The sequence below is a fragment of the Myotis myotis genome, unplaced genomic scaffold (genome assembly GCF_014108235.1).
Source record: "Myotis myotis isolate mMyoMyo1 unplaced genomic scaffold, mMyoMyo1.p scaffold_m19_p_8, whole genome shotgun sequence".
NCBI lineage: Eukaryota > Metazoa > Chordata > Mammalia > Chiroptera > Vespertilionidae > Myotis > Myotis myotis.
Window position 1 is genome coordinate 11567761 of NW_023416390.1, and position 72089 is coordinate 11639849.

Consider the following 72089-nt stretch of genomic DNA (forward strand, 5'->3'; position numbering starts at 1 on the left):
GAGCCTCAGTTTTCTTATCTGTGAAATGGAACTGCTATAAGCATTCAATGAGTTAATGTGGATTGAATTCTTGGCATAGTGTATAGAAACTTAATGTCAATTCTCCCACATATGTCATGTAGCAAAAGAGAGAAAAGCAAAAACAGAGTTTACTCTTGAGAGAGCATGACTTGTGGATTTGAATTAACTGATGCTATGGCTTTTAAAAAGTGTAGCAGTTATAACCCTGGATGTCTCTACCTCTTCAAATTCTGGATCTGCCACTTACCAAGCCAAGGGACCTTGTGCAACATACAATCTCTTTGTTCCTCAGGCTCTGTTAGCTGCAGAGCAGGGATAATTACAGCATCTACCTTATCAGATTGTTTAGGGATTAAATGATTTAATAGAGGAAAGTGTTTACAAAGGAGTCTGGTGTAGAGTAGGTTCACAATAAATGCTAGTTGTTGTTAGTATTAAAAGGTGAAATACATCAAAAGGATCTAGAAAAAATACAGTTAAATCCATATATTTCTGTTATGAGCATGCTCTTTTAAGTCACATACTTATTATTTTATGTATGGTATCAACCAGCACTGTGCAATAGAATAGTATTGTGAGCTACTTATGCAAGTGGCAGATGCTCAACGCAGGAGCTGCCCCCTGGTGGTCAGTGTGTTCTCACAGGGGCACAGGGGGAGTGCTGCTCAGCCAGAAGTCGGGATCACGGCTGGCGAAAGCAGCAGCAGTGCTGGGAGCCTCTCCTGCCTCAGTGGCAGCAGTAAGGATGTCTGACTGCTGGCTTAGGCCTCTTCCCCACGAGGTGCAGGCCTAGGCTGTCAGTTGCACATCCACCGAGCGCTCCCAGACTGCGAGAGGGTGCAGGCCGGGCTGAGGGACACCCCCCGCCCCCCCCCCCAAGTGCATGGATTTCATGCACCAGGCCTGTAGTGTTACATAAAAGTAAAAATCAGCAGTAACAAGACATGGTGACATCATGAACTCTTTGACAAGAAGCACTGATAAGGACTTCTCTCAGCTGTGATTTTTCTTTCCCAAAAGCCATAACCTCATTCCAATCATGATAAAATATAAGAAAACACCAACCTCATTTGAGGGACATTCTGTAAGATAACAGGCAAGTACTCTTCATAAGCATCAAGATCATGAAAGACAAGGAAAGACTGAGGAATTGGTATTGATTGGCAGAGACTAAGGGAACATGACAACTAAGTTCGATGTGATATCTTAGCTTGGACCCTGAAACCACAAAAAGGACATCAGTGGAAAAAAGTGTGCAAGTTGATCACAGATTGTTGTTTTGTTAATAGTATTGTCTCGATGCTAATTTCTTGGTGTTGCTACTGTACGGTGGTTATGTAATATATTAACCTGGGAGAAAACTAGCTGAAGAGTATATGGAAACTCTAACATTTGTGCAACTTTCCCATAAGTCTGAAATTGGTTGAAAATAATTTAAAAGTTAAAAAAAAAAACAAGTAATTTAGTTGTAATATTTTATTTAACCAAATGTATCCCAAAAATCACTTAAACATGTAATCAGCATAAAGTTGTTAATAAGAGATTTTATGTTTTTTTTGCACTGGCTTCAAAAATTGGGTGTATTTTATACTGTCAGTGCATCTCAATTTGAACTAGCCATTTTTAAGTGTTTGGTAGCCACGTGTGTCTGAAAGCTGCCAAACTAGACGGCACAAGGGTAGATGCAGTGATGGGGTGTCATTTTGGGGCCCATCGATTCTGGTTAGCATTTATCTGAGGTAACAGGTCTCTTGGCTCTCGTCCTGGTCCTTCCCTTTTACTCTTAGAGGCATTAGCCCCTGGGCTGAGGAGGGTTCAGGCGAACTAAAGTAGCCTAACACTGCTGGCTGGTCTCATGAGAAGATGCATTAATTTGTAAAGAGCATGGTCCTTTCCAGGGAATGAAATGCTCACAGCCCTAGTGCTGGCTAAAGTGTGGGAGAAACACCACTAGTTTAAAGAGGGGTGTAAGAAATATGACTTCAGGTTGTACTTGGACATGTCATTAAATTACATTGACTCACAGAGTGAGAATATTATTTTTCCCATTTAAACTCTATTTTCATTCCTTTTTTTTTTTTAAAAAAAAATCCTCACCTGAGGATATTTTTTCATTGATTTTTAGAGAGAGTGGAAGAGAGAGGGAAAGATAGAAACATCAATGTGAGAGAAACACATTGATTAGTTGCCTCCTGCATGAGCCCTGACCAGGGCTTGCGCCTGGGAGGATCCTGCAACCGAGGTATGTGCCCTTGACCAGACTCGAACCCGGGACCAAACTGGCTAGGGCTCTTTTCATTCCTTTTGATTACACCTAGGATCAAGTCTCATTTGGTGCCCCTGTATCTTTGCACATCCCAATGTTGGCTAATCTCAAACTCTCTCTGGCTAGAATTCAATGCAATACTTGTTTCTAGTTTATTTATTTTTGTCATCACCTTTCACTTATGGAAAATAATATCAGCTTTCCATTTAATGACTGATAAGAAATTTCTTTAAGTTTTAAATAAAAATATATAAATATAGAAACATTTGATAAAGATACAAATATTAAGATAATTGTAACCCAAGTGGCCCTGGGAAATAGCAAAAACAGAAACAAAACAAAACCAAACTCTCCTCCCCAAATCATCAAGTGACCACAAAAAGGTCTGAAATTTGGGGAGCTTGTAGGTCAAGTCTCAGAGGTTCCCCCTTAAAGAAACTTCTAAGAAGACAATTAAGTCTGTGGAGGCAGAATGGAGCATTTCAATAAATCAGCTCCCTCATTAAATCTTTCCTTAGAAAGATTGTTTTTCCTCTTACAGTCCTCTCTTCCTCTGGTTGTTGTCTCTCCTTCCCCCTTTCACATTATTTCTCATCCCTCTCATCTTTTCTCTGCTTCCTCTCACAGCCTCCTTTTTTATCTCCCACCCTTCGGCCAAAGTTCTGGCCCTCCTCACCCACTAATCACTGATCACTTCTGACATGTGTTCTGACACCTGACCAGTCGGGATGCAGCTTCTGAGTCCTTGGGCTTTCGGCTTCCTTGTGGTCTCTTCCAAGGAGGCCCCAGGTATACACAAGACATTTCCTGGATATTCTTTAATCCCTTGAAAGTTATGTTAACAAGTTCTGGGCAACTGGAGGGTTCCATTCTCCACAGAGGGAAACGTTTCCCACGGCTTTCTTGGATCAGACAGGTAGGGTATGGTGTACTTACATTGTTTTTCCTATTTTATGCACCCAGGGGCGGCAGAATGGAACTTCTAGAACCTGACTCAGGTAATTTATGTTCTTGAAGAATACTATTGCATCAAATTCTGGGGGAATTTAGGGAAAACACTGCCAATGTATCCAAACGAACTCTAACCAACAAGGCAGTCAGTTTAAAGATGATTTGGGAAAAAGTGATTTTCCCGTCTCCTCTCCCATTGTTCTGGCTGGAATTTGATAGGCAGGAAAGAGTCAATGGAGGTTTTCCCACTGTGAGATAGTATAATACCTCAGATCCGAAAATAATGTCAAGTCCTGCTTTTAGCTTCTTTCAGGACTCTTCTCCTTTCTTACACCTCATATCAGCCGTCGTTTTTATATTCAGCTTTTGAGCACACATAATAAAAAATACCTTAACATTTTCATCAAGTCTTACAAGTCAAGGAAGAGAAAGTTCGAAGTAAGTTGTTGTTGTTTTAAAGTAATTAACCTCTACAGCAGTGGTTCTCAACCTGTGGGTCAAACGACCCTTTCACAGGGGTCGCCTAAGACCATCGGAAAACACATATATAATTACATATTGTTTTTGTGATTAATCATTATGATTTAATTATGTTCAATTTGTAACAATAAAATTGGGGTCACCACAACATGAGGAACTGTATTAAAGGGTCGCGGCATCAGGAAGGTTGAAAACCACTGCTCTACAGCTTTAAAACAAAACCCAGCAAGCAAGCTGGTGCCACTAAACCTCACCGCCCCTCACTGACTGCTTGACTGGCTTAGGGGGTAGAGCTGAGGCCTGCAGAACAAGGGTGAGAACTCATGCTATTTCTCTGCTCCCTTAACACCAGCGGCAGCCAATACTTACTGAGCAAGTAAACCATATTAGACACTAGTGGGAGTCCTTTGCTTGTGTTAAGTTATTTAATTCCCACAAACGAACGAACGAACAAGGCAGGTACTGTCATTGTCTTCATTTTGCAGATGAAAAAGCTTAACTTAGTTCTGTCACTCACCCACGGGCCAGCAGCTAGTAAAACCAGAAGCTCAGGTTCAGATCCAGAAGCCCAGCTCCCAGTTTCTGCACCGGGTGCCCCACCTTCTGCATGAAGCACTATGGCTCCAACAGTTTGGAGCCAGCAAGAGTCTGTGAAAGGAATCCAGTTCCTGTGTCTTGAAATCAAGTTGTATTTTACTGCAAAAATTTCTGGGCAGAGGGAGTAAAAACATCCCATTTAAGAATGCAGCAAAATGTCTAATTTTATGTATTTGGGAGAAAAACTCACTCCGTTAAGACCATGGAGCCTCACTAAATTAAATACAAATGAACAACTCTGGAATTGGGAACTAAAATGAGACAGGGAAACAAATGACTCCATTAATGGGTTTCTATCACATATGATATTCCATCTTTGAGTCTGAGTTCTCTGAAACTTCAGCATTTTGGTTTTCATTTTCTTTGTTTTTTAATCCGTCCCAAACCTACTTGGTGCTTTTACATTTATTTCTAAGGCAGTGAGTTCCCAAGGACAAATATCAAAGGCGAATTCTATTACTTTTTAATAATTGCATTAGAAGCAGGGGGTATGCCGGCAGTATTTATTCCCATAGATGGAAGAAGAAAATGTGACTGTGTGGGGCTCTTTCTTTGCTTTGCTTTCTGTTGCTGTTTAGATAGACTTTCCCCGTTCATGTAAGATACTGCCAACAACAAACTAAATAGATCAATCTTTAGCAAACAATGCCTACAAATTAAGGGGTTTGGGGTAGATCAGGGTATGAACTCCAAGGGACCCAGAAGTTTTAGATAGGGCTTTATAAGTAACCTTCATTGGAGTAGCACCATCTACCGGTTAGCTATGGAACTAAACTCTACACTCCAGGAATCCTATCTTACCTATTTTATGTCTTGCTCTTCACATCAGTTGAATTTCCATACCCTTTGTTCCGTGATCCTTGCACAGTATCATTGTGTGAGAAGCGATAAGCCCTCATATGACAGGTCCTTGTTGAGAAATGGAGCTTTGTCCTAATATTTGGTAGGATGGGTAAGTAGTCCAGCCAAAATTTAATTCCAAAAAGAAGAAAGGAACTAAATGCACTGGCAATTTTGCTGCCTAAACTAATAGATCTGATGGCACATATTGATTGATAGGTTTTAAAACATGGTCACCCACCTCAGTTGCCTAAGTTGCAGCTTCATGATGCTGAAACAATTGATTTGGTTTTCTTCTGGTGGAGGAGGCTTTTTTTTTTTCCTCCTGAAGAGAAGTCTTTAGCTTAGAAACCAAGAGGGGGCGTGTATTCCTTTGCTAGGGCTGCCATAACAACGTGCCACAGACTGGGTGGCTTAACCAATGGAAATTTCTCACAATTCTGGACACTGTACGTCCAAGATCAAAGTGTTGGCAGGATAGGCTTCGTCTGAGAGCCACGAGGAAAGGATCTATGCCAGGCCTCAATACTTGGCTTTTATTTTAATTAAATACTTTTTTAGTAACTTTATTTTCTGTCAACCTTATTTCCATTTTCTGTTTAAGAGTCTGTGGAAGAATAGCTTCAGACCACTCAGTGGTTGTCCCTACCCCTTCAGTGGCCTGCGTGGTGGGGGCTGCAGGCCGGTCTTCTGTGGCAGGCTGAGCTCCAGGCTTCAGTGGGAAACGGCTGAACAGGCACAGAGGGCACCTGTGTCTTCAGATCAGTCTGTAACCTCGGGCTGAGCAGCAGTGAACTTGGGAGCTGGAGCAGTCCATCCACCCCGAAACTCCTCCTTGGTCACAGGCTTTTCAGCAGCAGCCTGCTCTTCCTTTTGATTTTTTGGTAAAAATTATTTTTGTTGATTTCAGAGAGGAAGGGAGAGGGAGCGAGAGATAGAAATATCAGTGATGAGAGAGAATCATTGATCGGCTGCCTCCTGCATGCCCCCTACTGGGGATCGACCCACAACCGGGGCATGTGCCCTTGACCAGAGTCAAACCCGGAGCCTTCAGTCTGCAGATCAACGCTCTATCCACTGAGCCAAACTGGCCAGGGCTGCTCTTCTTTTTGAATCTCTTCAAGATCTCTATGGAAGTAGAGACCAGGAGCCCCAGCCCAACCACATGAGCTAAGAGTTGGGAAAGAGTGGCCCCTAAAGGAAAATCCAGGTGCTGTTACCGGAAAAGAGGAAAAAGAACACTGGGCAGACGAAGGCAGCAGAAGTCTGCAAAGATAGAAAGATGTTTCCTTCATCATGACACCGGGGATAAAATAAGTGCTCAGGACACAGTGTGAGAACTCACTGTGATAGGATGTATAACCAGACATTTAGACTAAATCACTGACAGTGATTAACAGAAGCTTTTTCATTTCATCATTGAAAATAAAGGAGAAAAATGAGAGTCTATAACACTCACTGTTTGATAGTTTGAGGTAACTACCCAAGGCCTTGAATAGTTACCTCATTTGCAACAAAAAATGAAACACATTGAGTGAGAAGGACCTTTCCCACTCTGCTCTGAGTTTTGGGAGGCAGAACCTACTGACCACTCAACCTCTGGTTTCCATTAGCTTTCAGCTGTGGGAACTCTGGTGGGAGAGGGTAGGGCAGGAGGAAAGTAAGGTGGAGGAGTTATTCCCTAGGCCTCCCTTCAAAACCGTATCTCCCATCAGAAAGCCCTTCTCACAGCTACAGCTACTCCTACAACTGCAGATTCTGGTAACGTTCCCTCTCCTTGACCTTCAGATCTAGAGGTGGTAATGGCTTCCTTCTGTTGCTTGCCCTGGTATGTTTCTCCATCACTTACTGGTTTTCTTTAACCCTGCGTACACCTTTCAAATAATCTCTTTATTAAACTTTCTTCAGTTGCTCCTGCTTGAGTTTACTGCCTATTTCCTTTGAGGAAGGGAGGTGCCCCATAGATCTAAGGACCAATTTTGTAAAGAAATTAATAGTAAAAGCCTGACTATATATGTATTGTTAGTTCAGGAGTGAGGCAAGGAAAGGCCTTTATCTCACCCCATCCTTTACCTATTGATGTTACTCATTGATGGGTGAATTTCCTGTAGGTGGAGATAAAGCCTTTCATTGCAATATTAAGGAGAGGAATGTAATGTGCAAATCTCCCTGTTTTAAAATTCCTTCACTCTATAAATAATTGATATCAGATCCTTTCCTGAAAGATAACGCTGGTGATAGAGGGAAATGGAACATTGAGGCAGAGCCTGATAAGGATAAAGAAAATGGTGACAACACAATGAAGGATCCATGGAGGGAAAGACTTTGTGTACCCAAGATAGACTATTGCAATTTATAATTTTGAAAACTAACCCTAATCACTTATAATACTAGCAAATTAATATTCTGGTGCCTATTCTTTGAATTTTTTCTATGTATAGTTTTTATTTATGGCATTACATATTTTTGTTGGTAAATTTTTATGCAAGAAATTTATATGTATATGTGATATATATGTAATACATATAAGTTGCTTTTTTCCACTTGGTGTATCATGAACATTTTCTAATGACGTCAAAAAATTCTTAATTTGTACATCTGGCAATTATACTTTTGATAGCATTGGACTCTGCTGGATATAACCTTCTCTTTCTCTTTTTTTTTCTTGGCTTAAAAGATGAACATTACTTTTTTTCTTAAAAAGAAAAAGCAGTTTTTCCACCAGTAGGTGTCATCATTCACAAAAGCTCACCCAGGAAACCTAACGTAATTTGACTTAACCTCTGTACTATCTACTGAATTCCAGTATTATGTTCTAGCCAGTCTGAGCCACTGGGAAGAGCTGCTACCTTTGCCCTTAAGGGAGAGAGGGAGAGAGAGAGGGAGAGAGAGAGAGAGAGAGAGAGAGAGAGAGAGAGAGAGAGAGAAAGTAAGTTTTGGAAGACAGCTATGCTCACCACTATACCACCAACACCAACTAGAGAAAGTTTTGAAATGGAATGCATTACATAGGCTTGGAGTGATCATTTTATTTCCTAAAAATACATCAATTACTCTAAGAGGTTATTAAAATCCTACACTGAATAGCCACCCAAAGAAAGCCAATGAAGCTATTGTTATGTTTTTCTCCAAGATGTTTGCCAATCTTAATCCCATGTATAAAAATTCAAGATGAGTCAAAATGTAATAAGATATTTTAAAACATAAAAAAATTATTAAAAAGTCATGAAATTTTAAGCTGGTAAACTATGATTATACGAACTAGATTATTTTGCTATCATGCAATAGTTCTTAAGAGCTTTCCTATGCATTACCTTTTCATCTGCACTAGAATCCTCTGAGGTTACAAATGAGTAAACTTCTGTTCAGAAAAGGCCCTAGATTAGCTCAGAGCCACACAGCTGGTAAATGATAAAGACAGGTCTGGAGCAAGGATCTTCTAACTTGTATATGTATATGTATATGTATATGTATATGTATATGTATATGTATATGTATGTGTATGTGTATGTGTATGTGTATGTGTATGTGTATGTGTATGTGTATGTGTATGTGTATGTGTATGTGTATGTGTATATGTATATGTATATGTATATGTATATGTATGTTCTGCCAAATGCATGTTATCCTTTGAAGCAGAGGTTAAAAATTTGGTAGTGCATGGCCAAACTGGACCTTCAGATACGTTTGTTTGCCTCCTATAGTGTTGGCTCACAGTGTATTTTAAATGTTTTGAATAAGTTGCAAAATGTAAATATTGGGATATTTCCCACAAAGACTTGACTTTCATATTTATTTGGAAAAAAAATTAGAAGATATGGCTATATTGGACTCACATTCCCTTGTGGCAATGTACACTGGATCTGATTGGCTGCTTCTCTTAATTTGTGTGCTCTGTAATTTTCCCCAATTTCCACCACTCCTTATTGCCTTATAGCAGGTCTATTTCATTCATTTTTCTATGTCCACCTGGCCCTTGTATGTATATAAGTTTAAGTCTTTTATGAGTTTTAGTCTTTTGGAAGGATTATGTACTCATTTTAAAAATGTTATTGTGGTTCAAAACATTTTTGAAGTGGGATCACAGGGTCAAATGGGAGTTCCATTTTTAGTTTTTTGAGGAAACTCCATACTGTCTTCCACAGTGGCTGCACCAGTCTGCATTCCCACCAGCAGTGCACAAGTGTTCCTTTTTCTCCACATCCTCTCCAGCACTTGTCGTTTGTTGATCTGTTGATGATAGCCAGTCTGACAGGTGTGAGATGGTACCTCATTGTTGTTTTGATTTGCATCTCTCGGATGATTAGTGACTTTGAGCATGTTTTCATATGTCTCTTGGCTTTCTGAATGTCCTCTTTTGAAAGGCGTCTATTTAGGTCCTTTGCCCATTTTTTGATTGGATTGTTTATCTTCCTTTTGTTGAGTTGTATGAGTTCCCTATAAATGTTGGAGATGAAACCCTTTTCAGTGATAACATTGGCAAATATGTTCTCCCATGTAGTGGGCTTTCTTGTTGTTTTGTTGATGGTTTCTTTTGCTGTGCAGAAGCTTTTTATTTTGATGTAGTCCCATTTGTTTATTTTCTCTTTAGTTTCCAATGCCCTAGGATCTGTATTGTTTAAGAAATTGCTTCAGCATATGTCTGAGGTTTTGTTGCCTTTGGATTCTTCTAGTATTGTTATGGTTTCCCGTCCAATCAGGAAGGATATATGCACCCCTATGTTGATAGCAGTACAATTCACAATAGCTAAGCTCTGGAAACAGCCTAAGTGCCCATCAGTAGGTGAATGGACTAGAAAACTGTGGTACATCTACACGATGGAATACTATGCTGCTGTAAAAAAGAAGGAACTCTTACCATTTGCAACAGCATGGATGGAACTGGAGAGCATTATGCTAAGTGAAATAAGCCAGTCAATGAAGGAGAAACACCACATGATCTCACTCAGTTATGGATAATAAAGACCATTATAAACTTATGAACAAAAATAGGTACAGAGGCAGAGCTGCCTCAAACAGACTGTCAAACTACAGCAGGAAGGCCGGGAGGGTTGGGGGGCAGGAGGGGAGAGGGTAAGAGATCAATCGAAGGACTTGTATGCATGCATATAAGCATAACCAATGGACATAAACACTGGGGGGTAGGGGAGGCGAGGGGATTGTCAAGGGTGGGAGAAAAAAGGAGACATATGTAATATTCTTTGTAATACTTTAAGCAATAAAAAATAAAAAATAAAAAAAATAAACTTCCAAAAAAATTATTTTGAAATAGCTTTCAGAATCAGATTAAGAGTCACAGAAGAAAAATGGTGTTGGTCTTTTAGCCCATTTAATTTTTTTAAATTAACAAGTGACTTTATCTGCTTGATCACTCAGGGAGAGTAGATGGAATGAGGAAAGCCAAGGAACTGAAGCTCAATTTTTGGGGAATATATCAATATCAACATTTAGGAGAAGAGAGGAATTACAACTGGCAGGAACACCCAAGCTGAAAGGGGTCTAAGAGATGGGAGTTAAAAAGAAGAGAGCAATGATTCTGATCATACATGGGGACCACAGAATAGCTTCAATGAAGTGTTGTTTGAAATTAAGAAGATAAAGATTTTTCTTCTGAGAGTATAGATTTTAAATTTAACATAGAATAAATCAGAGTAGAGGTATACAAAGCAACCTAAAATAAGCAGAATGGTCCTTCGTTCTGGTAACTCAGTCAGGAATGGGTAGAACTGTTTCAAGATAAAGTATAAAATCAACATAAAGTGAGTATAGCATCAAGTGATTCACAGAGGTGAAGGAAGGGAAGGATAGAGAGTGTTGGTTGGAGTTGGCAATGTGGAATCCATGAGTGGGCTTTGGGAAAACAGTTTCAGTAGAATGTTAGAGACAGAAACCCATCTACAGTGGGTTGAGGAGCATCTAGGAAGCACCGAGGGGCAGAGACTGAGTGTGGACTTGTCTTTATTAAGAAAGAAGAGAGAAATGTCTGTGACAGGGGTTATAGTATCTGAGGAAATGTGCTTGTATGTGTTAATGATTAGATAAATCATATCATTAGAGGATTTATAAATGAAGGGAAGGAGCTAAGAAGGCAGTTCAGGACCAAAAGACAGGACTGAGGGAATGGGGTCCAGGGGTGTTTTATAATGGTTTGAGCGATAGCACCATCATTAGAATGAAAGCTTTGCTGCCAAAGTGACTAAGATGGATATTTATGTTACAAGTATCAGTCATATCACGTCATAGTCGTATCTTACACTGAGACTTATTTATTATTTGTGGAAATGTGCAATTGGTTTTCTGAGCTTTATGGGGTTAATTAATAACTTTTAAATGAGAAAATATGATTTGGCTGTTAAAATAGGAGGTTCTTTTGTTTGATGACTTGGATGGACAAATGATCAGATAAGAGCTAAATGAGGATGATTTTTTTTTTTTGAGGATGATTATTTTTTATATTTGTTGGATTAATTTCAACTTGAAATACAAAAACATCTTGATAATTTTCTGCCCTCACATTATGCATTATGATTCAAAGAGCAAAGTGTTAGTTGGCAATAGTTCCTTCAAACGTCAAAAATTCTTCAAATACTCATTCAGTTGAGACAGTTAGGGAGCATCTGCTGTGCCCCAGGCCCTGTGTTGGGCATTGCAGATATGGCTGCAGAGAAGGCATCTTTGGTCTTTGTTCTGATGCTGCTCACAGAAGGGGCTGTAAGAAAGCAAACAGGCCTTTACAGTAGCATGATGAGTTCTAGAATGGGGGACACAGAGGGGCTTTAGGAGGATGCAGAAAAGCTACCTAATGGACACTAGTTATGGAAGTGGTTGGAAGTGAAACGAATGGATCAGGAAAGGCTTTTTTGATGAATTGATGGGCATGTAAGCAAAGATCTGAAGAATGGTAGGATTTCTGCAGAAGAAAAGAAGCTGGGCTGGTGAGGAGGGGGAGTTGGGGCAAGAAGAGGGCTCCTGGCAGGTGGGGGAAGCCTTAGCTTGGGAATGTGGAGAAGGCAGCATCATTCAATAGTTCTGGCACTGTCAGTGCAGGAGGAAGAAGGAACAAATGTGTCAGGAGAGGAGGCTGAGCTGGAGGCCTATCATGAAGGGTCCTATGAGGAGTTTGGGCCTTACCTTAGACTGACAGGATGCTACGCAGGGAAGCACAGATGAGTAGATTTACATTTTACAAAGATTACTTTCTCTGGTTGGTGTGGGGGTGGATTGAAATGGAACAAGGGGACAGGAAGACCAGGAGAGACATGCTGGAGGCCTGATCTAAGGCAGTGACCCTGGCAAGAGAGAGAAAAACACATGTCAGACAGAAGAAAATAGAAGAATGGGGCTTATTGGTAAACTAGAGGCCCGGTGCATGAAATTCACGAACAGGGAGGGTCCCTAGGCCTGGCCGGAGATCGGGGGCTTCCAGTTGCTCGGCCAGGGCCTCCATTCGTTCTGCGCTGCCCCCTGGTGGTCACTGCATGTCATAGTGAGCGACAAGCTCCTGGTCTCCCAGTAGAACTCCTGAGGAGACACTTTGCAAATTAGCCTTTTATAGGCATAGATTAGTGGAGAGTGGAGAAGGCCGGCACACAGATTCCTGGCTAAGTGTCTGGCTGGTGTTGCCACTCAACAATCAAGGGAATGAGTGAAGAGAAGCAATTTTGATGAGGAAGAACCCTCTCTTTCCAGGCTTTTCTATCTCAAAAAGGCAAGCCAAGTTCAGGTGACACACAGGTGCTTCTTAACCCATTGTTTGGATTCAATGGCCTCCGTGTGTGGGTCCCCTCAACATGTAGATGTTGCTCTCCGTGAGTTTCAAGCAGAGCAAAAGAAAGATATTTACCGGTGAAACTTCAGAAAAGCAAGCACACACTATCTTGAACTCTGGTGCCCACAAGATAAGTCATAATAAACATTCTACTTTTAATGTAACAGATTTTCCATTTCCCACCTTTGCCCCAGGCATCTGCACACACAAATCAAAACCTTCTTAAGTCATGGAATAATAAAAAAAAAATAACATAAAAGCAACCGAGAGTGCTTCCTGTGCGGTGAATGGAAATTTTTTGCCCATTTTATTTTGCAGGCACACAAAAAGTAGTTCTGAATATTTAAAACGGTAAGTAATTGTGTTTATTGTTGTGTAATTTTCTCCTCTTGAGATAGAAATGCCACACCTAAATTTTGTTAGGAAATCTCTTGCGTTCAAATATTTTGGAACTTTGTCTAGGACCTAAAAGAACCCTTCTTCTATCAAAATATGAGGCCAAAAAAAAAACATGTTACCAGTAATTTCTGGCTAGATAAATGAAGACTAACGTGAGAGTATAGTGTGGTCATTAAGTGTGGAATTCAAAGTTTCCTTATCTGGGACTGATGTGCGTGGTTCAATCACTTATCGACTGTGTGATCCGAGGCAAGTTACTTAATTTCTCTATCAGTTTCCTCACCTCTAAAATGGGAATAATAATGGACCTATCTTACAGCGGTGAGAACTAAATGAGGTAATTATGTGAGGCACAATGTCTGACACATAGCATGTATTGAGTACATATAATGTACTCCCAGTCCATCTTATTACCCCCTGCATAGCTAGTTGAACTCTAGATCTGTGGCAGCTTTTATCAAATAAAGTAAAAGCCCTCCATACTGTACTTAGTTCCGGAGCTCGACCACAAGATGGTTAGAAAAAGTCAGTTATCCTTCACTGCCTGTGTCTTTGCTGGAAAAAGACTCCAATGTAATGACCATGCATCTGGAGGCATTTCCTCTTGATGCTGCCCAGGGTACAGTGGAAGGGAAAGGGAGGAATCTGGGTAGCAGGTTCCTAGGGGTTCTGGGGGTCCAATCTTTACTGTTCAGGCCAGCTCAGTCTCTCACATAGCTTCTTTCACATCCACTACTGAGGCTCATGGGCCCTAAAAATTGTGCCTGGGAAAACAGCAGCAGCAGCTTAGGGAAATCACTGCAGCATCAGCCCCCTACTTTGCCTCTGGAGTCCCTTGGCTCTGGTCCAGTATCCCTAATGAGTCCCCTATAGCCCCAAACCTGGGTTCTACTTTAACGTCTGGACATTTTAGACTGACACCTCTGCTGCCCTGCCCAACTGATTCCAACTTTACCTGGATGTCACCTCTGCAGGCTAAGAGTTGGTTCTGCCCGGTCACTTCTCAGAAACCAAGCATGGATTCAACCTCCTGGAAGCTGGTTTAGACGCTGGGTGGTATTCTCAGAAGCCTTGGCACTAACGGTTCTACCTGCTTGGTTAAGACTGAGGACTCCGGAGACAGTGACCCTGGAGCCAGTGGCTCCTCATATCCCAGCCCTCCCTCTTACTAATCATACAAGGTAGGCCAGGGACTTTACACTCTTGTGCCCCAGTTTTCCTTATCTGTAGAATGGGTGATTAGTAGTTCCCATTTCATAGGATGGTTAAGAGGATTAAATAGATTAATAGATGTACAAAGTATAATATAAATATATATACACAACGAATTCACTGAAATACTTGTGAGACAATGTAAAAATATTAGCTATATTTATATTACATTTTATGCATGTTAAGTATATTATATACTATTTGTACTTAATTTTATACATGTTTTGTATTAACATGTGTTCTTTCACATAAAACATTTGTGTACATATAAATACTATTATTTATATTATTATTACTGCTGTTATTGTCTACTCTATCCCCCTACAGGGATAGAGAAATCATGGGAAGGCTTTTCCATTTTCTTGCTTTCATCTGAGGTTGTAAATGTGGAGTCCCTGGTTTCTACAGACTCCTTTGTAATGTGCAGAGCAGGGCTTATGTTGGATTAAAACTGACTCCATCATTTGGAAAACGATCATTAACAGTGAATGCCATGTAAATATTGTTTCTCAGCTTACTAAGTTACTCTTCTTTTAGGTATCTTCATTGCAATTTCTGTAATATCATTTATTTCTTGTCCTATTTCAAACTCTCAGCCAAATAGAAGACAGAAATGTGTCAAAATATGTTATTCATCATGTGGCAATTTTTAGATTCTGCTATCCCAATAACTAACTTTCAGAAAAGTAGGGTGGTTCGGAAAAGAATAGGCATTGTCTCTGTCACTTGTTTTATTGGAACCACAGTGAGGGTAGACCTTTCCTATGTCGCCAAAACCCTAAACAATCCGAGTAGCAATCATACCTCTCCTACAGCCACTGCCACCAACTAAAAGTCACATCCTTGCTTAGGGAGGGGGGTGGGGGAGGGGGGTGGGGGAGGGGGGTGGGGTCATTGGAGGGAAGGAGGGGGCATTTTAATACTCTCAACAATAAAGATAAATTTTAAAAAAGTCACATCCTTGCCCTGATGGTAAGTGTGACATTGCATCAACCCCCACAAAGCCACTTCCTTTCCAGCAAGTAGAAAACATCTAGGAACATGAATTTTGCTCTTATTTTTTTCAGCTCTGTAGAAGAGGATTTTATCTGTTCTTGGCAAAGATGAAGTCGGACCTTTGGTATTTCTTTCTCTTCTGCTTCCAAGTTGAAGTTCTAACAGGTAAGTGGTCTATTGAATATTTCTTATTATGTTATAACTTAGTAAGTGACAGTAGGAAAAATCAAAGGTAGAAAATTTACGCATCAAATAGGAAAAAATTTTTTTTTGAAAGTAAGAACAATTGCAGAAGGGCCCAAGTACATGGATGGCTAAGGGCATTTGTCACTCATGTCACTGTTGATGACATTGAGTTTGTACTGCTTCCTTTGATATTATGTTTTAAGATAAAGAAAAAGGTTTCATCAGTCCATTAAAATTTTAAATTACCTGCTTGGAGTTACCTTTTAGTAGATAAAGTAGAAGAGTGACCTACTATTCTCAGAGAAAGATGAAAGGCAGAATGACTTGTGTCAACGGAATGAAAATGAAAAGTCCTGACATTGGCTGGGAATTATTTCTGAAGGAGAAAATGAAATGGAAGGACTTTGAGAATAGAATTTTGATTTTAATCTTATCTGGGTGGTCTATTGTTAGAAATGCCCAGGCCTCCTCAGAGTTTTCTCAACACAAAGTGTCAGAATCCCTCTAAAAGGCCAAGGAGTAGTGGATGATGTAAAAACACACCACAGCCCTTGTAGACATTAAAAAAATAATAGTTCTGAAGTCCTCAATTCTTTCTATCAGGTGGCACATGTCAGACTCTATTTAAACAATTTAAATAATACTATCTACTAAATTGAACTAATATATGTGTTTCTACTGCTTCTTACCCTGTAGATTTTATTTAGTATTACATTTATTTTATCCTTAACTCTGAGCCATGTTTTTGAGGCTGGGAAAAGAAAAGTGAAATTATATTAAGTTGGGGAGTTCCATTAACACTAAAAGTGAAATCACCACTTTTAGTAGGTATAATCTTATCTAGAAATAATAAATTTTTTTAGTGGTACAAAAAATACACTAATTTTTTTCCAAAAAAAAAAAAAAACCCACCCAAAAGTAGATTGGTCATATGTTTGATCTTGCAGTGGCTCAAGATGGCTCAAATGCTCTTGTAAAGAAGAATGAGGAAATAGGGTCTACTTATAAGTCCCAAGGGCAGTTTGGGACAACTTGCTTGTCTAACTGTGGCTTTTCTACAACCCAATGGAACCCTTTAGTGACATAAACAACAAACAAATAGCTTCAGAATTAATATTCATTCACTTACTCATTAATTTATTCATACTGCACCAAACACTTACTTTAAGTGTTTGGGACAATTATATACCCAATATATCCTGAAGGAAAATACATATCTGAAAATACCTTCCGAATCTAGCCTAATGCATTAAGTGGCTCTTTAAGAGTGTGGACTGTGGTTTCAGATTATTTAGGTCCAAATTATGGTTTTACCATATATTGACTCTATAACCGTGGGCCAGTAATTTAAAACCACAGTTTCTTCATCTGTTAAACAAGGATAAAAATAGACAATCTGACTGAAAAGGCTGCTATGAACAACAAATGACATAGTGCGTGCAATGCATTTAACACAGTACTCAATACATAAGAAGCACTCCATGCTAATGTTATTGCTATTATTTTTGGAAGCTTTTGAAAGCTTAGATATTTATATAACTTCTAGACCTATTGGGCTTCAGAGAATTGGCTGGGAATCACTCAGTACTGAAACCAGGAAAGTCGGTGTTCGTGCTACCTGTCACTAGCAGAACCAGTAAGTAGAGACAAGGCTGAATCCTTATGGCGCTTAATTCAGATGGCCCACGATCTGAGAAGATGGTGTGCTATACACCCTAAACCCTGTCTCCTAGCTCATCTCAAGCTGACCCTTTCTATGAGAAGAAAAAAGTAGGTAAAGGATTTGGAATTCAGGAAAACAATTGATAAGGGGTTTGGAATTCAGGGAAAATGACTAATCAGATAAAAGCTGCAATCTGGTGGTTTTCCGAGCATCCCTTCATCTGACGACTGGTGATTATCTGTGTCTGGGGAGCTGATGTTCTCTCCCTGGAGCACAATGACTCAGATACCTTCTAGGTCCCTCACAGTCCTCCTGGGGCACAGAGGTGGAATTGCTTGTGGGCCTCCTGAAGTCAGGGCAAGTCCAGCCATCCATTCCAGTCCCTGGAACAATAGCTTTCTACATGCATTAATTACCAGGCCCATTAACTATATAACTAAAGCTAAGATTTTTAAATTCTTGAGTTCCTCATCATTATGAGTCTTTGTCTTTGGACTGGGAAACAAGCATCCTCCGATATCCAGTAAATAGGATCTCTTGCCCTGCTTTTCTTGCTCTTCTCAGCCTGTTGCAGGACAGTTACCAACCATGCTTACCCTCTGTACTTTTCTATGTACAGTAGGTCTTCGGGTTACGTCGGAGATCCATTCCTACGGCGCGACGTAACGCGATTTTTGCCATAAGTTGGAACCCACCTACTTAAGCACCTATGTCACTCATGTGGAGCACATACACAGCAGTAATGAAGTGAAACAGTAAACAAATTTAAAAGAAAGATAACAATTCCTGACCTTTACTTGTGGTAAATAAATAATAAAAAAACATAAAGCACATATGTAACAGACGTCGAAATGACGGAACTTTTTTTTTTTTTTTTAATAAATAAATGGGAGATAGCGACGTAATCATGAAACGATGTACGTCGAGCCCGACATAACCCAAGGACTGTCTGTACTTATTCATTTAACATTATTGAGTGTCTAATATGTTCCAGGTCCTGGGGTTATTTGGGGGACCATGATGCAGTCCTTATTCTTTCATTAAAAATATATTTTCATTGATTTCAGAGAAGAAGGGAGAGGGAGAGAGAGATAGAAGCATCACGATCAGAGAGAATCATTGATCAGGTGCCTCCTGCACGCCCCCTATTGGGGATCAAGCAAGCCTGAATCCATGGCATGTGTCTTGATGGGGAATCAAACAATGACCTCCTGGTTCATAGGTTGACCCTCAACCACTGAGAAACACTGGCAGGGCAGCAGTCCTTATTCTTGTGAAGCTCATATTAAATGAGAAAGATGGGCAAAATAATTATGTTCTAAACATATATGAATTATAAGTATATTGGTTTAAGCAAAATATTATTGAGAGAATAGAAATAGGAGTTGTTATTTTTAGGGGTGTGTGTGTCTCAGGTACCAATTCAAAATAGTTCTTAAAGAATGAATAAGGGTTTCTAGGCAGATAAAGGGGTAATAGGATATTCTAGTCTACGGAAATGGAAGTAACAATGTAAAAAGAATGGCCAAAAATTTTGGTATGGCTTGAATATACTGTCTGAGATTGTCAAAGGATTTTGTGTCATGGCAAAAATTTTTGACTATTTTTACCTCATAAGGAACAATGTAATAGAACCTTTTAAGCTGGGGAGTGAAATGCTTTTTGGAAATACAATTTTGGGAGCAACCTGGAGGAGGGACTTAGAGGGGAGAGACTGCTATTGATAAAGACAGTCAAGAAAATGCTTTCACAGATGAGGAAAGACACTGAAAGATCTGAATTCGCTATGGGAGGGGAGGTAAACAATGGAATTCATAGGCATCCTTGAGCTGTGGTGACCAATTAGATCAGGAGAGTCAGAGGGGGAGAAATAGGATGACTCTGAGATTCTGAGAGTTGGACAAGTGACTCCTTCAAAGAATGAGGTTTTGGTTTGTGAGTGGATATTGAATTCAGTTTGGAAATGCTAATTTTGGTGTGTCAGGGGATTTCCAGGTGGAGATGTTGAAAGGAAATTGGAAATATTCCCTGAAGCCAAGGGGAGGGGTGGACTTGAGAGAAAGGTGTGAGTCACTGGAGCCTTAAATGCAAACAAGTTCACCCAGTGACCACCTTGTCTGTGTGCCCTAAGGGCTTTGCACAACAGTTGAAGGATGGGAAGTATGTGGATATTCATGAGTACTGATAAAATCCTCTCTCCCTCTCCCTGGAAGAGAGTTGGGTCTATTTTAATCTCATGTAATTTTCCTAGGAGGACAATTTCAAATCAATGGCAATGAAATAACTAAAGAAGTAACTTGTTTGCAAATTAATTACTTAGTGAGTATTTGCTGCAGAGTTTTATATCACCTCTGGGATTTTTCAATTTTCTTGAAGAAAATCGGTTTTTACTAGAAGAAAATTAATCTTTCATTTAACTTAGAGGACAAAGCTTCTTTTATTACACAGTACAAAGTTCCTTGGAGAGTATGGAGCATATAAACAATTCACATGTTCCGTGTGTGTGTGTGTGTGTGTGTGTGTGTGTGTGTATGCTTTTTTATTTTTTATTTTTTATTTTACATTTTCTCCTTTTCCACATTTTTGGCCTTTTCCCTTGTTAATGTTAAGTGTTTGGAGTGGGCTTATTTTGCCTCCTCTTCCTATTGATTTCAATCACGTATGGGTGCCTTTGAACAATAATACAAATATAGAAATGATGTATGTATTACATTTTTAGCTAGTAGACTCATAAGAAATGACAATGCTTTTATGAAAGGTGAAAAAAGTGGTAGAAAGCACATTTTTAGAATTTCTTAGTAAAAGATCAAATGTTACAGAAACCTAAAATAATCATTGCAATTTGTAGAACTTGCCTCTATGTCACATTCCTGTGCTGTGCTCAGCTAAAGCTTATCATGGTTTGATTACAGAAAATGTGTTTAATAAGCACTATCAATAATGTGAACTCAGGAGATCTTATCTTTCAATCACCCTGACACCTCTGGGAGGTTTGTGGTTAGAAGTCTGAGTTTAGGAGACCAAAGGCAAATTGCTGATTTGTCTCACATCACTGTATTGTGTGAATTTTCTGAATGTTTTTGTTAAAAGATTTTCAACCAGGGATAATACAACTGCGTACAAAGAGTCGTGGCAGGATGGGTTCAAACAAGACTGTCTTATATTGAAGAAATGAAATAGTTTAGATATTAAATGAATTAACTTGAAAATAAACTTTTGGACCATAGGGCAATTCTCAGGGGAATACATTTTTCATCAGAGAATTTTCTTAACAGGTCCCCAAAAAACAAAGATGCAAATGCTTTTATACTCTGAAAAAAATTGAAAACCTAAAGAAGTCACCTAATATAAAGATTCTGTTTTTTCTCTTGAAAACATTAGTCTATGGATATCAATAGTAATATTATAAAAATCATAGTTAGCAGCAGTTAACAGGGTTGAACCTCTTTTGGGAAGATTGTACCCTACAGACATGTAGTCAACGTGATCAAGCAGATATAGTACCTGTTCTCTAGAGCAGCGATTTTCAGCTGGTGTGCCGCAAGAATTTTTAAAACTTGCAATGCCTGACTATTTAGTCAGGGACATTAAACTCTTCCCCTTAGATTTTAAAATAAAAATAAATGACAACAGCCAACACAACAATAGCCATCTGGTGTGAATGAGTCAAAATTAAACTTTTTTTGTCAGATTGGCAAAAAAATATATCTTTTGGGGTGCCACAGAATTTTAGTAATTAGTTTATGTGTGCCATGAAATGAAAAAGGTTGAGAATCGCTGCTCTGCGGTATTTATAATCTGAGAATACCAACAAGAAGTAAACAGATATAATATCAACACAAAAACTAAGACTTAATAACCAGATTTTAAGACTCATTACCAGGATTCAAGAGAACATATTCCTATTTGTATATAATGTATTAAATGCTAAAAGACATAGCATGGTCTTTATCAAAGATAAAGATATATCACAAATCACTCACGTGCTGTGGTTAGGAAACTTCTAGGTGTGTTAGAATACTCATTGGTCCCAGAACCCCTGTACATTGGACAAATATAATGACTGTGCACTCTGGCGGTCCTGATAACCAACCAGATTTAAACCTGACCTTCCCTCACATAAAAGAGTCAAGAAAATCATTAATCATCTAAACATGTCTTTATGAACTTGGGAGATACAGGTAAAGAACCTGTTTCTTTGAAGCTCAAACAGATAATTTACATTAGAATGTGATATCCTTGTTGAAGAGGTGTCTTTTATGCTTGATTGTATATTTGCATGTCCTTGTTTCCAGAAGAAAGGCAACATGGTATAGCTAACCTTGGGATCATATCCCACCAATGAGCTATAATCCTGGGCAAGATGATCCCTTTTTTGGTTCCAGTTTAGCTTGATAAATGTAAATGTAAAATGAAAGGCTTAACTGGATCATTTCTAAGAGCCCATTGGTTCTTATATTCTATAGTCAATGCTTCATCTCCCAGATTTATAAATATCTACATATTTATCCATCCATCCATCCATCCATCCATCCATCCATCCATCCATCCATCCATCCAAGAGGTATTTCCTGTGATCTACTACATACCAGGCACTATTACAGAAACTTGGGATGTATCTCTATAATAAGATGAACAAGACCCCTGATTTTAAAGATTACATTATGGTGGGGTAACTAGACAATAAACAAGTGCACAAATAAACCAGATAATTTCAGATAATGATAAATACTTCATCTCTGGTAATATGCTATAAAATGACTTGGGGTGTGTTTTGGATTGAGTGGTCAATGGTTGCTGGAGAAGTAAGAAGCATATGAAGATCAGAGAGAACATTCCAGGCAAAGAAACAATAATTTCAAAGCCCTAGGGACCAGCTTCTTGTGTTTGAGGACTAGGAAAAAGAGCACCGTGACTATAATTCAGAGAAATAGAGTGGGTCATGCGTGTCATTGAAACCAAGGTAAGGAGTTAGATTTTATTCTAAGTGAAATGGGAAGTCCCTACATGTGTTACAGGCATGGCAATGGCACTATCCAGTTGTGTGTGTTAGAAAATAATACTGGTTTCCTTGAGGAAAATGAATGGTACATGGGAAAGAATGACAGCAGAGAGTTAGGAAGCTCTTGTAGTCCCAGAGAGAGAGATGATGCTGGTTTGGACAGTTGTAGTTTAGATGGAGAAGTGAATACATTCTACTGGGCGTAAAACAGGAAATTAAACTTTCTTCCTGTAGACAGATTTTTAACAGTGGTGAACACTCAGTCTGTGGTGAACACTCTTTATCTTCATGTGGTTGCCTGCTTCCATAAACCTTTCCTTGGTTGTTGCTAGTGACACTCCCACCTTAAATTAAACCCCAAATATTTCATGTACCCAAGAAGTTATGTGACCTTATAGACAAATAATTTAAACTGCCCAAGCCATCAGTTATCTTTACATGGAAGAATCAGACTTGATATATGATTTCTAAGTTTACTAGGTCTGACTGCATATGATGCTGGGTAGAAGTTGATGTTACAGGAAATGTGTATAAGAATGTGGGGGTGTTTACTGGTATAAGGGTGTCTGAAACATGGACAAGCAATGTATGTAAGAATGTATGGGTATCTGAGATGGAGATGGTATGTTAGGGAGAATGAGGGGAGTGTGGGAGAGGACATTTTGAAGGATGGTTTTATACTAAGAGTTGGTATCTGGAGAAAATTTAAGCATGGGAGAAAGGAACAAAGGGCAAGGTGAAAGAGATTGGGGAAGGGGACACTTGCAATTTTTAATTATTGATGTAGAAGAGGAACTGATCAAGCAGATTTAACACCCAAGCACTGGCTATCAAAATGGTGGTTGAATATTAGCCTTGGAGATAAAAACATTCAGGATGAAGAAAAGATTCTAGCTGCTTCTCTTGTTGTATAAAGTAATATACAGATTTTCCTTAAAGTGTCTGTCTATCCATTAAATGCTTCAGTCATGGTTACAGGTATAACCTCCTTTTGATACTGTTTTTCAAATGTCACCAAAGACTAAGGAGAATTTGTGATTAGGTATTTGAGCCTATCTGTTCTATAGATGCCAGAATAATTATGAAGCAATCCATTAAATGCCATACCTAGTTTCTTTAGTTGAAATCATTCAAATTACAAACAGATTTGCCAAGTGGTTTTCCAGATGGAGAACTTAAGCATTGAGTATGTAGAAACTTAAGTCAGGCTTTTTATCACTACATCTATATCTATAAAAGCTTAAGTGACTGTCTGACCATTTGACCGTCTGACCGGTAGCTATGATGTATACTGACCACCAAGGGGCAGATGCTCAATGCAGGAGCTGCCGAGATGTGGTGACCTGGCAGCTGCAGTTCTTGGGTGACGTACCTGGAACCAGAGAGAAGGAAGCCCGATTCCAAGGTGTATCACCCTCTTGCAATCTGGGACCCCACGGGAGATGTTGGGGAGCTGGTTTCGGCCTCATCCCCACAGGCCAGGCTGAGGGACCCCACCAGTGCACGAATTCATGCACTGGGCCTCTAGTTTGATGATAAAAAGGTGAGTAGGTAATTTTTACATGAATTATGATAAAATAAAAAATTAAGAATGTCCAGTAGAAATGACACTTAGGAGGGAATCTCCAGTTACTCCTCTGATGTCAATGGCACACACCATTGGCCGTGTCACTCAAGAAAACTTGAGGTAGTCTTCCTAGCCCTACCAAAATACTTCTCATTTTTCCTAACTCCATGAAATAGCCCACTAAGATGCTGGGACAGAGAGGGGATTATAGGAACATGGTTTCTTCTCTGGAAGACCCAACAGCAAAGAAATAGCTTTCTTGCAGTCTCAGATGGTATGTTCTGATCCTGGATCCATGGTGACTAAGGGTTAGAAAGAACTTTAAGATGTTTCGGTCTCACTGCCTAACCCTAACTGTAACCATGAACCTAACCCTTTCACAGATGAAGAGACTGAAGTCAAGAGGGGTACTCTAGTCAGAGTCTTGCTAATGCCAGGGCCTGAATTTGCCTCCGGTTTCCTTGGAAATCACTGAATTGAACTTCTTCCTTCTTGTACCGCCAACCATTTTGTGTGTACACAAAAGGGGAAAAAATTGATGACAAAATCATCTTCAGAAATAGAGAGCAATGCATTTATGTCTGTTTATACACACAGTAGCAGCAGAAACTTTTAGTCCAAGATGTCTTTGTGGTTTACTTACTGCTGTTATAAAGTCCTTGGGAAATTTACTTTGATTATTTCTAAAGGAACTGAGAACCAGCCCACTGATTTTATCTTCTACAGCAGACAGTAGAGACATAAGCATCAAAACAATAGCAGCAACATAATTTACTCAGACAAATAAGTCCCCAAGCAAAACAACTTTCATTTTTATATAATACAGACTTCTTCTCTACTCATGCTATTGGTTTTTTCCCATTTGCTTATATTATCCCCTCTATTTTTAAAATGAAATAAGCATTGTTTTTATATACTTTAAAAAATTTAATTCTAGAACAAAACATCTATAAAGAAAAGTGAGCAAACATAAATGTCTTGTTGATGAGTAAGTTATAAAGCACACTACCTCATTCCTACAATCACTACAGGTCAAGAAATACAACATTGTCAGCACATAGAAGTCTTCCATGCCTGTATTTTCCTTCCTGGTTTCAACTATTCCAACTCTTCTCCCCTTTTAGACTGAACTTTGTGATATTCACTGAGGTTATATATTCTGTTTCTATCTATTCTTTTAGTCATTATCACAACATGCATACTTCACTTATCAAAGTTTCAAGTTACACACACCTTTTATTGTCTTTCTAGACAGTATGTTCTAGGTCAGTGGTCAGCAAACTCATTAGTCAACAGAGCCAAATATCAACAGTACAACGATTGAAATTTCTTTTGAGAGCCAAATTTTTTAAACTTAAACTATATAGGTAGGTACATTGTTATTAACTTATTAGGGTACTCCTAAGCTGGCCTTTGCTAGATACATCCTCAATCTGATTGAGGTACATTTGCTGAGGTCAACCCCTTCCAACTCTCCCATCCACACTTGTCATCTGAAACAAGTATACAAGACGAGTGTGGAGGGGAGAGTTGGAAGGGGTCGACCTCAGCGAATGTACCTCCCCTGCGCTGAGTATCCCGCGGCCTGCCTGTGCCGTGTCTCCTGTCGCCCGACTGACCGACACCCCCCACTTCTTCTAATGCCACTTCTTCAAAAGAGACTCGCCCAGGCTGAAAACCGACTTCTGCGCATGGGCCATGAAGTTTCAATTGCACTGTATGTGCACGCCTGCACGTGGTATTTTGTGGAAGAGCCACACTCAAGGAGCCAAAGAGTCGCATGTGGCTCGTGAGCTGCGGTTTGCCGACCACTGTTCTAGGCGGATGGGTAGTTTCACCACGTTGAAGATATAAGACATAATTTCACTGCTTTTATGGTTGTTGAAACATCACCTGTCAATCTAATAGATGCTTCTTTGAAGACAATCAATCTTTTTTTTTTCTTTCCCTCTTGCTGTTTTTAGGATTTTCATTATGCTATGTGTAGATGTAAGTATTTTGAAAAACACCTGCTAGTGATTTGTTGGGATTCTTGAATCTGTGGATTATGACTGCACTGTGAATAAATTTTCTAATCTATTTTTTCAGTTTATCAGCTCTCTCATTAGCTTTAATACTCTTAACCTTTCCATTGAGTTTTTAATCTGTGTGGTTTTTGCCAGTGTTAGTTGTTGATTTTTGTTTTATTCAAATTAGTTGATCTTTTCTTGAGTTTTCTGTGCTCTGCAGGTATTATTATAAGTTTGTCTTTTGTTTCCTTAAACATAGTAAGCTCAGTTGTTTTATTTTGTGGGTCTGATAATTCAAATATATAATTGTTTGTGGATTTGTTTTTGTAGTCTGTTGTTTCTGTTATCTTGTTTCCCTTTGTATCTGATTATTTTTTATGGTGTGTTTGTCATTGTATTTAAATATTATTTGTAGATATGATTTGACGCCTATAAATTTTTTCTTCCTGGAATAGTTTGCGTTTTTATTTTCAAAAGCCTCTGGGTAATAATAATAATCTAAAATCACCTTAAACAAAATGTAAGAATTGAGATAGACCATTGAAGATATTCAAAGGTGGGTTATAATCTGCATGAGGGCTGGTTTACTTGTACTCCAAGGATGTAACCTTTTGGGATCCCAGCTTATAGAGGAAAGGGTTTTCTACTAGATTCCTCACTTTTCACACTCTGGGAGTTGAAACATGAAAACAAAAGTTTGAATCTGGGAAAACAGCAAATGCTTTCAGAGTAAAGTAGCTCCTAAGCTCTGCTTATCTCTCTGAGTTCTAGTTCTTCAAATTTAACTAGTATCTTCTTCTCTTTTAATAATATTTCAGGACATTTTGTTCAGAATTTTAGTTGTTGGGGTGTGGGGTGAGTTTGAATAAACTGGACTGCCATAACTGAAAGCTAGAATACCTGTGTGTATATTCACAAGCAAACCCCAAGTTGAAAATCTATTCCCAAGTAATATGAGAGATATACATTGAAGTCTACAGATATTAAGAAAAATAAGTAACTGTGGCAAATCTTAAATAAAATTAAGGCAACTGTGATAAATCTTAAATAAAATTAATAAAAAATCTTACGTAAAATTTTGAATAAAATTTGTGCAAGTAGAGTTGTAGTAAATGAATCCTCCTGCATAATGCTAGTCATATTATAAATTGGAGCAGTTCTTTCAGCATTAGTAGATGCTTTAACAAATTATGATAGATTAACACTATGGCCTTTTATACCATCATTACAAAGGATAATTATGATGACTATGTCAAAATGGAATGTTTATAACATTAAATGACAATGGAGGAAAACAAAATAATATGCTTGCTATATAAAACAAATATGTATCTGGATGAAAAAAAAGAAAACATATTTCAGAATAAAGATAGAGATTTTAAAACAAGTAGAAAACTCATGATAATATTTTCCCCAAAAAATTTCAGCATAAAAATTTCTCACATTAAAAGAAAAGAAGAAAAAAAGAAAGGCAATGAGCAGTTTGAACTTACCCTATATAATAAAAGGATAATATGCAAATTGACTGAACGAGAGAATGACAGGTCACTATGATGCACACTGACAACCAGGGGGCAGATGCTCAATACAGAAGCTGCCACCTGGTGGTCAGTGCACTCCCACAGGGGGAGCGCTGCTCAGCCACAAACTGGGCCTAAGCTGTCAGTTGGACATCCCCCGAGGGCTCCCAGACTGTGAAAGAGTGCAGGTCAGGTTGAGTAATCTAATAACTGAGAATCTGTAGTCAGGCCAAAACCATTTCAGTCTCCTCCTTCTGTGATCCCTATGTAGCTCACAAAAACAACCTTGGCTTCCTAGAAGATTAAAATTACTTTTAAAAAATGAAACAGCAAGCAAAAATCTGGGGCCTTACTTTTTTTTTTTTTATCAGACTTTAATTTAGTTTTCAATGGATGAGGTTCCGAAAAGACACACGTTTCTGTCATTTGAAAATGATGCATCTGTTCTTTTACACTCTAGCAAGAGAGTATAATATCAATGTATGTTTAAATATAATCACTTATTTTTAGTTTAAGCTATTTGTACTTTTAAGAATTTTTTCTTAACTGCATCATTCCCAAAATCTCTTCCCCAAACTTTCGTTGTTTGACTAAGTGCAAATCCTCCCTCATTTTCAATATTAAAAATCATTTCCTCAAAGTGGCATTTTCTTATTTAAAAAAATATTTGTATTGCTTTCAGAGAAGAAGGGAGAGGGAGAGAGAGATAGAAACATCACTGATGAGAGAGTATCATTGATTGGCTGCCTCCTGCATGCTCCCTACTGGGGATCAAGCCCACTATCTGGGCATGTGCCCTGACTGGGAATCGAACAGTGACCTCCTGGTTTATTGGTCGATGCTCAATCACTGAACCATGCTAGCCAGGAAAAGTGGCATTTTCTGATTCGACAATAGAAATTAGAACCAATGTCACCACCTTTATTCAATTAGTACTCCATTCCTTACACAAATTATGGTGCATTATTACATATTTATTTATTTACCATCTTTTTCCAAAATGGAAACTGCCAAAGGGCAGGAACCATATCTGTTTCATTCATACTCTGTACATATATTATCTGATACACTGCATATTATATATTCATATATGACAAGCTTCCAGTTAGGCTTCTTCTAGGGCACAGTTTTAACTATTAAGTTCTTTTTTTGTTGTGAAGTTTTTTCATTTTTATGCAATAGATGTGACTTTATGAAGAGATTACTCTTGTATTCAAATATAATTATTAGGGCAACCTATTCCTAAAATGTTGCTTTTGCTTTTTTTCTTCTTTTTATCCAGAAGAAATCGATGATTTTGCCAAGTCTAAAATATTCACATTTCACAATGGAGGTGTACAAATGTTATGCAAATGCTCTGAGAACGTCCAGCAATTTAGAATGGAGTTGCTGAAAGGGAAGCAAATAATCTGTGATTTCAGAAAGACAAAGGGAAACGGAAACACTGTATTCAATCAGAGTCTGAAATTCTGTCAATTATCCAATAACAGTGTCTCTTATTTTCTGAATAACTTGGACAGTTCTCATGACAGCTATTACTCCTGCAGACTATCAATTTTTGATCCTCCTCCTTTTCAAGTGAAGGTGAAGAGCGAATATTTGCATATTTACGGTAAGACATTGTTTTCATCTTCTGGATGTAACTGTACATATGCATTTTGACTTTTCTTGCTAATGAAAACAAACAAATAAGTATATTTTGTGTTGGAGTTCATTTATGTGCAATTGATGACAATTACTTATGATGAAAATATGTAAGAGATGATTTATTAATAATAACAGATATTAATCAATAATATGCAATTTGATAATGTAGATTGCTGAATTAGAAATAGATCATGTTGTCTCTAAAACAAATATGCCATTGCCCGGCAGGCATGGCTCAGTGGTTTGACCTATGAACAAGGAAGTCGCAGTTCGATTCCCGGTCAGGGCAAATGCCTGGGTTGCAGACTCAATCCCCAGTGTGGGGCATGCAAGAGGCAGCCAATCAATGACTCTTTCTCATCATTGTTGTTTCTACCTCTCCCGCTTCCTTCCTCTCTGAAATCAATAAAAATATAAAAAACAATTAAGACACATACGCCATCAAAAATCATGAAAAATGAAGACAAATATCCAAACCCATCGCTTAATGACTATTCTATTCACATAAGGCTTAAGGTTGTGGTTTTTGCTGAATTTGCAGAACGCAGTGAAATGACTGAAAAGAACAGTTTTATGTCATTACTTTTTCTACTTATTTTTTTGCAAAAATATAGACAGAAAAGTCCTTTTTATTAGTCACATTTGTAAACATATTTGTGTGTACAGTCTTTTACGTTTTAGTTTTTGGATCCTTGCTATAATACTAAAATGATGTTGTTTACTATTTACTGGGTTTCATGGTTGCAATGAAGACAAGCTCATTTGATTAAATCATTCTTTTACATTTGTTAAAAAAACCACAAAACACCACCTTGGGATTCAGCAGTGAAAGAGGGGATTTGATTTTTAGAATTTGTTCTTAACATTTCTTTTTTCTAACCCAGAATCGCAGCTTTGTTGCCAGCTGAAGTTCTGGTTACCCATAGGATGTGCAGCTTTTGTTGTCGTCTACATTTTTGGATGCACATTTTTATGTTGGTTTAAAAATAAGGTGAGCAATGTCTATCTTTTCTTGCATCAATTTTACTGAGGAATATCAGTGGTCATTTACTCATCGAAGTACATATTACTCTTACAAGAGTAAATGGATCAACAGGTAGACTACTTTTCTCTCTCAAGATATACCTACTAACTAAACTACTAACTTGGAACAGAAGCTTATTTTATAACTGCTTCAGTTCAAAACTTATTCAATGGCTTACAAAGAGATATGTTGTTATTTATTCAACAAGGATGAGACAATTGAGGCCCATAAAAGACAAAAAGTCAGGAGGAAGGTAAAAAGATAAAAATAGATGCTTCTTGCTTTTAAAAATTATTTAACGTGGGCTGCACATTTTATTCTAAGCTACCTAAGAGTCGGGACAAAGGTGAAACTGTTCTGTTTCACTCCATTGGTTAATTAAGAAATAATCAAAAAAGGAGACATATGTAATACTCTTTGTAATACTTTAAGCGATAAAACAAAATTAAAGAAAAAGAAATAATCAGTGAGAAAATCTTATAAGGTACCAGTAGTAGCTGAGAAATAAATGGCCAGCTTGTTTCCATGGTAAATAGGCTCCTTATTTTAAAAGAAAAACCACTGCAAAGCCATGAAGAATGATAAAACAACAACAATAATGACAACAACAAGAATCTGTGCTGAAAATATCCTTTGTAGCCTTTTGCAATACACGTTCTCAAAGAACTTATACCTCCCTGCATGATGCAAGTCTGCTAATACCCAAGTGTATCCACAGTGTGATCATTGACCAGATGCTGAGTATATTTGTGCCAAATGGAATATGAAAAAAGAGATAAAGAAGGAAGAGAATGAGATAGAGCCCATGATCTAATTCTACGGAGGAAAGAACAATAAAGGCCAAAATGAGGAAGTCAGCTTTTCTTATTTAAAGCCCTTTTCATGTTGTTCTCCTACTTAGCCAAAAGCCAGGACCCTAAGTCCCATTATAACATTTCTCACATACCTCTCTGACAAAGAATAGAAAACAGTAAACAAATAAACCAAAACAAACAAACTAACAAATAACAGGGATGGAGATGGGGGAGAGCACATGACCAACCTGTTTTCTGACTTTCTCTTTCAGAAGCACCGATCCAGTGTGCATGATGCGAACAGTGAGTACATGTTCATGGCAGCGGTGAACACGGCTAAGAAGCCAGGGCGCACAGGTACAGCAACATTCAGGGCTTAGGGCAGGGAAGAGCTGCCTTCATAGTAAGCCTGGAATTTTCATTTATGATTTTTAAAAAATATATTTTTATTGATTTCAGAGAGGAAGCGAGAGGGAGGAGGAGACAGAAACATCAATGATGAGAGAGAATCATTGATCCACTGCCTCCTGCACACCCCCTGTTGGGCTTGTGCCCTGACTGGGAATTGACCCCTGACCTCCTGGTTCATAGGTCGATGCACAGCCACTGAGCCACACCGGGCTTAATTTATGATTTTAGAGGCAGGAATAATGCCTCTAAGCCTGACTTTTCGTATTTCCTGTGAAAAACTGAATTTTTATTTTACCTGATTTTATGTTTTTCTCCAGTGAATTGAAAACAAACAAGGTTATAAACTACTATTAAAATTAAACAAGTTCATAAATCACTATTGTACCAAAGAAATTTTCCAATTGATATTTTAAAAATTGAGATGATTCAAAGTCTCCCTTGTTAAAAAAAAGTTCATTATGTCATACAATGAGATTTACTGAATATCAATTAAGTGCAAAAATCACTGTGGGAGATATATAGATACATGGAGATTTTAGACTGAGATTTGGAAGCCAGATCTGGGTTGGTGTTAGCATGGGGAGGAAGGAGGAATTGGTGAAGATATTGTTAAAATGTGCAAGTTTAAAGAACTTGTGTATACCACAGAAGGCCAGTTAGGTGGGAATTTGACCTTTTCCATTCAGATTAAGCATTGTTAACTTGAGTGTCATTAAGTTGAGGAGCATTCAGAAAAGTTGAAGCATCTATTGTAGAAAAGGTGTAAATTTTATGCTTTAGAGGTTGCAATGATATGAGGTATATGATGAGATGGAAGCCATTGCATTTTTGCCACAACTCAGTGGTGCAGAACTTATATTAAAGAAACACACAAAACATCTGCCATAGAATTAAAGTATAGGGAGGGGAGCTAAATGCTCTTTTAGTCCGTCTCACTTTTCAGATGCAAGAAATTATTGATGCTCAGGGTGTTCAGTGACATCTTTGTTCCCCAGAGATTGATACCATAGCTTTGACACTAGCAAAGAGCTTGTGTTTCATATAACTTTGCTATTTTAAAAAAAATCATTTCTCTTAATCTCTGTGCTCTTAATAATGTGTCTGCTTTAGTATGGAATCCTTAAAACAGACCCTGAGACAGAGACTTGTGGCAAGTAATTTAGGTGGAAAGTGACTCCAAGAAGAAGGGGTGAGGGAACAGGGAGAGTGAGACAGGTAAGGAGGAAACGCAAATGGAGGTTGCATTACTGAGATCTCAGCTAGAGGCCACAGGATCTCTGAGGAGTGTACAGATGTCTTCCATAAGTGGGGCTTTATCCACTGGCTCCCACCCCTACTGCTTTCGGGTTGCTTACAGAGCACCTTAATCTCCCACGTCCCTAAACTTGCCCTGTGTTTGGGATGAGGGGCTCAGAAGTCTTCAGAGAAAGCCCTGAGGCAGAAAAGCAGAGAAATGCACCATGGACTATTGTGCTAGAACCATCAGTATGCACAAAGGTGTCCACCCCTTGAGGCTGAAATCAGAGGTGGGTGGTTTCATTTTCCACCTACCAAGCCTAGTATATCTCTTCTAATTGGGTTTAAAGAAATAACTATGCAAATGGCCAGAGAGTAAGTTTCTTGAGGGGAAGCAGGACCTTCCTTCTCTATATCCCGAAAGGATTACACATATCCAATTCCAAGCAGAGCCTGACACAGCACCTCTGGCAAATATTTATTGAAAGATTATTATGTGATGATCTCACTCATTTATGGATAATTAAGACCATTATAAACTGATGAACAAAAATAGATACAGAGGCAGAGCAACATCGAACAGACTGTCAAACTACAGCGGGAAGTCCGGGGAGGGTTCAGGGGGTGGGTAAGAGATCAACCGAAGGACTTGTATGCATGCATATAAGCATAACCAATGGACACAAGACACTGGGGGGTAGGGGAGGCCAGGGGAAGGTCAAGGGGAGAAAAAAAAAAGGAGACATATGTAATACTCTTTGTAATACTTTAAGCAATAAAAAAAAATAGAAAAAGAAAGATTATTATGTGAATAGCACTGTGCTGAGTAGTGTGCTGGGCAGAGGGCAGGAAGACCCCAGTCCTTGTGTTCAGTTTGTAATGTCATTGGGAGAGGTGATATGTTTACATGGATGGTGGAGTTACGTGTTAATGTCAAAAGTACGTAATTGCGAAGTGTACATTTCAGATAATATCTGTTATATAGGAGTTGAGAGTGGGCTGAGCAAAACTGTATGGAAAATGTGGACCTGGTGCTGGGTCTTGACTGATAAAGAAAAGTTTGGATGAGGTGTGTCTGTGTGCGTGTGCACGTGTTTATAAGAGGCAGAAAAAGGGGGGAAACTTGAGGAAGGAAATGGGCGCATGGAGAGCTTTAAAAGAATTTATGCTGCATTGTTGTTACAGATGTTGCTCATAACTTGGGACTCTCTAGCACCCAGGCATGAACCACATTGGCCATCTCCCCACTACTTGAAGTGCAAGATTTCCTCATTTCCTGAACCCTGGAGAGTCTGGCTTGATTTGACTACATACATCTTCTACTGATGTTTTGTTCAACCTGGACCAGTAACTATATCAGTCAACAGGAATATTAACAGACTGCCTCAGAGCTGCTGAGTTCTATGGGAACAAACACCCTCTTGCAACTTTATGGAAAGCCGGGGTCACGTGTACCAACGAACAGACCTGGCAGGGATGGAATCACTTTCACATCTGCTGCTAGCCAGTAAAACAAACACATCTACAAACATTGTTAAAATATGGCAAGGGCACTGAATCCACAAAGCAAACGGGCCTCTGAGGGCCAGCATCAGTCCGCAGTTCACTAACAGACTACCTCTTCTTCTTGTAGGATGAGCTTCCCGTTTTAAATCAGACAGTAGAGGAGTTGCTTCAAAACTGTAGCTATTTTATTTCTGAGGTGTCAACCTGTGACTATAATGTACTGATGCATTAGTGCACAGTACTCTTCTCCAACTTCTGAACTCCCGTCCGCCACTCCACCAAGAGTTTAGATACCTTCTGCTCTCAATTTTTCTTTTAAAAATATTTCTACATGACTATTTGATAGATGCTCTGAGGAGGGAGCTATGTCTATATGTTTTCCTCTACTGCTACATAAAATACATACCATATAAAAAATTATATAATATATATAAATATATGAGTATAATATACACACACACACTCTGATGAATATGGTTTACTTATATTCTTCCTACAAGAATAGACATCTTTTTTCCCCTAGATTCAGTTAACATGGTGTATTTTCTTGACTTGGTATTAGTGGTAGGAAACATTGGCCAGAATGGAAAGTGACTTCATTTTATGATCCTGTTTTCTACCATTACCTATGTTTTCAAGGTGCTATTAAATTACAAGCTGGGCTATTTTTGTAATCAAGGTCCTGGGGTAGAGACAATGATCTACTCAGTATCAAAGCTGCGGTCTCCGGAGGTCACTGCCAAACTCCGGCCCTGCTGCCTCTGCTCTCCACTGGCTGAAATGAGCCCCATCAGCCTGGAGCAGCCATCAGACCTGGATGGAATTCCACGGGTTGAGAGACTCCCCTGAGCGAGGGCCAACCAGGCGCTGTTGGCCTCAGAGGCTGACGTCATCCTGGGACCACCGTGGGCGAGCCTGCATTTGTCCCTCCAGGATTTGTGAAGAAGCATCAGCATGATGGCCTCGCCTAGAAACCATGCCACTTGGAAGCTGGCCTGGCCCTTCAAGACAGATTTGGTTGGAAGATGCTTAGATATGTGTAACCTGGTTATTCTTAGCCTGGATATCTTCTCTTCTTCCTGTGTGCATGCCAAAGATTTCTGAACCAGCCAATGTGTATTCAACGATAGTTTTAACTGTAGGTGAAAATGGGGTTATGGTCGTTTTAAAATGTGTAGTTGCCTGCTTATAGTTTATTTTTTTTTAAAAAAAGTGATATCTGATATGTCATTAAGCATGCTTATATTATTTTAAGCATGTGTAATGCTGGATGTGTACAGTACAATACTGAATTTGTAATTTGAATGAAGTAAGATGTTCTTTGTTTTCAGCGGACTTGAACAACCTGGCTGGCTTTGCAGAGGTGTTTCCTAAGGCAGCTTTCTGTGTGGGGGATCAGGGTGGGGAGGCCCTTCATGTGGCGTGGTTGCCCAAGCAGTGCCCTGAAGCATCCGCATCCTCAGCATGGCACATTTCAAAGTGAATTGCTGAAGGATACAATTTCTGTGAAATAAAAACTGGTTTGAAGAGGAGCTGCTTATGAAATGAATTTTAGCAGTAGTAGGAAACTAAATAATAAACATTTGATATTCAGCAACTGACCTCTCAGTGTTTTCTTGGGGGAGGGAAATGATTTATCTTAGCACATTTCCCCTTAGTCTTCCTTTTCTGGTGTGATTTACATATTTATTTATTTTTTGATTCTTTATTGTTTAAAGTATTACATATGTCTCCTTTTTCCCCAATTGGCCTCTCCCCGGCCATCCCCATCCCCCTAGTGTCTGTGTCCATTGGTTGTGCTTATATGCATACAAGTCCTTTGGTTGATCTCTTTACCTGCCCCCCCCCCCCACACACACACACATTCACACACCCTCCCCCACCATCCCTCTGAAGTTTGATGGTCTGTTCAATGATTTTTTGTCTCTGGATCTATTTTTGATTATCAATTTATGTTGTTCATTATATTCCACAAATAAGTGAGATCATGTGATATTTATCTTTCTCCAACTGGCTTATTTAACGCTTAGCATAATGCTCTCCATGTCCATCCATGCTGTTGTGAATGGTAAGAGTTCCTTCCTTTTTACAGCAGCGGAGTATCCCATAGTGTAGATGTCTTTTAATCCACTCATCTGCTGATGGACACTTAGGCTGTTTCCAAATCTTAGCTATGGTAAATTGTGCTGCTATGAACATAGGGGTACATATATCCTTTTTGATTGGTGTTTCTGATTTCTTGGGATATATTCCTACAAGTGGGATTATTGGGTCAAGTGGAAGTTACATTTTTAAATTTTTGAGGAAACTTCATACTGTTCTCCACAGTGGTTGCACCAGTCTGCATTCCCACCAGCAGTGCATGAGGGTTTCTTTTTCTCCACATCCTCACCAGCACTTGTTGTTTGTTGATTTGTTGATGATAGCCATTCTGACAGGTGTGAGATAACACCTCATTGTCGTTTTGATTTGTATCTCTCAGGTGATTAGTGACTTTGAGCATGTTTTCATATCTCTCTTGGCCTTCTGTATGTCCCCTTTTGAAAAGTGTCTATTTAAGTCCTTTCCCCTTCTTCTTGAAGATAGTTCTATTGTTTAGAATAGCCACTCTTTTCATTTTCTTTCTTTTTCTTCCTTCTTTCCTTTCTCTTTCTTTCTTTTTTTAATTTAAATTCTTTATTATTGAACGTATTACATAGGTCTCCTTTTTTACCCCATTGTCCTCTCCCTGGCCGCTCCCTCACCCCCGCCCCCGCCCAGCACATGCCCTCACCCCCCTACTGTCTGTGTCTATTGGTTATGCTTATATGCATGCATACAGTCCTTTGGTTGATCTCTTATCCTCCCCCCTCCTCTGAGGTTTGATGGTATGTTATATGTTTCTATGTCTCTGGATTTATTTTTGTTCATCAGCTTTTGTTGTTCATTATATTCCACAAATGAGTGAGATCATGTGACACTTATTCTTCTCTGACTGGCTTATTAAATCTTTTTGAAACAACCACAGGCTTATAAAAATGTTGGGCCGAAACCGGTTTGGCTCAGTGGATACAGCGTCGGCCTGCGGACTAAGAGGTCCCAGGTTCGATTCCGGTCAAGGGCATGTACCAGGGTTGCGGGCACATCCCCAGTAGGAGATGTGCAGGAGGCAGCTGATTGATGTTTCTCTCTCATCGATGTTTCTAACTCTCTATTTCTCTCCCTTCCTCTCTGTAAAAAATCAATAAAATGTATTAAAAAAAAAAGTTGGAAGTACAGCCAAACACTGTTCTTTTTATGAGGAAGTTTCTGACCTAATGCCCTATCATCTGTGAATAATAGTATCTATTTCCTATAAGCAAGCATACTTCCCTCCATAATCATAATCCATTAACACTGGAAAGTTCACATTGATACATTGTTACCAACTGATCCTCAAGCTGCATTCAAGTTTTTCCAGATGCTCCTATAATATATTTTATAGAAAAATATTCCATTTATAGCAGAATCTCCCCCTGCATTTAGTTTTCACATCTCTATCGTGTCCTTCACTGTGGACAATTCCTCTGTCTATACTTTCATGGCCTTGGCTCTTTTGAAGATTACAAACCATTCTTTTGTAGAATGTTCCTTGATTTGAGTCAGTTTGATGTTTCTTCATAATTAAAAAAACAACAACAGGTGATTGATTTTTGGCAAAAATAACAAATAAGAGATGCTACATTCTTTTAATGTTGATTTTGGTAACTTAGCTGAGGTGTTGTTTGTCGAGTTCTCCACTGTAAAGTACTCTTTCCTCTTTATGCAGCGGTACTTTGAAATTTTGTAACTCTTCTGTTTTTTTCATCAAAATTTCAATTTATTCATTTATACTTATATGGTTTCCTGATTTGGCCAATGGGTAGACATGTGTTACTATCATTATTTTACTTTTATGCATAAATTGTCCCATCTGTGGGAGACTGTTCAAACTAGTTCTTGAGTCCTTCTAACAAGTCCCCATCATTCTTTCAGCACTTCCTTGCTTTCTGGCAGAACTAGGCATTCCAGACGCAGCTCATGTTTTCGCTGTCCCAGAGCTGGAACCCACAGTTTCTCCAAGGAGGCCTGGTATCTTTGGAGTAAGCAATGATTTTAGCAGCCAAGATCTAGGCATTAGTTATGCTTATTACTATTGGGATTTCTGTGCTCTTAGGCTCCGCAGTGAATAGAACAGGGATCCACATACACACACACACACACACACACACACACACACACACACACATATAGATGTAAATGTGTGTGCATATATATCTTTATGGATATGTATACATATATATAATATGCATATTTACATATAGATGTATGCATATGTACACACATATACAAATATATGTATAAACACAATATATGTAAATATAGAGGCAAATATGTGTATATGTGCATATGTATGTGTATGTGTACATACACATTTACATCTATATTTATATCTGTAACTATCAATATATGTTGAAATCCATAGGTTCATACTCATGCCTTTAACTCCAATACAACCCTATAGGGCTCACCTTACATTTATTCCTTTCTATTATTTGTCCCTCTTATGACAGTGAGAAACCTGACTCTCATCATTTTTTTCCCCAAACCTCATTCGAGGACATGTTTTCATTGACTTTAGAAAGAGAGGAAGGGAGAGAGAAAGAGAGAGAAACATCAATGTGAGAGAGAGACATTGATTGATTGCCTCTTGTAGGCACCCTGATCGGAGATCAAACCTGCACCTTTTTTGGTTTGTGGTATGATGCTCCAACCAACTGAGCCACTCGGCCAGGGCTCATTATCCTTAAAATGTTTACTTATTTGCTCAATCCGCCAGTATGAAATCAATCTCCCATTTTGGTAGTACCCCCATCCCTATGTGGTAGCTTCCTGTCTCAGCATTGGCTCTGACTCCTCCATCCAGTGCACACACTCCAGGAAGTGGCTTGGCCTCTGCCTCTCCAGGCTTGGCTCTCCCACCCCATAGATGCCCTTCTCACCCTTTTTGGGCTCTAACACCTTAGGCTGGGTGGTCTTTCCATCCCTAGCTCAGGGCCACAGTGGCTCCTTTGGCCGGGGGTGGCTAACCTTATGGCCTGTGTTAAGTTCCAATTGTCTGTAGTGATTATTGATTTGATACTCTTTATTGGCAGCCATTCATTCCACGTGTCTCTTTCTTACTTCCCTATTGATGTTTCTTTCACTTCCCACATAAACTTCTTACTTCCCTCTTGGTGTTTCTTTAATTTCCCACATAACCCGCTAGTCTCAGCCTCTGTTCTGGGGAAACTCCAACTCAGACACCCTTTGTCCCTCCAGACCTAGAGGAAACAGTGGTTTTCTGCCCGTGCTTCATCTTCTCTTGTTTGTTCCTTGATTTCATCTGTATCTTTGGAAACCTTCCCTTCATTACCCTCTTAACCTTTAGGCTATTACTTATTTCTGTAGAGGCTCTGACTGAATCACACCCAGACACGGCCTGTTCCTCTGCTCCATTCCCCTTCTGAGACCCAGAGTCCTCCTAGGATCTGACCTCCTTCTTTAGGGGCATCAGCTTGAATTCAAAATGAGTGGAAATCCCCACCTTCTTATAGCTTTTTCTTTGTTAAATTTACATTCTTCATATTAGTTACATGGAAAGAAATGACTTTCAAACAGAAATAAGTTTTAACAGAAAACATATCTTTTCCCAGTCTTTTGAGAACATGCTAAAATGGGGATAGGTTTAATTTGTAAAGCACAGCAAAAGTTCATTAAAACACACACACACACACACACACACACACACACACACACACACACACACACACACCCTTTCCTCATTATCATTGCCTCCTACATGCCTGGAGACAGCTCTTTAACATTTCCTTCCTCCTTTCCTTCTCCTAAAGCAGCATGTCAAACTCAAAGGCTAACACAGGCCAAATAAACAAAGTTTAAGTTTATGTGGGCCGCAAAAAAACAAAAGCTTCAATGTTCATAGAAAGGTAGGTTTATTTTGACGGAGACATGCTGAATACAAAGGGCTGAAATAAATGAGTCATCGTTAACATAAAATAATAGAACATTTTAATAAAAATTAATATATTTTCTTGAACATTAACTTACCTGACACTGAATAACTGCACAAATTAATAAGCATAATGCGAATAAACCCATTTTTCTTGTTCTCTGAAAGCAAAATATTTCCTGTTGCACACACCAAACAAGTCAGTATAAGACTAATGACAAGTGGCAATTGGCTGCTAAAATATTCGCTGCTGGTATTAGTGGAGAGAAATGATGTGCCTGCGTGTAATGTGCATAAGGGAAATGAGTGCAACACGGTTATAGTAACCAGTCATCAGCGAATGTTGTAGTTCGTTATTAATAATTATGTATAACAGGATATGGTAAAAATGGAGTTATGAATTCTTTCTTGGCTGGGTACAGTGAACTTTATTGATGGTGCATGACAAAGTAGGGCTCCCTACACCCCTCCCCTTCTTCAGGGGGTCTGGGATGGGAACAGTGGTCAGGAGATTCTCAGTGTGGGGAAGAGGGGGTCGATCTGGGGCAAGGACTCCCCACAGCTGAGAGCCTCTCTTCCTCTCGCTGGGACTGGTGGTCCAGGGGACTCTTACTCCTAGGAGGCCTTGTGGACCATAAGGTTCACCACCCTGTTGCTGTAGCCAAATTTATTGTCAGACCAGGAAATGAGCTTGACAAAGTGGTCGTTGAGAGCAACACCAGCCCCAGAATCAAAGGTGGAGGAGTGGTGTCACTGTTAAAGTCACAGGAGACAACCTGGTCCTCAGTATAGCCCAGGATGTCCTTGAGGGGGCTCTCTGATGCCTGCTTCACTACCTTCTTGATATCATCGTATTTGGCAGCTTTCTCCAGGCAGCAGGTCGGATCCACAACCGACACATTGGGGGTGGGGACATGGAAGGCCATGCCAGTGAGCTTCCCATTCAGCTCAGGGATGACCTTGCCCACAGCCTTGGCCAGTAGAAGCAGGGATGATGTTCTGGGTAGTTCTTCAGCCATCACACCACAGCTTCCCAGAAGGGCCATCCATGGTCCTCTGGGTGGTGGTGATGGCATGGACTGTGGTCATGAGTCCCTCTTCGATACCAAAGTTGTCATGGATGACCCTGACCACCGGGGCCAAGCAGGAGGAATTGCTAACAATCTTGAGGGAGTTGTCATCCTTCATGGTTCACGCCCATCACAAACATGGGGGCATTCACAGAAGGGGCAGAGATGATGACCCTCTTGGCTCCGCCCTTCAAGTGAGCCCCAGCCTTCTCCATGGTAGTGAAGACACCAGAGGACCCCACAACATACTAAGCACCAGCATCACCCAATTTGATGTTGGCGGGATCTCACTCCTGGAAGATGGAGATGGACTTTCCATTGATGATAAGCTTCCCGTTCTCAGCCTTGACAGTGCCTTTGAACTTGCCATGAGTAGAATCTTACTGGAACATGTAGACCATGTAGTTGAGGTCAATGAAGGGGTCATTGATTGCGACACTATCCACTTTGCCAGTTAAAAGCAGCCCTGGTGACTAGGCACCCAATGCGGCCAAATCCGTTCACTCCGACCTTCACCATCGTGTCTCAGGTTGTGGCACCACTCAGGAAGAGAGGCTGTCTGACGAGCAGGAGGAGCAGAGAGCTAAGTTAAGAAATTTATTAAAATGTTCTTTACATACTGTTATATTGGCTGGGCTGCAAAAATATTCTTGTGAGCTGCATGTAGCCTGTGGGCTGCGAGTTTGACATGCGTGTCCTAAAGCCTAGTCTAAGCAGCCTGCACATCTCTTCTATCTCCTCCCTATATTTTCCCATTCCAAGAATCTGATGAAATAGCTTTTTCTTTTTCCTAATTCATATTGCCCCTGTATTCATTTTCTATAGCTGCGTAATGAATGAGCAGGAACTTGGTGGTTTAAAACAACATAACTTGAGTCTTACAGTCCTGGAGGTCACCAGTCTGAAATCAGTTTCTTTGGGATAATCCCAAAGTGTTGGTGGGTCTGGTCCTTCTGGAGGCTCCAGAGGAGAATCCATTTTCTTGTTTTTCAAAGCTTCTGGTGACTGGCATCATTCTTTGTCTTGTCATCACTCCAACCTCTGTAGTCGCACTGCTCTCTCCACTTCTGTCACTGAATCTGCCTCTGCTTTGTCTTATAAGGGCACTTATAAGGGCATTTAGGGCTCATATTGATAATCCAGGATGATCCTCCATAACTTAATATCCTTAATCATACCTGCAAGCATCTGTAGAGTCCTTTTGGCATATGAGGTAATTCACAGGTTCCAGGTTTAGGACTTGGATGAACCCTTTCATGGACCATTATTTAGCCTATTACAGTCCCCTAACCACCATGGTTTGGGGTTGGGGCATTCCCTATGAATCTTTCCTTCCACTCCCAACCTAGGTTCTTATACTTAGGATTCCCCAACCTCTGCTCTAATTTTTTCTTTCTGAAATTCCACACCTTAGATTCTTTCTCTGGCCAATGGGAAATGCTCTAAGTCATGCTTAGGTTTAGATGTCAGCCCACTCAATGGCTGACACTCATTACTCTTAGCAGAGTAAATGCTAAGGTGGTGAGAGAACAGGTCAGTATGAACTTCAGTTCTGTGCACAATGGTGACCTCAACTTTGTCAATTCTAGTTTCCTTTACGTGATGTTTATGGAAAGGAGCGGTAGACCCCATTGGTTGTTTGCTAGTTGGTCCATTATAATAAACACATTGCTGAAGAACAGTCTATACTTGGAAGTCAGTACAATTTGAACCCATGTTAAGAAAAGACTCAATTGCCTCACTAAGCCACAAGCATGTCCTGTTTTTTTGTGCCACTGGGTTCCAGTTACTGTGAAATAAAATTGTCTTCTCGCTTTACCTGGCAGGACCTGCCAGAATCTTAAAAGAAGCTGACATTAGTGTTTAATGGCTGTTCACTTTATTAATGTGGAAAGTGAACTAGACTTAATTAAATTGTTTTGGGTCAGAGTTTTTCCTTTAATGGAAATCAGGGTGGGGATCTTCTATTTCCCTCCATCCCATGGTATATATTAAATGCTGTGGAGTCTGACTTTATTTCCTAGCAACAGTCAAGAAAAATGGCTATTTCTGGGAAGCATTCCTCTTTTAACATAAAGAAACCCAAGTGAATTAACATAAAAAATATGGGAACCATAGACTGCCTTCCAGTTGAAGCTTACTAGATCCAGCCTAACATTTCTCCAACAGATCTTTGAGAGTAAATTCTGCTGGTATGTGATGAGCAAAGGAGTGATTTAAAATGATCAAAATGCCTACATACCCTTCTCTTCACTGATTAAACCCCCACTCATTCACCCTAAAGGAATATTTATGTTGAATTTTTGTATTTCAGAAAAATGTTGCAGAAAGTCAACTGTCCAGATTTTCAAATGTCTAGAATAATCCATTTCAAGTGAGTGAAAGCAAGGTCTAAGCCGGTATCAAATATTATCACAAAGAAAGGTGTTTATAAAGCTCAGAACAGCCACAGAATCTCCACAGGCTCTCCTCCAACCACAGAGTCTCCAAAGATCCACAGTCTAACTTTATAGATGGTCTGAAGAAGTAAAATGACTTCCTATGATTATAATCCTAGTATCAGAAGCAGACCAAAAATGTATTAAAAATGCCTCTTATTTTTGACACCATTGTTTTTCTCATTTCCCACTTGCTTTATTTTACTCAGTCCAACTTCAAATACCCTATATCCTCCCCATAAACATTCATTCTCCCTTCATATCATCCATCTTCCTCCTACACAAAGAAGACTGAAGAGGATAAAGAAGGCTGGGCAGCAAGTGAAGGAGAACCTTCTATGGAAGGAGGTTTGTCAATTCATTTTCCTTTTCCTTCTTCTCCCTCTTCATCAAGACTCATCCCTACCTCCAAACCCCCTGCTAGTCCCCCAGTGTTCTCTCAACACTCCACTCTGTCCCTGACTCCTGAGACAATGATACAACCCTCTTCGTCATCTAAGTTTTAACCGCACACAGAAAGATATGGCTAAAACTGTTTTTGGATGAAAGGGTCAGTGGAAATGAGGGCTAGAAATCTGACTTCTGGGACTAAGGCCATATCCTTTCACTTCCCACTAAATTTTCTGTTTATTTGCAGCTCTACTAATCATCATTGCTAAAACCTGAGAGTAAGGTAATTACTTTCTCATTACTCCAGCAAGAAAATAACTTGACAGCAATAATCTTTGCCTTTAAGGTTTCTTCTGGAAAGCATTTTATGTAAGAGACGTAGTTACTGTCAGCCACTAAAGTTTCAGAACCTTACACCAAACTTATCAGAATCTCTATTTTACTGTGATACCACAACTCCAGCTGGTGTCATCCACTTACCTAACTACCAGTCAAAATATGGTCCAGTTTTAGGTTCTGGACTGGTTCTGGTCTGCCACTGGTTTGGATATATGAAATAAATAAAATAAACACATTGAAAAATCTGTTTAGCATCACTATTTATCAGGACAATAGAAATTCAAACCACAACAATATGGTACTACCCACTCACTGGTATGGCCAAAATTAAAGTGTGGCTAGATAGGGAGCAACTGCAACTCTCATTCATTGCTAGTGTGAATGCAAAATGGTAACATCACTTTAGAAAATGGTTTGGCAATTTATTGTAAATTTAGCATAGCCTTACCATATGACCTACCAATTCATAGTGGGAATCATCCCAAAATAAATGAAAATACAGATTATCATAAAAACCTGCAAACAAATGTTCATAGCTTTATCTATAATAATAATGTTAATAAATGTTCACAGCATTATCTATAACAATAAAAGTGTAATATGCTAATTAGACCAGATGTCATTCCAGATGACCTTCTGGATGAAGCCACGGTGGCAGGGGCCAAGTCCTTTGCACAGATTTTGTGCATTGGGTCTCTAGTTCATAATAACTAAAAAATGAGAACATCCAAAATGTCCCTTAACTGCTGATACTCAAGTCCAAAAATCATAGTACTCCTATTTGTGATAAGTAAGAAAATGATCCATTTAAGCATTAGGTTTAATATATCGAATTTAAAATGAGTCTTTGGGGAAAAATTTACAGGGCAGAAGAGAAAAATGAACCCCCGGAGATAGGTCCTATGCTTGAAAAAAAAAAGAAGCAAAATGAAATTTTTTTTTTTAAATATATTTTATTGATTTTTTACAGAGAGGAAGGGAGAGAGATAGAGAGTTAGAAACATCGATGAGAGAGAAACATCAATCAGCTGCCTCCTGCACACCTCCTACTGGGGATGTGCCTGCAACCCAGGTACATGCCCTTGACCGGAATCGAACCTGGGACCTTTCAGTCCGCAGGCCGATGCTCTATCCACTGAGCCAAACCGGTTCTGGCACAAAATGAAATTTTACTAAAAGCCTTTGATATCCAAACTCTGAGGGAAGACAATATGCTTTGCGAATATAGGGTAAAAAAAAAAAAAATCAGCTTTTACAAGATCCTTAGGAGGAAAATATTCTTAAACATGATAGGAGCTTCAGTTTAGAGCTCTACTGAGATTGAGACTCCAGCAGAAAAAAAAATGTAGTAAGGTAACATCATTTCTAGAAAACAGGTTTGACAAGCCCAAGCAATTCTATTTCAAGAAATAGGAGTAGCAGCCTTTACGTCATAGGACTGAAGATGTTTGCTCTGAAATCGGTGTGATAATGATGGTCTAAATAGATACCACACTAGGTATGGCACCTGGGCACCAGAAATACAAGACTTGAAGAGGAAATGCAAATATCTTGTGACGGGTGCTGTAACCGTTGTAAATTTCTACACTTTCTAAGAAGGCTATCGCGTCTCCTACACCTCTCTCTGATGGAAAAGATAAATTAATCTCTCTTGAGAAATTTCTCCCAATTGGGTTTAATTTTATAGTCATGAACTTCAGATAATTGACGTAAACTGACTGACATCTTGGCAAGACTAACATTGAGATCTTCTCTCTGACTATTCTTTCCTCAGGACCATGACTCACTGCTATGGTTCTTTGGCCACATTAATGTGGGTCCAGACTAAGTATTATGCTCAAGAAATAGTTTCACCTGAGAAACTTTCGAGGGGCTGGGTTTTGTTTTGCTTTAAATTTTACGACCATAGTACTACCTGTCATGATAATCTAGGTGTGTCTTTGGATTCTTGAAATGTTGGGGAATACAAGAAATTACACTTATTTAAGTGATAAAAATCCCAGTCAGCAGTGGTTGAAAGAACCCAGATTCTACCAGATATTTGAGACTAAGTCCTTTAGCTGAGCCTAGGTAGAATAAGAACTTGGGGAGGAAGAATTAAGGGTCTTAATTCTTTTGCACATTAAATTGTTAGAACTTGAACTTGCAAGAGAATGTAATCTTTGGACTTCACAATTTCTTCTGGGAACTTCACAATGGGAGGGAGTTTATGTGCAAATTTTGGGCATGCTTATGTTGTTGGGAATTTGTTAGTGGAATATATTAGTGTTGCCATTGAATTGTAACGTCTAACCTCTGGAGAGCTATATTGGGCAGAGTAGTTGGGTATAATTTGAGTTGGGAAATAGAAAAGGGAGCAAAATCTCAGCCATGGATGAGGTGTAGCTTTGGAGTTAATCTAATGAATGTACTCCCTGGGAGCACTTTTAGGCTCCCACAGGAGGATACCAATGGAGCAGTAGGTGGTATTTAGGGATGGTCTTCTAGAGAATTGATAGTTGAGATTTTATAGATCAGATGTCATTATTCTTCCCAAGTTTTAGAGAGTCCGGTAGCTTCAGAGAAAGAGGAAAAGTTTGAAAAATATATTTTGGCCAATGTAATAAGGAATAGAAAACAGAAACCATGTTTTCTATCTTGACTTGAGCTTTTTAAAAAATATATTGGTATTGATTTCAGAGAGGAAGGGAGAGGGAGAAAGAGATAGAAACATCAATGATGAGAGAGAATCATCGATTGGCTGCCTCCTGCTTGCCTCCCACTGGGGGATCTTGACTGGAATCGAACCTGGGACCCTTTGGTCTGTAGTCTCACGCTCTATCCACTGAGCCAAACTGGTTAGGGCAGACTTAAGCTTTTCCAAGAAAGACAGATCTTCTTGGGATGGCAGTGGTTCCACAAACAGGCTCACAGGACAAGGTACAGGGCAGTCACAGATGTTATCTACTATCTCTACCTTTTAATTCAGGTTCCCGGAAGCCCCTTTCCTCTGATGGGGCAGCTCTGTGGTGGAAGATGAGTCCCTGATGTCTGCTTGACTCTGGGGTCATATGTTTACTTGGGTTGAGATGACTTTCTTTGATTCTGAACACTCTCACATATTCTTTCCTCTATTCTCCCAGGCTTCTCATCCCACCTCCTTCACCCTCTGCCGCTCGTAGGGTCAGCAAGGGGAGCTTGTAGCCACAGAGAGCTTTCCTCACTTCTTTGTGGAAAATAGATTACTAGGAATTTGGGAACACAAAACAAATACAATAGCTTTTCTTCCATGTAATCCTAGAGGTATCCAAGAGCAATATGTAAATGAACTTTGATGTGCTCATACATATGACCCCGAAAAGAAGTGTCATCTATTTTCCTGTCTTCTATTTAATTCTTAAAGTATTCAGAGATGGATATTTCCTATATAGTTTATTTTCAGTAATTTTCACTAGAATGTGCTTATTTATTCAAATTTAACCCAATTTCTTCATTTGTTAATGAAAATAACTCACACTATTAATGAATGCCTATTAGGATAAGCCCACCAACCCCCTCATGATACCATTAACAAACCTCTTCTTTACTTTTTCTTCTTTAGGCCAAATGGAACTAATTCCCCCCCCCTCCCCCCCTTCATCTGATTTCCAAAAGATGGTTTCAATTTCTCTCTTTTGAATGTATTATTGGTAAAGCAGGGGTGGGACATTAAGTCAAGTTCCGCCCATAAGAGATCCTTAACTCACATTACCAGTCACTGAGTTTTGAAACTTCTGATGCTGAGGCTTATTTGAAGTCTTTTGGGTTTTCCCCTCCTTTTATTGTCTTCATTATCAACAGCAAACTCTGGTGCCTGAAGGCACTGAATATTAAAATTTCAAACACCCCACCCAACTCAAACTCTGCCTGCTAAGCACCTTGAGCCACAGCTGGCTATGGGGGTTGAGGATGCAACTAAGGGCCATTTACTAAGAAGCTAGCAAAAGGCAGAAAACAATGCACAGGGAGATAATGTGACTGAATTCTGGTGCCTATAATCAAGCTCTGCCACCTCAACAAAGAACAAAACAAAAGCTCTTGCTAAGCATTTTTTTTTTTTCACGGTATAATTTGCTTTTCTAAAGAATTGGTACTTACTGTTGCTGTAGATTGAATTAACATGAATCTTTACTGAAGACAAAACTGAATTTTAAAAAAAGATACCTTAAAAAATAGGTTAGGACATACTTTTTTAATTATATGCTTGAAAAAAAAGTTTATAATGTGCTTCTACACCTTTCACTAATAATCTGTCTAAAATTAGTCAAATTTTTATTCTTATAACTAACGTGAGCTTTTTGGCTTTCACACCTCACACCTCTTCATTTTCCCACTGTTATCACTAGCTTTGAATTTTCCAGTTTTTTAAAAAATATTATCACCTTCACTGTTGCCAGCCTCTTTGTACTCAGGGAGAGGGAGCTTGGAGTGTGCTCCAGGTGAGGCTGGACTGAAGCTGAGGGTCCTTGCAAGTGAGGCCTCTGTGTGATTACATCACAATTATACCCAATCCCATTTAGTTTTAACCTTCACACATAATTTTTCTTATTGTCTGTGCAACTATCATCACACATTCAAATCATTTCAATGACAGTCAGATATACTTTAGGTCTCATTCCCCTCATTTACAAAATAGTTTCCGATGTCTCTTCTACCTTTACAATTTTACTATTCTAGCATTTAAAAATTTTTAGCTCCATCCCCAGCTCTTGAACTTTAGCATTTCTTAAAATCTTTCCTGGTGATACTTTTAAAGATGATCAGAGTCTGCGTTGTTTCAGTTCACTGCTGAACACTTGTACTTCAGGTCTTTATTTTCCTCAGTTAGGTAAGAGAACAATCCTTGTATGCAAAAGCACAATAATTACATTCACAAGATGATTTTTTAAAAAATATTTGTATTGATTTTTTACAGAGTGGAAGGGAGAGGGATAGAGAGTTAGAAACATCGATGAGAGAAAAACTTCGATCAGCTGCCTCCTGCACACCCCCCACTGGGGATGTGCCTGCAACCAAGGTACATGCCCTTGACAGGAATCGAATCTGGGACCCTCCAGTCCGCAGGCCGATGCTCTATCCACTGAGCCAAACCCGTCAGGGCCACAAGATGAATTTATATTTAAAACTTTCTTCCGTAAGGTCTGGTACTTAAAGCTGCACAGTCAGGGATTTAACAATTTACTTCTCTAATTTCTGGGAAACTCTTAAATCTCCCAAAGTCACTGTGAAAACCACTCTACTCACAAGATATTTTCCACCCTCATCTTTTACTGTTTGACAACTTGCTTAGGAAGGCAGTAGTCTGTTTAGATTTTTACTTCAATTTGGGAGTCCCCACTTTTACATTTTTATTTATATATTGTGCCTCTTTCCCCCCTTGATATTTGGATGGAGGGAAGGGGATTACCCCCATGAAAATGGGTAGAAAGGAATGACTTTGCAAACTAAAAGAAGCAGTTTTATTGGTGGCAATCCAACATGGGGGATACTCATTCCTAGTTTTTAGAATAAGAATATATGTGATACAAGCTTCTTCTATGAGATGTTCAAGGGGGAAATAACGTAAAAAAATGTTATAAATGAAGTTGAATTGCTTCTTGGACTTAAATAGCAATTATAAGTGAGCAATTTTAAAATCAGAAACATTTGAGTGTAATTTCTTACAAAACATGGGTAGAGATTTTTAGAAAGAGTATTTCAAAGTAATTACTGTCTTTTGTGACCAATTGTCAGTCTTTTAAGAATTTATAGTGATTTTAAATTAAGCTACATTGGGAAAAAAACCCACAAAGCAATGTAGTCTTCAAACACTTAGCCCAAAAGTAGAAGAGCATTTTAATCGCTGAGTATGTCACATCTAAGGGAGGTCAGGGCTGGGACTGAAAAGGAGATGAGAGCTGCTGAATGGTGTAACTGCACGGGTTGGCATATGCACAGTTACAGAGTGAGGTGAGGTACTAACCCGGATTGGACAGGTGGATCCATAGGTTGTGTCCTAGGACATGAGTAAGTTAGGAATGCCAGGCAGATGAAGAAATCAAATGGGATCCAGGAGGAATGCCTATTCCTCAAAGAGCTAACAACCAGGGTAGGAAAATGTAGCTTGTCGGGAGCCGGTCCGTCCTTGCTGTTTCAAGGGACCTGGCATATATGGCATACTGTTCTTAATATGTTTGCTCACCTTCTTGGCACTATGTGTTTTAACCAAGGTCTCTGAGAAAGGTTGTTTCCCAGGTAGGGATTTTCCCCTGAAGTTAGGGAGGGAATAAAACCTCTTAACTAGTGCCAGGTGGGTAATTAATCACTTTAACTACGAACAATCATGCTTAAGCTACATAATCTTTACTCCCTGGAATGGAGATAAGAAACGCCCTAACCTTTGTAATAGAGATTGATAGGATTGAGTCAACTGGTATAAATACAGATGTAATAAGACAGCAAGACACAGAACTTAGAATACGGAACCAAGAGAGACAGAACCTAGGCACAGAACCTACACAGAACGTTCTCTAGAGACAGAAGAACTTCACTGGAGAGAACATGGCAAAAGATCCTGGACAGAAACTGGCCTCAGAACCTAGAGACAGAACCTAGGGAGAGAACATGGCAAAAGATCCTGGACTGAACCTGACTACAGAAATTGGCAAGAGAACCTGACTAGAACCTGGTGACTGAACCTGGCTGGAGAACCTGGACAGAACCTGGCTGGAGAACCTAGCAAGAGAACATGGACACAGACCCTGGCTGGAGATCCTAAGCAGAACCTCTCTGGAGATCCAGACCAGAACTTGGCTGGAGATCCTGGCTGGAGATCCTGGCTAGCCTGCTGATCAACTGAACACTGTCTCCATGTCATTCCTTCTTCGCCGACTCCGTCCACGCCTTTGGGGACCCCTGGACCTGCTGGGGCAGGACCCCGGCAGTAGCTGAAAGCTCTAGAGACTGGACACACAGGTAGCAGGAAATGGGTTAAAGCTGATGTAAACATAAATGTAGCAAATAATATGAAAATGTGTTCACATGAAGGCCCTTACTAAATCTGAGGACAAGGAAGGCACTCACCCCGCTGTGCTCCTGACTTGGCACTTTAAAGTTTCTCTGCCCAACTTCTGACTTAACAATGTTTATTTAGTACCTACTATATAAAGGGCACAGGAAATGCAAAAACATAGACTCAAGAAGAGCTTGCTTCTCTTGAGCATTCACAGCTATTGACTCATCACTCTTCCTATGTTCCCCATCTTCTTACTATTCCTCCCTATGTGATGCTATCTTTTCTCTCTTTCACTGGCCTCTTTTTCCATTTCTTTTCTTCCAAGTTTTTTTTTTCTTGATATTCAACATATTTCTAAAGATTAATATATTTTCCCTAAAAAGGATGACCATATTTCCAAGTACTTGCATTTTTCTCTCTGAACTCTCTATCATTTCATTTGTTATATATAAATTACTCAGTACTAAGAGGGGGTATAAAAATCAGTATGATATCTATGGAAACACTCATTTACTCATTTACTTATTTATTCAATAACCATTTATTGAGTGCTTAATGAGTGCTAAACATTATTTGAGACGCTGGAGGTACAGACATGATTAAGATGAATGTTTTGTCCTCAAGAACTAACAGTCTAGGGGAAGAGTAAAACACACAAACACATAAGGGCCTCAGAGGCTTAAGTGAATGACTGTGAAGGGCTAGCAAATTCATAGAAACTTTTTAGAAGCACATCATGGTCTAACATCACTCCTGTCTTCATCTTATTTTTCTAACATTTGCCAAATTTTAAAATAAATTTTTTTTGCTATCTCAGTATGTATTTCTTCTTGTTTTGTTATGTATGTGTTATAAATAAATATGATAAATAGAAGTCTATACTCAGGGAAGGTACATTTTGAGGTGGGTTTTGAAAGATGGAGTTCAGGTAGTGAGAATAAAAAGAGGCAGAATGTACAGTACGTGTAAAAGCATAGGGAGGTGAAAATCTTGAGGTGTTTAGATAATGGTGATAGTTTTTATTTTGCGGGAAAATGGAGTACCTGAAAAGAAGTGGCAAGCAACTACTGGAAGGAAAATAAGTTCTGGTCATCCTAAGGAGGTTGAACCTTATCCTGTGTACAGTTTAAAAAGTTGTAGCCAATGCCAAACAACTTTGAAATAATTTTTTTGTTATTGTTTTTAATCCTCACCCAAGGATATTTTTTTCCATTGATTTTTAGAGAGAGTGGAAGGGAGGGAGGAAGGGGGAGAAAAGGGATCTGGAGAAAAGGAAACCCTTGTATACTGTTGGTGGGATTATAAATTGGTGTATTCACTATGGAAAACAGTATGGAGGTTCCTAAAAAATTAAAAATAAAACTACCATATGATATAGCAATTCTACTTCTGGGTATTTATCAGAAGGAAATTAAATTACTGTCTTGAAAAGATATATGCATCCCCATGTTAATTGCAGCCAAGGTATGGAAACATGTTCATTGATGGATAATTGGATAAAGTTGGATAAAGATTATATATATATATATATATATATATATATATATATATATATATATATATAATGCTAATTAGACCAGACAGCCAAACAACCTTCCAGACATCCTTCTGGACGAAGCTGTGGTGGCGGGGGCTGAGGCAGAGGTGGTTGGGTTGATCAGGCAGGCAGAGTGGTTAGGGGCAATGAGGTAGGCAGGTGAGTGGTTAGGGGTGATCAGGCAGGCAGGCAGAGTGGTTAGGGGCAATCAGGCAGGCAGGCCAGCGGATAGGAGCCAGTGATCCTGGATTATGAGAGGAATGTCTGACTGCCAGTTTAGCAGGATTGGGCCTAAATCGGCAGTTGGACATTCCCAAGGGGTCCCGGATTGTGAGAAGGTGCAGGCCAGGCTGAGGGACCCCCCACCTCCATGCACAAATTTCGTGCAGTGAGCCATTAAAGAAAAGGAACTCTTGCTTCCTCCTTTTATTTCTGCAGGACTGAGTGCAGGACACTTAACTATAAGGTCAAATCAAAGGCCTGTGGACTTCCCTCTGGTTCCAAGGACTGCTGAGAAATCACCAGAAGGGACTGACATTTGAGGTGTCATTTTACAGAAGGTGAGCTGAAGCCCAGTAATGAGATTGGTCATCCTTACACACCCAGCTATTGAGCAACAGGGCCAATGTCAAAGTCCATATCTCCTGCCTTCACATTGAAGCATGCTCTCAGTTGCCTCAAGGCTGCTTTCAGGGACCTGTGCTCTCTCTGCCTGGGGCGGGGCGGGGGGTGGGGGCGGTCTCACTTTGTATTTAGGGCTATTCAAGGACACTTAGTCCTGGTTCTTTGAAATGGTACTTGCGGGTCATCTGCTGGGGTCTTCCATTCTGTTGGGCTCAGGCCATTTACTAGCATTCTTTTCCTGACAAACTCTTCTTTGCAATCAATGGTGCATCTGTACTTCTCAGATGGCCTGTAGCCCTCCCCTGAATAATCCCTTTTCTAACTCCCTCAGCTGCCCAGGGTGAGAATTTAGAAGGCCCTAGGGAAGCCTCATACCACTTTTGCAAACACTTGCCTTTCCCAGAGCCTAACTTCAAAGGAAGGTTCTGGGAGAGTGAAGCTGGAAAAGATCTCACATAACCTCCACCTTTCCACCCCCAATATGTCCCCATGACCCTTCTACAGGCCAAGCTCAGGTCCAAATAGAGGTCCAACAATCCTTTGGACTCATGAGTGTGGCGTGAAGGTCACCAACTGGGTTAGCAACCTAACTTACCACTTCCTTTCACCAACCACTTCCTCTTTAAAAAAAAAATTCTGGGCTGGCTCTGACAGTAAATAGAGGTGTTAATTTTACTCTCTTTGGACTTTTAGTTTTCTTCAGGTAGGGCAGAGTGAGAGTACTCTACATGACATTTAAGTTTTTCCAGGTCTACCAATTTATGAGTAAATATTAAGCTTTCTTTTCCAAACTGGTTTCCTCTTCTGACTAGACTGTTATTTCCAGGAAGGCAGAGACTGCTCTATTCATCTTTGGATCTCAATGACCTGGCACGGGATCCAACAGAGTACAAATTAATATTATTGAACAAATGGCTAAATATCTCTCTCCCAAACCCATCCCATATGCCACCACTTGGAAGAAGCTCCCACAGCTGTGCATCTTAACACGAGAATTCTCGTGATCCGTCTGCAATGTGTTAAGACATCAAATGCCTACTGCGTACATTTACACTCAGTGCTCATCTTAAGCTGGCTCTAAACTACATTGGAATGAATTCTCCTCTTAACCTGTCACTCATGGTCTCCTGAACACTTGAACATTCCTATTTCCATATGTTGCTTATTATTGTTTCTCTTACCTAAAATGCTCCTTTCTCAGTATATTTCATCTGCAAGGCCCAGGTTATTATTTCTCCATCAGACTGAAATCTTTCCAGTTATATTTTATCCCACAGTCTTCCGTCTCTCACTCATCTGACAAATAATGGCATCACATACTTTATTAGGATACTACTAATGCTGTTGTCTTGTCACATGGTTATGTCTTATCATACCAAGTATCTTAATAAGCTCCCTAAGGGTTGGTAATGTGTCTTAAGTACCTTTGTATTCCTTCTTGTCTAATGACAAAAACAATAAACGCCAACATTAGTTGATTACTTATGTATGCGAGCCACTACACCAAACCCTTTATATTCACTATCTTTTTTATTAACCACCTTATGTAATCGATGCTATTACTATCTTCATTTGCGATGGGGGAACTTGAAGCTTACGGATGCTACGTAGTTTTCATTAGGTCACCTATAAAGTGATAGATTATTGTTCAGTTTTTAAATGGTTCCCTCAAAAGTAATTAATTGTCAAGGGAAGTGTCTTGATTTTTTCCCCCCTGCATGTTGCTGGAGTAAAGGTGTTGAGATGATGAATCATTTCGGGAGTGGGCTCTGGAAAGACCTCGAGGACTGCCAATGAGGGGTAAAAGATTGTAAGATGAAGAAAGTATGTTTCAGAACAATTAGACCCATATCTGGGAAACTGCAAATGTAAAAAGTAGCAAAATGTAAAAATGCCCCTAGCCAATGACCTATGAAAAAGGAGGAAGTTTGGAACAAGCATTTCTGCAAGGTTTATGTTTCTTTCGCCAGGACATTTGGGTAGCAAGGAAAATTTTCAGTTAGATTTTGAGGAGTTGGCATACTATTAAAATTAAGACAATATTTTGCAGTGGGAAAACTGTGATTGTATATAATATGATTTGATTATAAGTATGGGTTGTATTTGATAGTGTAATGTGTTTAGGGCCTAAGAGGAAGTTCAAACTACATTCAGGGTTCATTCTCACCCTTGGGAACCACAAAGTGGGAATAAACTTTTACTTTCTATTCAAAATACTTTCTAGGCCTCTACCAGGGATTCTTCAGTTGGGATGACCATAACAGGGATTGAGATGACTATTGGCTTCAAGACTCAAATGAAGCATCTTTTGGACTGGAGGAAGCACTGTGCCCATCAAAGACACTGTCCCTTCCTCTGTTTTGGAGTTGTGACCACTGGCATTCAGGTTACAATTCACCAAAGGGCACTACACTAGGAAGTCAGGTGTCTAGTCAGTCTCCTTGTTTTGGAAATGGACGAGGCAATGGCGAACCATGGGTTTTGGTCAGCTACCTGGGAGAAACCTCTCGAAGTCCAAAAACAAAAGAGCCCTCGCCTGGAAAGGATGGGAGTTTACATTTATCAAGCCCTTAGACGATGCACAAGTGCAATGTTTGTTACTTTGCAAAACATGTTATATCATTTAATGTTCACACCTCCATGAGGAAATGGTTTAAGAAGGTTAAGTAACTTATGCTACCTCTCACAGCTAAGGAGTGGTAGGGTGAAGATTCACAGCTAGATCTTTTGATTCTGATATATATATTCGTGATATCTTTTTTTGTTCATCAGAAAAATACCCTGTTCTCTGGGCTTTAACCTGAGCTCTGCTGCTAGCTGGCTGTGTTATCTTGGCAGGCCTCTTAAAAAGAGGATGCTGACCAAGGTTGCTTCTAATACTACGAGTCTCTCTCTCTCTTATTACATTATTTAATAAACCAATTGAAAAAAATTCATATATTTAGGTAGAAATGGTGTGCCCAATCCCATTCTGATAACTCTACCTAAATTGTTGTACCACTAAGATCAGATAATGTGTAAAAACAAATAAAAAAAGAGAATGCATGGGAAGCCCAAATTCTGGAGCAGTAAAACAGATAATTATCATGGTGGTAAACACACAAGGACCAGCAGGCTTTAAACAAATGAATTTCTCCTAATTTGGTCTGTCTTCCCACATGAGCTGAGACAGGCCTGGAATATTTGAATTCTTCTGCCTTTGATTTATAAATGGGTGCAAGCCAACTGGCCTCAGAGCTCAAAATGAAGGTAATGGAGGATTCACAATGTTATGTGTCTCCTAAAAGTGACAATAGGGGTTGTCTTCACATTTGGGGACATTGTTTGGAATTCATTATTTACAGAGGAGCTCATAGACTACAATAGGAGAGGATATTCAGTGAATGTTCCAATAGAATTCTATCATTATTGGTGCTATTTCTAAAAGTGAGAATGTATGTGAAAAACCCTCTCTCACAGTGTCTAGCCTGTGCAGACTCCATAAAATGTTAGTACCTTTTCCCTTAGTGAGGATTGTGTTCTTCTTCTTTTCTTTCTTTTTAAAAAATATATTTTCATTGATTTCAGGAAGGAAAGGAGAAGTGGGGGGGGGGGGAGAGAGAGAGAGAGAGAGAGAGAGAGAGAGAGAGAGAGAGAGAGACAAAGAGAGAGAGAAACACCAATGATGAGAGAGAAACATCATGTATCAGCTGCCTCCTGTACACCCCCTACTAGGGATCGAGCCCACAACCCAGGCTTGTGCCCTGACCAGGAATGGAACCTGTGACCTCCTGGTTCATAGGTTGGTGCTCAACCACTGAGCCACACTGGCTGGGCAGTGTTCTTTTCCTTTTCATTAAAAGAATATAACAAGTACAAACCATTTATATTAACTGGAAAAGCAGGCAATTAAAAATTCACTCCACTCACCACCATTCACCTGACTAAAGTGGAGACATTATTAAAATAAATTTGAGGGTTCAATTTCCATAGATAATTTTTCTCTTTCCAAGAAGCCACATAATGCAATATACAGATGATGTGCTATAGATTGTACACTTGAAACCTATAACATTTTATTAGCTCATGTCACCCCAATAAATATAATAAAATGAAAAGATACAGTTCTTGCCCTCAAAAAACTAAGTAATTGAAAACACATTTTACCCCCTTGTCCTGGAGTGACCTTGGTTCAGGGTCTTTGTCTAGAACTAAGACAAATGGAGTTCTCATCCTGGTTGTGAAGTTACAGAAATCATGGTTGTTTCATCTGGAAATGCATGTTGTTTTTCTTTAGAAGGTGTTCTGTTATAGACCACATGGTTTCTGACTTAGTCAAGTTCTAGTTTCTTAATCATTCAGAAACTCTCATTTCAGATACTGTTAATTACGTGTGGCGCCCCCTCCTTTTTCCTCCGTGAAATGACAAAGAAGATACCAGCTTTGGTTGATTTCCTTGTAGATCACTGATCCTACTGCTTAATAGAATAAATTCACGAAAGACTCCCTGTGGGAAACATGATAGTTGAGACTTTGCTTATCCAGTTCTTACATTTTTTTTTCTAACCCAGAAACCATGTATTAAGTACCGTTAGGTGCAAGGGATCTGATTTCATCAGTCTTTACATGGGAGTTCAGATAAGTTGGATAAAAACATGTGACATTTAAATATTCAAGGATAGAATATAAAATAAATAAACATGTGGACATGGTAGGGTGTGGGGACTAACCACCATATCAATGCTTCTTTACTATTACTGCCAGAATTCTGATTTCAGTAACCTCAGTCATTTGAGGTCTTGGAGGTAATTTGAGAAAAAGAAAGCCAAGACTGAGCTGAGTTGCAAAAGCTTGAAAATATTATTGATTTCTGGATATTTGGCTAGACAGTGTGGATACAAGAGTCATGGTCAACTCTATCCTAACTCAAGTAGACAAAGTGAACAGAGACAAGTCCTTTTTTCCATCTTACTACACCAGCCTTCACCCTTAACCTGGGCAGTTGGTTCTGTGAAATCTTTTATATCCCGTGATTTTTTGGCATCTTTTGTTTTTCAGCTTGACCCCTCCATCAGCTGCCCCATGTGTAGCTTAAAAGATTAAACCCATCAGATAGGGAACATGCGTCTCTTCCCCTTTCTACTCCCTGCTGACAGGTTTTGACTAGCAGCACTCTGAGATGTTTGTCTCAGAGTTCAGGAGCCAAAGGTAAACAAACCGCAGAGAAGTTGTTAAATAAACAGCCACAGAGCCATTTCATTTTCAAGAAAGCATCCTGTGCAAAACAACTTTAAAGAGGAGAAAGCTTATCATCTCCCATTTGTAAAGCTGGTTACACAGTTTGCTCTGAGTGAGAAAACTTGGATCTCTTCAACGCAATTGCTTCTTCTTTATGACTTGGGAACTTTTTCTTTCTTCCTATTCTCAATGACAATAACCTTGTCCAGGATCTATGGGCTATGCCCAGCTAAGTGTCATAGAGGAGGCACACAGGAGGGGAGTGACTGAATCCTCAAGAGAGGGGGATATTGGTGAGGAAAAAGCTTTATACAGGTGATCATTTTTGAAGTGACTCTTGAAATATGAGCCAATATTAGTCTGAGGATTTTTTTTTAAGATAGATATTTTTATTGATTTTTTTTTACAGAGAGGAATGGAGAGGGATAGAGTTAGAAACATCAATGAGAGAGAAACATCAATTAGCTGCCTCCTGCAGGCCCCTACTAGGGATAAAGTTCACAACCAAGGCACATGCCCTTGACTGGAATTGAACCCAGGACCCTTCAGTCCAATGCTCCATCCACTGAGCCAAACTGGTTAGGGGCAGTCTGAAGATTTTGGAAGGATTGTCTAGTTGGAATGGATATGAAAATTGACAGGGAGTTATAAGAGATGAAGCTTTTGTAATAGAGAGTGACCACATATCTCCCTTGCATGTTATACTGAAAAGTTTGGATTTTATCTTAGGAGCAATGGGAAGCCACTGATGAACTGATCTAGTAACACCCATATTTCAAGTTTGGGCACCCTTGTGAATGATATTATTACTAACAGACAGGAAAAAAAAAACATGAGTGGGGAGCACATTTGGGGGATGGATAGCTCTATTTTGTGTCTGTTGAGTTTGGAGGGCCTGTGGAACTTCAGAAGGTATTCAGTAGGTAATTAGGAACTCAGGAGAAAGATCTGGGCCGGGACTTAAATCTGAGAGTAAACAGCCTACAGATAGTTGAGAAAGTTGTGGGATAACCGCAATTTCCCATGAACGGGACGAAAGAATGAGACGAGAAGATGACAACAAACTGAAAGCCAACTAAAGAAACTAGGAAGGAATGATCAGAGTAGTGAGGGCGAGCCAGGAAGAAGCCAATGTGGTAGAAGCCAATGGAGAAGAGAACTTCATGAGAGGAGTCATCAACCACTCCAGATGCTACCAAAGAATGGTCAAATCATATTGGTTTTGAGCTCTGTTATTAATGACCTTGGCAAAAGCCATTTCAGAGGATGAGATTTCAGAAAGATGGAGAGGGAGTACATTTTGGAAGATTAGCAAGGCAAGACAATCAGAAAGAGAGAGAGAGAGAGAGAGAGAGAGAGAGCGAGCAAAAAGTAGACCAGAGCAAAATCTCTGTTTTGGGAATCAGTGAAAGGAGTGTTGTATAACATTGCTCATGCCATGTTTTGATCTCCCTTTGCATGCAAGAAGGAGCCAGTTGGGCTGGACACACAGCTGTGGGCCAGTGTCTCAGGAGGAGCTGGTCTAAGGGGGTATGTGGAGGGCTGGCCCTTGTTCTGTGTGCATAGACCTAGGAATGATCCAAGAAACTGTTTGCAAAAATAGGGTTGCACTGGATGTTCTCTGAGGGCTCTTTCAGCTCTAAAATGTTATGATTCTGTGATTAATTTACTAAATAAATTAATAGTGCAAACAGTATTTCAAGAGGGATGTTTAAATTACTTATGAAAAAAAGCTTTTTAAGTACCCTCAAGCATCTCCAAAACATCTACTCCCATAGAAATAATTGATACACAATTATAGTTTTTCTTACATATTCACTCAAGCAGATTTCCTAAGAAGTGTGCTTGGCCACATTCTATTTACCTAGTCCAAGTTCTTGTTTGTATTTCAAAGCCATCAAACTGCATTTCTTTAAACAACATGTTTCAGCCTGGCCAGGCCCCCAGTGGGGCTGAATTATTAAAGTCTTATATTATGTGCAAGATGGGTTCTTGATGAATTGGTTCATCTCTGGAGAAATGCCCATCTTCTTCTTAATTTAGGACACAGCTGTTAGAATTGCCGACTTCATCAAAACGGCCATATATAACTCAGACAACGCAGACACATTTCCTCTCAACTGGCATGGTCTTTGAGGACAAACCACAGTCTAAAATGTTTGTGTAACAGGAAAATGCGGTGTCTAGATGATCAAACAAGATGGAAAATAATATATTTTTACAAAATTTGCATATATTATTAAAAACCACCTGATGATACACCTACAAAATGAGGACACAGCATTTAAGAGAGACAGCCTCATAAAAATGCAGACAGACTAAATGTGCATGTGACCGACAGACCAAGCATTAACAACAATGAATTGGATTTTTTTCTTCTTCAAGTTTGGGAGTTCATCAGCAATGCTCCCTACCATTGCAAAAGCAGGTGAACCCTCTGCTATTAATCTCCTGTTTTGGTTATTTTATATTGGGATGAAATGTGTGAGACACTTAACCACTCTGATGCTTAGTTTCCTTAGCTATATGAGGCTTCCAGGGTCCTGGAAGAAATCAGATGGCTCATACAGACTGGGCAATTCAAGGAGCATTTAATCTAAAGCTATTTACAGAAATGTGGGCAGAATTCAGGAAAGGTGGCAAGTGATGGGACAATTTCCAGAGAGAGCAGGAGCAAGGGCAAGCTCTATGTAGAAGTTATCTGACATGATCTGTGCACTTAGGAGAGGGATGCAGTCAACCTGTTGTGACCTGGAAGGGAGAGAGCTGGAGACTTCACTGCCCACCTACCCTTCAGATCTCTTGTTGCCTCCAATGGGCCAAACCTAACTAGAAGTGAGAGATCAAGGGAGCTAGCCGAGGCACTCTATATGGACTCACCTCCCAGGGCAGAGAAGGGAGAAAATGGATTTGAGGGTCATAGATGATATCCACTATCTTGAATAGTATAGGTACCAAACTTATATGGTTGTTGTGAAAATTAGGGGAAAATGGAGAATAAGTGTTTAGCTCAGAATCTGACTCCTATTAACTACTTAGCTTGATAAATATTAGCAGCTACCATCATTTTTATTAAGAAAGGAATTCAATGGTCTGACTTTTGAAGAGGTAGTAGAGCCCTAGCTGGTTTGGCTCAGTGGATAGAGTAGACTGAAGGGTCCTGGGTTTCATTCCACTCAAAGGCACATGCCTGGGTTGCAGGCTCGATCCCCAGTTGGGAGGCATGCAGGAAGCAGCCAATCAATGATTCTCTCTCATCATTGATGTTTCTATCTCTTGCTCCCTCTCCCTTCCTCTCTGAAATCAATAAAATATATATATATATATATATATATATATATATATATATATATATTTTAAAAAGAGGTAGTATATTAGTTCCCTACAAAGTGAGAGCCTAAGACAAAAGTTTTTGTGCAGATAATTTATTTTGGAAGTGGTTCCTAAGAGCATGAGTGATGAATTGAGGAAAGAGGGAAGGAGGGAAAGCCAATTCAAAGATGCATTATTAACTTGACCATCATTGTGGGAAGCTGGGGCATGATTCAGCTAGGACTTTCTGAAGAAGACTTAGAATTTATTCCAGACTAGTCTGCTTAAGACAGTAGGGCTGGCAGGAGAACACTAGCTTAATCAACCATTGTTAAGAGTTTCCCTGCAGGGTGCTAAATTTCTTGTACTTCTAAGCTGCACATGCATGTGTCCAGGCAGCTTCTCCCAGGTATCCCATGATACATCAGCATTAGGGCTGAAAGCTAGAGATATGTGAGCAGCTAAGGTAAGGTTATACCAACTGCTTGCTGCCACAGTGGCTAAAGAGTGGTCCAGAAGAACACAAGATGGGGCATAAAGGATGGCTAATAAAGTCCCCAGGATAATAGTAAAGGCAGAATGACTATGTATTGGGATGGGTAAATGTGGCTTGTTGTGCAATGTTACAGTGAGATTCCAGTATTATTTCTAATTTTGCCCTAGTCCACTATTTCCTCAGAGAAAACATTAGGTCTGTGACATGCAGTTACAAATAAAAGATGAAAAGTATTTGAAACAGCCCCAAATGCAAAGTTCTTTTTGAACAACCACTCATGGTTTGCTATATAGTCTGGTGGAGAGGGCCATTATTAACATTAAACACAAGATAATACATAAGTAATTAAATTTTCTTGAGTGTTCTGATGTTATATACCTGCAAGTCTGCAAGTCAGGGGAGGTTTCCTTGAGAAACTGTAATTAAATTCAGACTTGAATAAGTAGGAGCGATGCAAATAAATAAAGGTAACAACATTCCAGATGGAGGGAAGAGCCTGTGAGACAGACAGAGCATAGCCTCAAAGCTAAGAGAAATCAGAGCGAGGGGAGGAGTGGCACAAGATGAAACTACTAACCTGGGAAGTGGTGAGGCAGAGAGAGATTATGCAAGGTCTTGCTGACCAATAAAACTTTTGAACTTCCTCCTGGGAAGTCATTGAATTTTTATGTGTGTAAATAGGAGATAAACAAGATTAAATTGAATGTTTAAAAGGTTTCTTGGTGAAGGAGAGGACACGGGAATGGATACAGGGAGATGAGTGAGTCCTAGTGAGAGATAATAATTGACATACTGAGGACACAAGTCACTGTGATAGGAGCTGAGTCAATCATTATTGGATTCCAAGATATACCAGGATGGACGTGACCTGCATCTATGGAAGATTTTATGACTTCTATAAAAACTAAGGTATCTCATTTCAGATTATGGGCAGCAGGTGAATCAGCAAAGATGAATAGAAAGGAGAAGGAGGAGGAAGAGGAGGATGAGGAGAAAGAGGAGGAGGAGGAAGAGAAGGAGGAGGAAGAGGAAGAGGAGGAGGAGAAGAAGAAAGAGAAGAAAAATAAAGGAAGGAAGAAAGAAAGAAAAGAAAGGGAAGAAAGAAAAAAGAAGAAAGACTTTATAGCATGAACTGGAACAAAAAGAGTTGAAGGGGATTGCTGGCTTAACATTATTCAAGACCAGGTTTTCTCCACCCTATTAACACTATTAACATCCTGGTTTGGGTAATTCTTTATTGTATGGGAGCTGCCTTGAATATTGTAGAATGTTTAAGAGCATCCCTGGACTCTCCACACTAGATGCCAGTAGCAACCTCCCCTTTCCATCTGTGACCAAAAAATGTCTCCAGACGCTGTCAAATGCTCCCTTGTCTGGGAGGTGAGAGGGAGATCACTACCAGTTTAGAACTACTGTTCTGTGAGAGTTTTACATACCATTAGAAGGAACACAGATAATTCAATGAGCCTAAAAAGTATATATATATATGTATATATTATGCTAATTAGACCAGATAGACCGGACATCTTCTGGACATCCTTCCAGACAAAGCCATGGTGGTAGGGGATGAGGCAAAGGTGGTTAGGGGTGATCAGGCTGGCAGGGGAGAGCAGTTAAGGGCAATCAGGCCAGAAGTTGGGGAGCAGTTAGGGGCATCAGGCAGGCAGAGGCAGTTAGGGGCAATCAGGCAGGCAGGGAAGCAGTTAGGGACATCAGGAAGGCAGGCAGATGGTTTAGGGGCGATCAGGCAGGCAGGCAGGTGAGAGGTTAGGAGCCAGCGGTCCCAGATTGTGAGAGGGATGTCCAACTGCCCATTTAGGCCTGATTCCTGTGGGATCGCGCCTAAAAGGGCAGTCAGACATCCCCCAAAGGGTCCCAGATTGGAGAGGGTGCAGGCCGGGCTGAGGGACACCTTCCCCCAGCCCTGGGCATGCCGCCTTCTGGCGATTGAGCCCACAAACCCGGGCATGTGCCCTTGACCGGAATCTAACCTGGGACCCTTCTGTCCGCAGGCCGACAATGAGTCAAACTGGCTAGGGCTAAAATCATTTTTAAACCTCATTTTATGGGGAACTGAACCAACAGTTGGATTACCAATTTTTCACCTTTGGAAATAGTTAATTTACTCCCAGATAGTTTTGATTAATGGTATTCTAGGTCAAACAACAAGAGAGATGTTTTATTACAACCTCTCTCCTCTCTGAGCCAAAATGTTTCACGTGTGGAAAATAAGTTAAGTTGAAAAACAAGTTGAGTCAGTAGGTCACCAGAACTATGTGTGACTAAACTTTTATGCAAATTAATCTGCATTCTGCTGCTGAAAGAGAAACATGGAGAAGATAAAAAGTTGGCATTAATAAAAATACAAATATTCATTTTTTCTTCATTTTTCATAGACCAGAAAGAGTTTAGATGACTTATCCATGGTGCAGAAAGACATTTTTACTTGCAAATCATCAAACTATACATTCTTCCTCTTTCAAAAGAATGATCTAGTCAGTACTGGAAATTTCTCTCATTGAAATGTTGCATGACCTCTCCACTCCATTTTGAACACCTTAGCTGAAGGGATATTTTGTCAATATGCAAACTCAACCATGCTATAAAGCTGGTTATCGGCTTGCCATTGTTTTCAGGCTAAAGACCATAATCCTTACCAAGGCTTCCCAGGCATGTCTTTACCCATGTGTTACATGTGCTTTGTCCACACAAGGCTTATGTCAGTTCGGGGGATATTTCATGGGCTTTGCACACGTTAGTTCCTTTGTCTGGGAAACCTCCCACAACTTCTTCAATTTAGTCAACATTCTCATCCTTCAGATCTCAGCCCAAGCAACATTTCCGGACAACCTTTCCTAACCAAACATACAAGTAAACAAATGCCTCTTTGTCAGTCTAATAGCATCACATAGCTTTTCTTAATAACTCTAATCACATTTGTAACTTTATATGTGTGCTTATTTGATTAATGTCCATCTTTTCCACTTAGCTGTTATCTCTGTGGATCAGGAACCATTGTGTGCCCATCACCCAGCATAACATGTTCTCAATAACTATTTGCCAAATTAAGAAATTCATTAATTCATTAGTCAATATTGTATCACAAGCAACCATGTACATCAGAAGTCAGCAAACCATGGCCCACTGGACTGTCAACTGTTTCTGTAACTAACACTTTATTGAAACACAGCCACACCCATTTGTTTACTATGTCTTTGACTGATTTTATTTTACAAAGGTAGCATTGAGGAGTTGTGAGAGAACATGTTGTCTCTAAAGCTTAAACTACTATCTGGCCCTGTACAGGAAAAGTTTGCTGACCTCTGAACTAAGACATTTACTCTTGTTTGGCTTATAAACTAGTTGTCATATAATAATCCCAGGAAAATATGAGATAAAAGTATACGAATATATATTTTCACTATCAAAATATTTAATAGTAGCAATCCTCCCATGAGCACTTGCCATGGGTTAGCCATTGGGCTAAGCCTGTTACTTACATTATCTCTTAAAACCCGAAAAGGGCCCCATTTTATTTGAAAAAGAAAGTACTCAATTTAACTCAGTTTCCCAGAACCATGAAGCTGATTCAGAGAAATGTATGTCATCGTTTGATGTCTTTTTGTTTGATTCAGGTGGTGACAAGTCATGTCTAAAATGTTTCAGGTGCTACATTCCTCAGACTGTCCAAAGAACAGAGGTAAATGGGTCAGCTTTGGCCGTGAGAAAATGATAGGCAAGCAACTTGGGAAGTCAAGTGGAGGAACAAAAACTCAGAATGGGAAACTTGAAAATGAAAGAAGGCCATAGGAAATGCATTGGATCAAGAGAAGCCTCGCCCTAGCTGGCTTGGCTCAGTGGAGAGTGAGTCAGCCTGTGGACTGGAGGGTCCCGGGTTCAATTCTGGTCAGGGCACATGCCTGAGTTTCAAGCTCAGTCCCTAGTAGGGGGCATGCAGAAGGCAGCTAATCAATGATTCTCTCTCATCATTGATGTTTCTATCTCCCTCTCCCCTCCTTTCTGAAATCAATGGAAAAAATATTTTTTTTTTTAAAAAAAGAGAGAAACCTAGATAAAAAATCTGGGCAACCAATTATTGTGATCAAGGCACAAGGGCTGAGAAGAGGATGCAGCTTGCTGGGAACTTGGCATTCTGAGGACACCCCTGCGCAGAGCCAGAGCCAGATTCTCAGAGTGTAAGCACCTAATCATGATGGTAGAGGCAATTTAGTCTACCTGGCTACTCAGACTGGAGAGAGAAGACAATTCTTGGCAGGTATAAGAAAAGTAAGATTCCAGTTCATCGGGCCAGCTGGCTTTGTCTTTTCCTTCATACCTGTTCCTTCTTCTCTTCTTCATATTTCTGACATATGCCTGCATTTTCCAAGTTTGTTTTATTGACATCACCTCTAACTCCTCCTTCAGCAATCCCCAAGCCCCCTCCCCACCTTGCCACCACCATTTGCTAACACAACCAGAATGTCAGGTGTCCTGTCCCATGTTTCCCTAACATGGTCAAGTTCCATTTCCCCCTTTTCCTTTTCTCATGCCATTGGCATTTTCTGGGATGGCTTTACCCAATTTTATCACCCAGAAAAATACACACTTATCTGACAGGGCCTAGCCCAAATGTTACATCCTCTTAGCAGCTTTTTCAGACTTCCCCATCCCTCAGGAGGAATTAATTACAGCATCTCTATGCCCATAGCCCTTCTTACACAGAATGTTTATACAGTGTTTACGGCTCCCTGCTACCCTTCTGTGTGGCTTATTCCAGTAAGTTCCTCCATAGGTTCTGTCCCACCTCACCAATTTTGTACTCAGGTTTTCCCCATCGCTCTCTGACCTTGATGGAGCTATTTTTCCTGGATAGAAGGCTCTTTTCTCCCTCTTTACCTACTCAATATCTACTTTTCTTTCAGATGTCAGCTAGAGAGAGAGACTTCCATGAGTTATCTGACTAGGTCAAATGCTCCATTTTAGCTCTTATAGCTGCCTAGGCTTCCCCTTTATAGCCCTGTAAGGGGAAATTCTACTATTGTTTGTGTGATTACCCAATTGGCTGCCTCTCTCGCATACCACATATGACAAGAGTTAAAAAAATGTTCCTGTTATTACTGGCCTGCCCAGCCCAGTGCCAGGCTCAGGGTAAGCATTAAGCACATAGTGGTCAATGAATGACTCAGTGTTATGTTTATTTGCCTATAGGTCTTTCTGTCTCTTCAGATAGAAAGCTCCTGGGAGGCAGGGCTGTAACTCTTAGTCCTTTAGACTCTCAGTGTGTGCCCTGGTACCTTCCATGTGGTAGGTGTTCAGTTAATGTATTTTGAATTATCTCATAGTCCATTTCAATGTCATGGGTTGGTTTCAAGTTTGACCAGCAAGTGTGGTTCTTTGATCACAAAGATGACACGATGAGAGTCTATCCATGAAGAAAAATCTGTTCCCATGGGAATGTTCCCATACAAACTTCTTTCAGTCATTGCATGGCCTGTATAATTTATCCCTCATGAACAGCGCTCTACCATCCCTGATGCTCTGGTGATCCATGTAGAAGCCTCAGTGAGTGGCTTTTTCTTCTCTTCTCTTGACCTGCAACTTTTGGGCTTCTTTCCTATTAATTTCATCATAATCACACTTCTGTACCTCTGACTCTTCCACCCCCTATCTGGTGCTACACTGCAGGAACCATTATTTGCTTTCTTAATTGCACCAATTTAACTCTACTATCATCCTCCTGTGCAGATTTTCTTTAAGAAGCAAAATGACAGTATAAAGGGAGTGCCAAAAAAGGAAAACAGAGATTGTCTTCCTCTACTTAAAGCAAAATAATTCTGAAGGCAGATGTGGGAGGAATAGTTATATTTTTAAACAGAGGAAGGTGGGCAACTGGTGATGCTCTTTTTGATCTAAAGCAAGCAGAAAGTCATGGATTCAATTTAACTTTCTGATACTTAAGTTCTAAAATGCTACTAGAATGGTTTGCCCTCTGACCTCAGAGTCCTTGTTCTGCACGAGGGAGTGAACCTAGATCAGGGATCAATAAATTGAGAGCTGAGCCTCAGGAAACCCAAGGCTGCTGAGGGAGGTGACAGGCTCAGCAGAGAAGTCGAGAGGGCTTCTGAGACCCTCCAGGCTGCCCTGGAGATAAAATTTGATTCCTGATGTTTCAGTTCTGAGCCTAGTGCCTGGAAGATCAATATTTGTTAAATGAATGACACTGTCTTATAGATTGGAATTTTGTGAAATTTTATTTTGGGAATAAAAAAGGGTTTCAGTGATTAAAAAAAACTAAAGTAAAAACCACTGTATTAAGTACTCTTAAAGCCCTCTGTGCTTTAAAGAAAATTACCTCTGTGAAGTTTAGAATGTCAATTATATAAAAATAAGCAATATAATAGTCTCAAGGCAAAAACATCCTAACCCATTATGCAACATGCATCTTCATTTGAAAATCATAATCTATAAAATATACATTAAAAAACCTAACAGTGTAAAGCAATTGGGCACATAGAAAATGAATTCGATGCATAATCCACTATCCTACTTTTGCCTCGATTCTTTAGCCTTAAGCCTAATCTCCCCAGGAGTTTTCAGGACATTTCATGAAAGCAGGACTCAAGATTTCAGTATCATTCATATCATGAGTCCTGAACCACTTGTCCTGATCCATCGCTAATCACTTTCCAACTCCTTCCTGAATCTGGCAGTCAGGGCTCTGCCCCTCTGACCTTTAAGTGTCCCTTCCTGTAATAAAACCTATCCCTTTGGCTACACTGTCTCCAGTGTGGTAGGCTGCTTACTCAAATCTTGTCCACAGAAACTTGAACCTGGTACAGGCTTCTTAATTCTGCCCCATCAAACACAATTAGAACATAAGGCCTTGAACATCAGAGTTCCAAGAGGACTCCAAAAGTGTGGTCCCTGAGTTAAGCCACCATGTAGTTCCTGTGTTTAGACCAATATGGCATGAAGAGAAAAGGCCACCTCTGAGAAGTGCAAGATGCCTCAGTGGAAGTATGCCCGGACATTCCCAGGTCCTGTTTTGGTGGCTTGAGGCATCACTCTCCCTCCAGGTTTCACATGTAGTATCTGCATCAGACATATTTATGAATAACACAACCTTTTTTTCTTTTGGTGGATATTTAAGAAAAAAATGAATCATTATACTTTGCAGATCCTAAAGTCTCAAGTTCTCTATCAAGTCAGTGTGTGTGTGAGAGTTTAGTTAGGGATCTCAGCCCCAGGGAGGCAGGGAAGTCAATATAGTAAAATCAGTATCATTTTTGTCTGCCCTGTATCTCCTTGCTGCTTATTCTACCAACAGGATCTACTCTGTTTTCAGGAACCGTGTGGTGGTGGTGGTGGTGGTGGAGTTGCTAGTCAAAAACCCCCATCCTTTTACCAAATCCCCAGCCATGAGGAGGGTCACTTTACTTAAACAATTCACCTGGAAACAGGGATGAGCTTAGAAGTTGGGTATATGACCCACCAGAGTCAATCAGAGACCTTTCATAGGACCTATAACTGGATGCTGTGAGGAAGACGATTCTCATTCTGCTGGGATATCTGCTCCAGAATGCTGTGGGCTCGGGGTTGCCAACGGGCTTGTCCTCATCATGCAAAAGGAGACCCATCTTCTGGGAGAGAATGAGATCAGCTCTTAGAGAGAAGAGGGCCAAGAGGTGGAGACCCGATAACCTCACTGTTCCCCAGATCTGCTTGAGATGGAAGCTTCCTCAACCTATGTTATGAGAGTGAGTTAAGTCTCCTTTATATGTAAGCTAGTTTGCATTAGGTTTCTGTCATTTGCAAGTAACAGGGGTTTGACCAACACAGAAATTGGTATCTAGAAGTAGGGCATTGCCAGTGATGGGCCCCATAATGTGAAATTTTGTACTTGGGTTGAGGTGAAGTAGAAGACTGTAGTGAATCTTCTTTCCTGGGCTGGAAAGATCAAATCTTTGCTTTGCACTAAGGATTTCACTAGGGATTTTAGGACTCAGATTAAGAGCCTACCAAGCCTGGAGCTGTAGGGGATTTGTTAGAGAAATATAAGAATGATGGAGGGTGTTAGCTACTTGTGTAGTCACTATTGCCCTGAAGAAAGGGACAGGTTGGTGGATTGAAAACAGTCAAAGGATAACATATATCTGTTGATAGCCAGAAAGCCAAGACTTCTACGGGTCAGATAAGCATTTATTTGTGTAATTACAAATGCTAAAATATCTGTCCCATTCTCAATTTAGTACACAGAAAGACAGGAGATTATAATGGAACCAAGAAAAGGCCAGAGAATATGAGAACCTCTCCTAAATACTACCTATTTGGAGTCATGCCTGTTAAATAAAAATAATAATTACCCCTATGTCCCAAAGGGATATGGCCTGAGGGCCAAGGATAGATTAGCTCTAACTCACTATCACAATTTATTGTCTCGTATAGTCCTACAGCAAAGACCAAGATGGACATATATAAAAGAGAGCTAGAAGCATGGGCAGGGGACCAAGTTTTGTTGCTAAGACACAGAAACTGAAAGTCAGGATTCAGACTTACAAATTGTTACTGGCCAACATTTCTGGCACTGGTTCTGACCTAATGGAATTTCTCCAGAATTGATTCCATTAACAGCTTACTAGCATTAGAAGGAGTTAGCCTATATGAGAAACCGCAGACCAAGAAAGGGACCTGTGATGCTCAACCCTTAAGGTAATACCCAGGACCCCATAGCCTTGCCTTGGAATTGGGCTGCTAACCAAACCCCAGAATATCCCTCTCCACCAATGTCAGGGAGAGCCATGGAGTGCAATGGCCAAGGAGGACCCTCTTTATAAGTAGGACTAGAAGTGGGATTGGCTTCCATAGAATTCCTCTAGCCCTAGGGACATATGTTCTTATGATTCCTGTCCAGCAGGATATGGAATATGGTATTTGTATTTTTTTCTCTTCTCTACTTACCAAATGGGAGTTTCAATTGCTGTTGTTCTGTCTCTACTATTTTATGTTTGGTATGTTGAGGTGGTTAACCTCATTATTTAGTTCTAGGTTCCACTGTTGTGAGATGTTATTTCTGGATCTACTCAAGGCAATGTGTATGGTCCACAGATGCTAGATGTGGATGTGGATTTGGGAAGATAATCAAATTCTCAGGTGGGGACACCTGTGGGATTACATGTATTCAGTAAAGAGTAAACATTCTGGGAAATCAAGGGGTGGAATATAGAGAATATCTTTTTTTATGTCATCCAGAATATATTCACCCTTTTTCTAGCAACCACTCCCTTAATTTTCATGAGATAAGTTCCCCTGCCTATTCCATGGGGTGCTATTGGAGCTATTGGTCACAGTAGTCTCTGGCCACAGGGATGGATAGTCATTATGTTCCTCCTCCTAGAAATAGTGATTGGTACAAGGAGTAGGCATATGACCAAACAAGCCAATCAGAGCCCTCCCCTGAGATTATTGTATGGAATCTAGAAGATAGTAACTTGCTCTTTCTGCTGTGGTTTTTCTACCAGAATGCTCTAGGACAGAATGTTCATTATAGAA

The 72089-nt window shown here is 39.8% G+C and overlaps 1 protein-coding gene and 1 pseudogene across 1 annotated transcript; one reads left to right on the top strand and one right to left on the bottom strand.

The window, feature by feature from the left end:
• The first annotated feature begins 15523 nt into the window (after nucleotides 1–15523).
• ICOS (inducible T cell costimulator) lies at nucleotides 15524–35767 on the top strand. The gene is made up of 5 exons (XM_036320462.1): nucleotides 15524–15695; nucleotides 28760–29089; nucleotides 30009–30115; nucleotides 31215–31299; nucleotides 33775–35767. The coding sequence occupies exons 1-5, from the start codon at nucleotides 15638–15640 to the stop codon at nucleotides 33813–33815; spliced, it is 621 nt and encodes a 206-aa protein (XP_036176355.1). The 5' UTR covers nucleotides 15524–15637; the 3' UTR covers nucleotides 33816–35767.
• Nucleotides 35768–40720: 4953 nt separating this feature from the next.
• LOC118661928 lies at nucleotides 40721–41694 on the bottom strand (annotated as a pseudogene).
• Nucleotides 41695–72089: the final 30395 nt, after the last annotated feature.

Coding starts and splice junctions, on each gene's coding strand:
- ICOS (XM_036320462.1), top strand. CDS start 15,638: ATGAAGTCGGACCTTTGGTATTTCTTTCTCTTCTGCTTCCAAGTTGAA. Junction 15,696..28,759: donor CCAAGTTGAAGTTCTAACAG/GTAAGTGGTCTA, acceptor CTTTTTATCCAG/AAGAAATCGATGATTTTGCC. Junction 29,090..30,008: donor CGAATATTTGCATATTTACG/GTAAGACATTGT, acceptor TTTCTAACCCAG/AATCGCAGCTTTGTTGCCAG.